The 72,089-nt window shown below is 42.8% G+C and overlaps 3 protein-coding genes across 3 annotated transcripts; 1 reads left to right on the top strand and 2 right to left on the bottom strand.

The window, feature by feature from the left end:
* Positions 1-20,848: 20,848 nt before the first annotated feature.
* zbtb44 (zinc finger and BTB domain containing 44) lies at positions 20,849-32,986 on the bottom strand. The gene is made up of 6 exons (XM_070906386.1): positions 32,882-32,986; positions 29,259-30,362; positions 28,212-28,296; positions 26,909-27,060; positions 25,224-25,524; positions 20,849-21,260 (listed from the first exon to the last, which is right to left on the bottom strand). The coding sequence occupies exons 2-6, from the start codon at positions 30,322-30,324 to the stop codon at positions 20,849-20,851; spliced, it is 2,016 nt and encodes a 671-aa protein (XP_070762487.1). The 5' UTR covers positions 30,325-30,362; positions 32,882-32,986.
* Positions 32,987-36,311: 3,325 nt separating this feature from the next.
* On the bottom strand, positions 36,312-49,998 carry LOC139284982 (A disintegrin and metalloproteinase with thrombospondin motifs 8-like). The gene is made up of 9 exons (XM_070905391.1): positions 49,264-49,998; positions 47,345-47,584; positions 42,805-42,937; positions 42,480-42,647; positions 41,333-41,625; positions 39,363-39,549; positions 38,881-39,053; positions 38,347-38,522; positions 36,312-37,123 (listed from the first exon to the last, which is right to left on the bottom strand). Exons 1-9 carry the CDS (start codon positions 49,996-49,998, stop codon positions 36,379-36,381), a joined length of 2,850 nt encoding a protein of 949 aa, XP_070761492.1. The 3' UTR covers positions 36,312-36,378.
* Positions 49,999-52,055: 2,057 nt separating this feature from the next.
* LOC139284963 (A disintegrin and metalloproteinase with thrombospondin motifs 15-like) lies at positions 52,056-63,798 on the top strand. The gene is made up of 8 exons (XM_070905365.1): positions 52,056-53,018; positions 55,325-55,457; positions 57,944-58,111; positions 59,941-60,224; positions 60,319-60,496; positions 61,002-61,177; positions 62,234-62,409; positions 63,021-63,798. Exons 1-8 carry the CDS (start codon positions 52,056-52,058, stop codon positions 63,796-63,798), a joined length of 2,856 nt encoding a protein of 951 aa, XP_070761466.1.
* The last annotated feature ends 8,291 nt before the right edge of the window (positions 63,799-72,089 follow it).

The following is a 72,089-nucleotide window of genomic DNA, read 5'->3' as shown; positions in this document are numbered from 1 at the left end:
GTACGTGTCAAAGTGTTGTTGAGCAAGACACCAGAAATTGCTGAATTGTACGGGGAACAACTGCAAATTGCTTTGGACAGAAGTGCTTGCAATATAAAGAAGGTGGATACATAAACCCATAAATGTTGTTCAAAATCTCTCATTTGCGCAGGATACCCCTGCCTGTGCTTGATGGCTACCTCGGTGAACTGCTGCGGCTCGGCTACATTGAGTTTGCCTTTGATTGTGGCCATCAATAAAAGCCTTGTTAACAAATGAAGGGATTTTGTCCACAGAAACACTACAGGGCTTTTCATTTGATACAGGAAGTGTTTAGTAAAAAAAAAGAAAAGAAAAAGAGCCGCACTGCTGACACGGGCTGTTAGGCTGCTCTAACCTGTGAACATTGCGTGTGTGTTTACATTTAAGTTGTTACTCTCACATAAATCATACATTATAACAGAAGCGTGTGATTACTAATAAAAAAGTACCACCTACAGTCTTTGTCTGTGTGCCGAAGGGCGCACTTATCTCCGCCCAACACCGGTATGTGTGTGATATGTCCGGCTTTTCCTGGTGGCCCCCGATTGGTTGACACACCACCAGAAAATAACTGGATCTGGGGAGGAATATTTTCCGCCCAAGAAATGTTGCGAAATTGGGCGATTTTCCTCCCATTTAGGTGGCTGTAGGATGGTTTCATGTCGGTAAATATTAGCTTGGGTGAAAACTTTAGCCTGATTTGTCATGGTGCAGATGTTTTTCTTATTTTTTTCTTATTATTTTCTGGCTAATAATTAGTTTTGAACCTACCTGGCAACACTGCCCAAGTAGCAAGAAGAAGTACTGAAACGGAGCGGAGGAGGCCGACAGACAGAACATGTCATTTAGGTTGGTTTCTCTACGGCGGCCTGCTCGCGCGAGCTTAAACAAAGCTTTAGCTAGCCTGCTTGTTTTTCGTGCTTGTAAATTGTCTGTGTGTGCATGTGTCAAACTCCAACATACAAAAAATAATAGAATAGAACACTTGGATATTTTTATTTCAACAATGCACAAAAGTCCCCGATTTCCTTCCACACTTTGTCCTTTTAGATGATATCCTCATCAAACAGGTGCTGTGGATCATATAAGGCCAATGAAAATAGACCTGGAAAATATCTGACTCTTTGCCGCTTACAGAGCATCACTACAGGGCAATCTGTGATGTATATTCAGGTGTGTTTAGGTGCATTGTTTGTTTGGCAGGGAGGCTGCTGAAACAGGCTTTCTATTCACACAGAGTGGCCTAATCACTGAGATGAGGCAGGAATTGAATGGTGTTTCCACATGAGCAGATGGCTTGAAAGGGCATGAAGTGAAACAGTGAAACTTTATACTGCTCTATAGCCTAGAGCCCTTCCTCTTTAGCTTATGCAACTTTATGTTATTTGCTACCTACTCACACCCTTGGAAACTTGCTTGTCCTCTCCGGTTATAACAGGATCCAGGACAACCCTAACCCTAACCCTAACCCATTTTTTTGCTGGTGACGCAGCTCCTGGAAAACCAACAAAAATGATCAGCGCTGTACTCTAGTTATCAAATTAGGTATTCAAATGCTGAACATCTCCAAAACTTTGATGTTTTTAGGAGGAAGTTTCCAAAAATAAATGTCATTGCCTTTTTCTTTTGCACAGCAAGGATGTGAGCAAATGCATGAGATTTATAGTCACATGGGTAGACACATGCCAGCTATCTCTCTTGTAGCAAAAACATATGATTCATACTCTCCAAAATACACTGTTACATTAACTGGTTTAACTTACCGTGAATGTTTTTTAGTTGTCAAAGTCAAATAAAAGTAGTGTGTGTGTATGCCTGCTGTTTTTTCATTTGCTTGCCCTTTATATGAAGTTATTGTAACTAAGGTTCAGGAACAAGGCCACACCTTTCACGCTCACCGATCCAATCACCTGTACCAAGTAAATTCAACCCCCTGTACCTCTCTAATCCAATCAACGGTGCATACACACATAAGTGTGTCTAACCCCTTTCTCTCCCGTTTGTCTCAGTTCTCACGACCCTTTGTTAGCGCTGAGACAAGTCACTCCAGACCAGATTTGCTTACCTCGCCATGGACAATGAGCTGATGCTTTACTTCTCAGACACCGATCTGCTCGGCGATCGATCCGTAGCCTTCGAATCTCCTCTGTCCATAGTCGCTCCATCGTGATGATGTCACGACGAAGCGGTACAGCCAACAGCTTCAGCCCTCTCTGAAGGCTAGGTCGTATCTACCCTTGTGCCTGCTCCCTCTGTGTCTGAGTTGTCTCATGTCATCCCTGTGTCAGCAGGCTGCACATCCCACCCATGCACATGCAGCAACCACCACTAACGCTGTTGTTCAGACCACCACAGGCACAGCAACACCATCTGTTCAGTCTTCCCCGACCGCAAGGCCGAGCTGCTCCACTTGCACATACTCCTTCCGTCTTTCCAAGGCCTAGTCTCGCCGCACCGCCACCTCCAATCATGCCTAAACTTCCTACCCCCCTTCCTGCTAACATGCTTTCCTCAGCCGGCCCTCCACTTCCTCGGGGCGTAGGCAAGAGGGGAAGGCCTGTCCTTTGCCAAGGGGGCAGACTGGTCTACAATAATTTCAACAATTTGAGTTGTTCTTTCCGTGGTGGTGCTCATGCCAGGTCCACTTGCCCCCATAACCCCAACCAGCCTGGTTCATGACTACGCAGATACCTTAAAACACCCATAAACATTCACGCCTTGAAATCAGCTCTGAAGAACCATCCCGACCGCCAGTCGTTCACTTCCTCATTCATGGTTTCACTTTTAGTTTCCACCCAGGCATAGAGGTCATTCCTCATCATCATCATTCACTTGTCATAATCTCCAGTCCGCCCTTGCCGAGCCGGATACAGTGGACAGGCTCCTGGCTAAAGAAGTTGACAACAGCTTCATGATATGTCCTTTCTGCAGCCCCCCTTTCCGAAACAGTCGGAAATCAGTCCCATTGGGAACAACTCTGGCAAGAAGAGACTCATTTTAGATCTCTCTTCCCCCCACAGAGTCACCACACCAAGCATCAACAGCCTCATCCCCAGTCTGGGTTTTTCCAATTCCTCGTACATTTCCAACTACCTTCTTGCCCACTGATGTACCAAGTGCCAGCTTCTCTCCCTGCATCATGCCCCAAGGTCCTTCCTCTTCCACTTACTGCCTCTCTGCCGCCATTCCGTCCCTCCACGATTACGTTGTCTTGAATGACGCCTGTAAGATGGAGATGAGACTATGGCATGACTTCCCCGCTCATGGAATGGAATTTCTTTTTTTATGACGACCACATTACTCAGACAGAAGACCTATAAACAGACGCAGCACCTTCCATTGGATTTGGCGGCTACTATGGCGGTAGATGGTTCGCCTCCAATTGGCCGCAGGAGATGTCGGTGCTCTCTCCTTCCTCCGCCCTATACGAGTTGTAACCAGTAATCATTGCCACCCCTCTTTTTCGGGGCACGAGTGGTCCAAAAAAGTAATTCTTATCCATTCAGACAACTACACTGCCATTGATATTATTAATAAAGGTTGCTCACAATCGCTCGACATGAAGTTCATCTGCAGACTAACTTTAATCCCAGCCCAACACCGATTCATCATCCATACCGCCCACGTTCCAGGATACTCCATTGCTGACTCTCTCTCCGGTTTCTCATTTCAGAAATTCAAATCCTTGCCGCAAGATTCAGAACCTCAGCCGGCTCTAGTCCGTCTGTTTCGGCCACCATCCTCACCTGAACCCCCAGCTTCACCACCTGGTCATCACATCACATCAGGCGGCCATTAATAGTCTAGCTCCTAAAACCCTTTCATCATACTATTAAGGATGGTGCAGTTTCAAATCTTCATCCCTCATCCTATACTTCCAGAATCTGTCAAAATGAATTACCTTTTATACCTCACTAATGGAGTGCTCTTTGTTAGTGAACCAGTAACTCTATTTATACAACATGTATTCTAAAAACAGTGTTTAGTCAATGCAGTGCTTTTGCATAAATGTATTTAGTGGAGATGTTTTTAATATACTAATATGTTAAGATATCACATTACATGTGGCTTTCTTTCCTTCATAACAGCTTGATAATAATTATTCATTGTTTGATTTATTGTTGATTTATGACTGGCACATACAAACTCATGAGGACGACAAAGAGACAAACGGAGTGCAAGGAAAGTTCTATTTACTGGTCAGAATCAGGCAGGGACAAAACCAGGAGATCAGTCAATAAGACAAACAAATCTGAAGAAGGGCAGGCACACAAGACAATCTGGCCGGGAACAAGTGGAAGTGGACTGGGGAGGAGATGGGCGGGGGAAACCATGTGAGGGGAATGAGTAGATGCATGGCAGGATCTGAAACGACAGTAGAGTTAATGATATGGCATGAAAACAAAACCAGATGAAAACAAACTAAGAGTTGGTGGAATTCATGACAAAATCATGTACACACATAAGGAAAAACATGTGAGAAGGGGTCACAAGTAGACATTTTGAGGGGTCACAAGCCAAAAAAGTTTGTCACAAAAGAAACATTTGTCACATCAAGATTTGTTACTTGTGTTACTTATATCGGCATATTGAACTCAATCAATCAATATAATCAATATGTTTATTAACAATGGTTCAAATGACTGTGTGTAATGTGAAAGGTGTTGCTCATAGTGACAAACCAACACAGAATTATCACCCTACTCTGCTGTGACTCCCCTCACCTCTTTTAGTGTTTTAGCATCTTTCAGCTCATTGTTTTGGTTTTACGGCCAACAACCTTTCTGTGTTGGTTCAGTCTCACCGCTCTCATCAACCTCATTTCCAAACCGCAGCTCTGATAAACCCACTGTACACTCCCTGGCCATCACCAAACAGCAGACAGACAAAGTTAGCGACTAGCTGGTGAACACAGTGGTAGCATTTAGCGGCTAAAGAGCCACATATCTGCCCCAGGAGTCAATGGAGACAAAAACCAAGCTTAAAGAAGAGTGAACATTTAGATTTACGTTCATCAGGTTTCAAAAAAACACTACTTTACATGATTGCTCATGCTGCGCCATGCCTGCTGAATGTGTTAGCATTTGTTTGCTAACATGCAGACCATGTGCCCCCAGGTGGCCAGAAAAAAAAAGAAATCAATGAATGCTACTTTGATGTATAAGGAATGGCCTCTTTAAGGCGGCCACACACACATCAATTCAGCCTCTGTCCTGTTTTAATAGACTGGGTGCTCTGTTTAAACAGTAAAGCTTTTGGCAAAAGTCTATGCTGTTGAAGAACTGTACATTTTATTTAGGGAGCCAGGATAAATGGAGGATCATGATCAAGGTCAGTTACCTCCATACAGAATACTCAATACCTCTACCAACCATATGTACAACTTTACACACTTTAAAGTCAACTAGTCAACTATCATCTGTGTGGGTCACTAAAGGCCATCTGCATCCAACAAGTGCTATTCTACTCTATTCTGTTGCCCAGGGCACCTCAGACCACAGGCTTGCTCCCCTCAGTCCCACTTCCAGGCGTCCACCTTATAGCATACCGTTCTGTTCAGGAACATTAGCACTAATGGAATACACTGCTGGGATACAGAGTGCTGGGCTATAAAATGACTCTTTATAAATGTCAACTCTGTTCTTTAATGTAAGCGATACTCCAGAGCAGGCTGGGGTGGTTTTACTGGAAAAGGCTCCCATTACACATTAGATAACAGGTACCATACTGGGAAAATGTGGTCTGCCCTTACGCATCAGTGCGAATGATTGTGTTCATGGCAGGAGCTCATTGTTCAATAAAGGCCCTCCCACAGTCTGACTTAACTATCAGTCACACAAATATATTACGCATTAGGCACATCAACGTCAGGGAACCGTTGGTGTTGTTACTGTTCTAGCACTTTTTTTAAAAATACACTAATTGGCCTCAGAGGCACACAATGCTCCTACACATACAGGAACACTGATAATGACTGAATTGCATTCACGTGTGCCACTATTAGTTATGTGTATGAATGCTCATCGACATGAAACAGTGTCATTGGCAATGTTATTAGTTACACCTGTGCTTTTCCAGCTACAGCTTATCGATGTTAAAGTGTCTGAGAAGAGGTGCCAAGATGGCAATTCGTCTTCTGGGTACATGACATCACCCGGGGAAGTCGCCTGACCTTATCTGGGGGGCTCAATCAGTTATCAACGACTGACAATGCCATCCTGACATCCCTTCCCACACCAAGTGACACCTTAATTCATGAGTCTCTAGCCTCTCTTACAAAGTGCCACGTGACCGTAACAACCTCAATGACATCAAGATGTGAACACAGCAAATAACAGCCTGACTGATAAACTGGCTGGTCAAGATTGACAACAGATATTAACTTATCACAGATTTGACCCAGAACATGCTGGAGGGATTACATATCTCATCTGGCCTGGGAACGCATTGTCCAGGAAATATCTCAACAACTATTAGATTGATTTGCTATGAAATGAAATCAGTATCTGCCTTAAAAATCTAACATTAGTCAGTGTCTACATTAAACGCCTGGATGCCCACCACCGCCACCACCACCAGTAGCTGAACTGATGAAGCTTTTTGGGTGAGTGATGAAATGTCTCAAATTCTACAGCTACACCTCAGTGGATCGTTTCTTTCCAGCTTGACATTATGCATCTGGATGAATGACATTAATCTACTTACTGTACTTACTGCCAACAAATAACGCTGACATTCTCCAGTGTTTCTACTGTGAACTTCTATACTTAGACTTTAATTAGATGAGACAGACATGTCTCAAACTGTAGGCTCTCTTACTTATACAAACATCTAGTGATCTGTGTTGCTGAGACAGTGTAGAGTAGGCACACATACACATAAACCCTAGTAAAGCTCTTGCCAAAGTCTACTCAAGCCTGCAGAATCATTTTGCCCATCCTTATGAGGAGATGATCTGGCATATACCTGGTGACACTTTTGCAAATGAACACCCGGAGTCGTCAGAATAGAGCGTCGTTTCCAGTTCAGCGTCACCGAGCTGACTAAGTGCAGGCTTCTGGAACGATAACTGACAGATAGTGACGTTATGCTGCAGTATGCGGCCAGTCCAGGTTTTTGCAGTGCTCTAATGTTGATGCTTTTCACTGTGCGAACCTGTGTGAAGTGAATAAGCAGACGGGCAGACAATGAGCCCGTAACCTGGTGATGAGAGACCATATAAGGCAGCAGTCCGAAGGAATGCACAGCAGTGAAATCCTGCCAGTTAGCAAGGAGAGGCCCCACACACACACATGTGACATGCCATACACACTTTTCCTATAAAGTTGATAGTCAGATGAATAGCTTTTGTTTTAAAGACCTAGTCCTAGTCCTGCTAACCATGCTGCACAGTGTGATAGCAGAACTTTAAATCAACCGAAAGACTCCTTGAGAGCTGAATGCCTCCTTAATAAATCAAGCTTACGTAAGTACCTAGGAGTGCTATTAGACAGCCTCATAAAGCATGTCTTGCTCTACGATGCAAGAATATCACTGCACTGTTCCAAAGATCTGACATTTAAGACGCCTAAATTGCCATACAGCTGCAGAACAAAGACAAGATGCAGCAGCAGTGACGTCGAGTGTATCATCTGAAGCTGAAATCCCCTCCAACACCGCAGCCATGCTGTCACTGTACTTTAAGAGTCACCAGACTTGGCATTTATTACACCATTAATGTCTGTTTTCAAGTTTCTTGGCAAAGTTTGGTATTACACTAGACAATATTTCTATCAGCCTAAATGACAGAATGGAGCTGAAATGGAAAAGAACACCCTATCCAAACTAATTGAGACGTCCTAGATTTCCCTCATTTGACCAAATGAAATGTGGCAGGTAGAGAGAATGGTCGGGCATCATCTCAACAGCAGCAAATCTGTGCTTTGTGCAAAGAAAAGTGGACTCTGGGTGACTGGATATTTAACAACCTGGCTCCGAAATAGGCACGCTATGGTTATTCTGCTGGTTTCACAACACAGGCTTTCTCAATATTGGAATTCGAGCAGTTTTTACACAGTTGAAGGATAATTCAGGTTAATTACAGTTGTGCAATGTTGTAACCGATGAAATGAAGTGTAGTCGACAGCTACGAAAATAAGACGCAAGCTGTCTCACAACCATTTACACGATGTTTAAAGCTTCTCTAATCCATCTTTTTATATTAACATGGATCAAATAACCATGTGTAATGTGAAAGGGATCACAGACCAAATTATCACCCGACTCTGCAGTTTTTTTCTCAGCTCTTCGTAGTGTTCCTGTGTCTTACAGCTCATTGTTTTGGTTTTCTGGCCAGCAACTTTACTGTTTTAGCAACTAGCTGGTGAACATAGTGGAGCATTTAGAAGCCGAGGAGCCAGATATACAGATAGAAAAAACCCAAATGAACGTCAATGTTGTGTCCGCCGGAGGTCATAAGGTGGTAACATGTCAAGGTTAAGGTTACTTGTTTCGCTTCAACCAAAACTAATTTTTGCAGTTTTAATTTTCCCTCATGCAGCTTTGAAGAGCTACCGGTAATACTGCAGATGGAGATGAAACATATTAATATCAGTCACCACGCACAATGTAAAACTGAAATCTTGTGTTGTTATCTCATCATACAGAAAGTAAACTGAAACAGAGTACAATGGCAAATATTTACAAAGTTCACTGATGAGCAGAATTGAAATGAAGTTCAAGATTAAAGAAGAAAAAAGGGACACAGGGAGTGGAAAAACAAGGGTCCGTATTAAGCTGCTGGGCGCCTCGTACAGGCTGTTGTTTAATCACAGGAGACCATAGCAATCATCCAGTGACACAAATCTTCTGCTGGGACTTAACGCTGCAGGGTTAATGTTGAAGACTAACTGCTCCTGTCTTCGGAGACTTATGGGAAAACATTGACACACATGGAACTATTTTCCCGAAAAAACAAACAGTCAAACCCTGAGAGCCACACAAAGACTTACAGCCTGGTCGTACGGGTCAATTACAACAAAGGGTCCACGCAGAGCAGCTTCAAAATGATTCTTTTAAAACAATAAATCTGTGTCACAGAAGTTAAAGCAGAAATATGCGGCGTGCCCGCAGGCAGCAGCTACTGAATCACACAGCAGGACCACTGCTTTGACGGCACTCGCTTCTGTATGTGAGACAGTTCTCCTTTCACAGAAATCATATGAGTTGGGCAGGAAGCCACCTTCCCAGGACTTAAATAGGAAGTCAAGTTTGCAACCATGCTGTTCAGTGACCAAGACATGCATTAAAGGTTGATTTTATTATGTAACTGACTGGAGGGCTTGCTGATATTGTTGGAAAATGTGCTCCTGGCTCAGGGATAGACAGGTGGACGGATAAAGTTTGGAAACAGTAACTGAAAGAGGTTTTCAAGTCAAAATCTGGAACATTTTCATTTTGCAAATGCAAGCCACCGTGTCTTTCCTTGCACAAAGAAAGTGTTTTGGAATACTGCATGCTTCTGTTTGGAATAAACAGACTAGAAACTGGATAGTTTGCGTGAGCAGTAGTGACAGCTCACAGGGAGAGGCTGCTGCCTACAGAAACACCAATTACAAGCAAAAACTCGTCCAAAAAGCAACCCTTTCACCAGACGAGAACGACAAAAACCCAAATTAAATTCAAGACGATATTTTTTAAATAACTTATTTCCACTATGTGCAGTATGCACATAACAAAGTGAAGGTTAGCGAAAGAAAGATCGTGGCTATAGAAAATAAACTGTGATGGGAAGATTGTGGTTACAGTTAAACAAAAAGACAAGAGTCTACCATGCAAGTGGCCCTGGTGAGAGGCTGTACTTAGGCACGGTGCCTAGAACTAAATGCTAACATGCTAACATGCTGAACATTCGCTAATTAGCGCTCAACACAAAGTACATCTAAGGCTAATGGGAATGCAGACAAAAGCCAAAGATGTCAACCTGCTGGTGAGAGTTCACCAAAATCAGTTGAATTTATCCTCTGTGAACCATGAACATCTATACAAAATCTCATGGCAATCCATTCAATATTATTATTGTTATTTCAGTCTGGACCAAACTGGGAGACTGACTGACCAACTGACAAACAAACCAACATTCAGTGTTATCTGCATTACTTGCAGTGCATTTTACAACTTAAATGAATTAATTGAATTAGATTCGATAGAAAAGTCCCCAACAAAACATTTGAATGGCATGAGAGCCATGGTGCTTGTACTATAGTGCGACACTTTCTCGCGCTTTGAAAGTTCCAATCCAGTAATCGCGTTTTAGAAATAAAGTCGCCAAGCGGGTTTCTGAAAAGTCACTAAATCTAGTGAGGAAGTCACCGAGCCTGGCTAAAAAAAAAAAAAAGAATCACACAAACATTAATTAAAGTCTGTGAAAGGACGTGAGCTCAAGACCCCATGAAAGTCAGATGCATTTCACGCTTACTTTCTGCCTCGCGACACAAACAGCACACTGCTTCCTGTATTGGCAATGACTGTAAATCATGACAATGATTAAATATGAACGTAATTTCTCGGCATACTCGGCTACAAAATGGCATCGCGGAACTGACACGCTGCTTGATTGATGGGAAGTGCAGTGCAAAAACATCACAGTAATGACCTAATTGCAGACACATTGGACAAAAAAACGGTGAAATTATTTAATATGGCAAAGGGAAGTGTCTGGAACATCGTGATCCGACACATCGCACAGACGAAGAGCAACATGAGGTGTTCTGCAGGGAAAGCATGACCTTAGTTTTAATTAAGCACATGATCCTCAGATTTTATTGTTTGGCGTTTCTGTCAATGTCATTCTGATGTTTGGGGTCCTAGAAATCCTAAAGACAAAGCAATTTACTTTGATGCAAGGTCCTGTCTAATGAACATGATATAATGCAAGCTTTGGTTTGGCCGGTGTAATGTTAATGTGGGCTAGGGGACAATTTGGACAATCAGATAGCTTTCCTAACAGTGATCACATGGGCCTCCAGTGGCAGCGGAATCACTGGATGTTAAAAACAGCCAAGTCTGTGGTTATCAGTCCTTAAAAGCCTTGAATACAGGGTGGAACAGCAGGGCAAGGTACATTATAAGCCTTTGGTTAATTGCTACAGGCCCTCTGGACAGCCCTCCTCTTTCTTCCTCTGTCCATGGCACTGCGGGACATCACGTGATCCGAAGGAATACACTGGAATGAAGGCTGGATGTTCCATGTCTGGCTAAAGAGAGTTTTTTCCAACACTAGAGAGCAGATTAAATTCTGAGCTGTAGTGGAAAGAATCAAACAGCAAATAAAGGTCTGAGAAGCTCATTAGAAATGAATGGAAACTGACATAATACTGGATGTAGATGGATGAATTGATTTTCTTACTGCATCTATTAGCAGGTATTTGGTACAGTAGAGCAACTTGTGGACAAAAAAATAAGCTGAGCTGTGGAAAAGGAGATCAGCCTGGTCAATACTTTTCAGGCACCTGTTATCACCGTCCCTAAATCTGGGAAAATAACCAAACAAATGTGTTCAGTTTTTGCACAACTGCAAGACGTCAGCCACAAGAATGGCCAGTGACATTACCCAGGTCCCGGGGTCACTCCTTGAAATGCAGAGTTTGAATGTCTAGCTACTATTTTTTCTGTGGATACAAAAGCCTAATGAATCTGGCAAGGATGTGATTTGTGGAATATTCCATTGAATCCAACCCCTCCATTGATTGGGAATGTATGACATGTGTATTAGTCATGCAGTGTGTTTTATTTTTCCTGGCAGGAAGGCTCACCCCAGCATTATCACTCTCCTCACAAACTGCTGTATCCAGTTTGTCTAAAATTCCCCTCCGGCCGTGCACGTCCAACAGATAAGTCCAAAATGTAAACAAGTCATAAATGCATCTGCAAACACATTTTTGGCTCTGCAGTAAAAGTTTACAAGGAACAAAGTAAGAGCCCAGCGTTGCGCAATGGGGTTGTAATGGAGGCAATGCATGCAGGGTGAAGGGGGGGGTTGAATGATGGGTTCCATCACCCGGTAATTCATATTCATCCACCTGCCTTTTCCCAACAGACACGCTGTACCTTTGTGTTGTTCTATCAACAACATGCCTCTGCATCTGAAAAGACAACAAAGGCTTTAGGAATATTCCATATCATATTTATTCCATATATATTTCTTTGACAAAGACAATTTTTGCTCTCTAAATTTGAAGCAATTGGCTTCATCTTTGAAAACACAAGTCGGGGTGGAGGGATGGATTTTCTCTGATGGGTCTATGATCTCCCACAGGCCAAAATCAACAAAATCCTGGCTCTGGAAAATGGAATAGATTATAGCTTCATCTGACCCATCATCAACCCCAAAACAGTGTCATCCACCAATCTCTGTCTTCTTCATCAAAGATTTCCAGGAATATGAAAAAAAAAACCAGTTGATTACGAAACACAGATTTATACCAGAGCCTGACATGTTAACTGTACTCTTCCAACTAACCCTCCCCTCATAGCTCTTTGTGAGACGAAGATTTGCTTTACGAAAGCTAAATATTTTGTAATATTTGGTGGAATTTATTTCAGCTCTGTAAGTTATTGCAGGAGACTATTGAAGCAACATCAATAATTCTCCTGTTTTTTTCCCAGGGTTCCACTGGAGTAGGAATGTCGAAACTTAATCTGTTGATCCAAAGAATTTAAGACCAATTAATACTCTTTGAGAATTTCGTTCAAACCATCCAAAAGCAATGATAAGCTTCCTTCCAATGTTCAGACGGGACGATCCAGAACGCCCAATCTTTGCACAGTTTCCAAAATAAATATCCAACAGCCAAACCCCCCCCCCCCCCCCCCGGTAAAGATTGGCCACATTTACACAGGCGTAAAAATGAAGGAAGCCTTCGTTCACCCTCATTGTGCACATTGTTGAGTTTGCCATTGTCCTGACCACTAGTGACCCACACCAATACAGTACATCCATGTTGCAAGCAAAGGAGGCAGTGTGCTAACAGAGACGGGAAGAGGTCTGGAAGAACTTCTAAACAAAGGCTGGGACAGATATGCACTACTGGAAGGATTCTCATCATACCTCCACTTTGTGTTTTTAAGGACGACTACTTCTTCTATATGGGCCCCGCCCTTACTGTGACCACCCAACCATATTGCCAGACAGCAAACTCTAATTCTGCAAAACCAGGTCACTTTCAATGACTGCTTTTTCTTAATACCCGATGCAAATGTGTCAGAAATTCTCGCTTGCTGCAATATCTGCACATGCCGCAACTACGGCATGGTTAAGGTCGGGGAAATATCATGGATATGGCAAAGAAAATGTGAGGATTGCATGGTTAAGGTGAGGCTTGGTCGAGGTCAGGGAAAGATCACGGTACGGGTAATAAAACACATTATTAATAACGTTAATGGCAGGTCTGCGCCATTCCATTATTACTTTATGCCTCGCCGTACGCAGAGCACACTGCCTCCTGCGCTGGCATCGGACGCTCAGCGTGAATCATTCAATGTGGACGCAATAGAGAGTCGAAGTGAAACCAGAACTTCCAGGTTCTGTTCCAGAAGAAAGAAAAACATTAGACATTGACATTTTAACAATGACTAAAAATACAGCTTTGGAACAGAGCCTTTCTCAGCGGCACGTCGTGTGGCTTGCCGCATGTGTCTAAATAAGCACGGCAGTTTTCCCACAAGCCCTGAACCTTTGCAGGCTAAACGTCACGGCTTGACAAAAGAGCCAAGTCCGTGGGTGAGTGGAGGGGTCGAGGCTAGTTCAGACATGTCAGTAATAACAGCAGGACACAGAGGACAGAACGCTGTAGAAGCTTTTGTGAATTTAATTTATGGACGATGACTTAAGGACCCACAGTAAATTCGTAACGTTTGTAAATTTGTAAATTGGGGCGCTGTAGTTTTTTGTACGCTCACAAAATAATCGTTGTTTAACTTAATTCCTAACAGCAAGTGCTGTAGTGGATTTGCCTGAGAGTGAGCAATTGCATTTAGTTTACAGAAGCTAGTGGACCAGATTCTGGCCCGGACATGATGTCATGACTTCGGCTCTCTTACTTAATACTGAGCTGGACTACCAGATTGTCGGCCCACTTTCAAGGGCGGTCACTCTAAAAAAAAAGTGTACCTCTCGGCTTTTCCGATGTGGTGGACAATGCATTGTCCGAACTTGTTCCGAGTATATCACAGCCTTAAAGCTGTCCCATTAATCCTGTAAACCCAATTAAATGTAGTATGTTACCTTCGGGTGTAATGGAAGTAACAATCTGCTTAAATGCTTTTTATATGTAATAAGGTAACATCCATTTTGCTACTCTTTACCGCCGATCTATAAATAATGATCCCATCTATACGGCCTTTTCTTCTTCTTTTCTGTTCTAAACATATTCTCAAAGGTATGCTCAAATCCTCAGCCACACAGGGTGCGACGCCTTCTAATGTTTGCGGGGATAATAACTGTGGGTTCTTTTTGTCATGAGTGAAATACATAACAGAGTAGTTAGCTCTGGCGACAGTCATCATCAAATCAGACAAAGAAAGAACTCAAATTTCATCAACAAAAATGCAGAGGAAGAAGAAACAGATGAATGGCTCAGAGGCTGCTCACTGTGACAGCACATGATTAGCAGTAAAAATATTTGGTGGTGTCTGAGGCTTTGTTTTTCTAGAGCGGTGCCATCTAACATGGCATCCTTGGGTGCTGCGGACTGCTGAGATTTGCATGCCTTATTATATTGCCAAAGTTCTAAAGTTTAAACCAACTTTGATTTTTTTACGTGTAATGCCACGTTGTAACCATGATGGGAGCCATGGCTCTGCACACTGCATGAATGTGGAAAATTACAAACTCCTGGCTCCTGAAAATGACCAGCTCTGGACGTAGCGTGAAACCGAAGACTGGCCTGGCAGCAAAACTGCCAGCAGGGCCAACGGAGACAACAATGTTAACCATTTGAGTATGGAAGTTCATTCTTGACCTTTTGCAACGGTACATGTAACAAAAATAATCCAAGCTCAAAGGTCCACTGGCTTTCAGCCTGAGCTGCAATGCTAACGATGCCGTCTGCACAACACAACGCAGGGTTCTTCGATGATAAACTGAGAGGACAGCGCCAACAGACACAACAGGAGAGCAGTAGAGCTGGTATTTAGCGGGTTGGCGGGGTTGATAAATTGTTTCATTGGACTCCTCCCTTGGACAAAATGTGGCTATTGTTGGATTGTTGCGTTAACAGGAAACAAAAATAAATACTGAATGCATTTGAAAATCTTTTTCTTCAATAAAACAAGTACAATTCTGTGTAAAAACAGCTGAACTTTTAACTGACTTTTTCCCACTGAATCATCAAATCTTAGAAATAGCTCAAACATGGTCGTCAGGCTGAAGGTGACTTCCAACACGGAGGTTCCAGTTACTGTGAGAAAAGTCAGTCTTGGCCGATTCTCTGCTGTTATGCCACATGGAGTAGTTAAACAGGTACTAGATTTCATATAAAGACCCTAAAGTCTGTCTCAAAGGGTCGCTTTGCGAGACACAAGAGCTGATGAAGATTCGGGAAAACGGACAAAAGAGGTGAATGAGAAGAGGCAAATCAGAAGCCAGTTTCGCCCTCACAACATGGATGAGAAACTCGGCGTCTGTTACTTTCCAGCTAATATTCAAAGTCTCATCACACTTAAACAGCTGCGTGAGGCGACATTGCAGCCAATCAGACTGCAGTGTTGTGTCCTAACATGTTGATAGCCGCAGATTTAAACAAAAATACGGCTCCCAACATACTGAAGCTGCTGCACATATGGTATTCAAGGGCACTACTAATTGTGTATTCAGTACAGTGAATACATATAACTGGTGTATTACATTATGATGAATCGGCGTTGAGCAGAGCGCACAGCTGAGCAGTGCAGTTCAGACGGCTCATTGTGTGTTGGGGGCTTAAAAAGGACGAGAACCATCTCTGAGCCAAAGCTAGAGTGAACATGAGTGTTGGCCTTCCAAGATGAGAAATAATGATGATGATGTGACTCCTTTCCACACTGTGTACTTTGACTGACTTTATTATGTTGGGCCGGTGCCTGCATGGAGCGCAGAGCTTTAAAACACCGAATGTTCATGAGCATAACAATGATGTTTTGACCACTTCAGCTCCTCACAGGAGCCGGTGCACATCCTCAGAACTTGGCCTTGGCCCAGACCTTTCCATTCGCCCACTCCACCGAGTGGAGGGAGGGATTCTGGTCTGCCATCGTGACATGGAACAACGCTTTCTCCGTTGAAAAGTGATCAATCCACTGAACGTCGCCGATCAGCACCATGGGCTGGACTAACGCCGTTGTCAAGATTTAGGCGGATAGGTTGGTCTCTAGCGATTGGTTAGGGAAAATCGAATCCCCCTCCCCCACGGAAATCGGTTAAGCCTGGCTGGTCTAAGATGCTGACCATTTCCAAGTCCCTAGTTTGCATTCGACTGGGGACCTTTGCTGCAAGACATCACCTCTCTTGTCTCACGTCTCTCACCATCTTCTATCCAATAAAGGCAAAAGGGCCACCCAACAAATTTTAATTATGATACAGAAGATCAGCAGGACCACCAGGACTGGCCTTGAAATCCTTTATCAGTCTTAAAGGAGAGGTCTGGTTCTTTGGTCCTTTTGACACTATACCAGAAGTATACCAGCGTAGAAAAACTGTGAACAGAGAGTCCTATTAGTAGGGTTTTTTTTTTGCCCTGAGGCCCCTTAGCAGTTTATTTCAGGCCATGCTTACAGCACCGTCATGTTAGGAAGGGATGGCTTGGGTGATTACAGCAGCCAATAACTCCTTTGATGTACATACGGCATGGGAGTATTGTATTAAGATAGACTTGAATAAAACTGAATTTGTTCTTTAACCTAGATTGAAGCCTTCGTGAGCACACGCTCTTTAATCTCTTTTAATTTAGTACTAAGCACTTACAAAGCACTCCTTGCTTTCACAGTGGAGGCTGGTGAATTCAATAAATCGCAGAAGCTCGAAGCAATTTCTTTTTCTTCCATGTTAGCTTCTTGGCGACAGTTAAAAACACAGCTTTTGCTTTGTGATGACGTAGAGTATATTAGTCATAAACTACCAAAAAAGAATGAGTGCTAACTTCAAGTGAACTCAGATGTATGAGTGACAAAAAAAAAAACAACTTCAGACAAGTTTTAGACTTATTCTGACTTAGGTTTTTTTTTTTTATTTACATGGTATACTTTTACAAAAAAACAACTCTTTTTAATAACAACAGGACTGCAAAGCCGGAACACTAGCAAAGATTCAGAACAACCATAAACTCTAAAATACAGAGTGGTCTTGTCAGTTTTTAACAGCCAACTGTGGAATATGATCCAGTTAAAACACTCAACACCACAAACGTCAGTTCTCCCTATACAATGTGCAGGTTGCATTACTATCTGGGATGTTTTTGTACACTTTCTCCAAACTACAGTTTAAATACAGTATCAAAGACACAAAATACAACATCTGTCTCAAAGCAGGTTGTAATCAAGTAGCCTACAGTATAAAGAATATGCAACATAGTATGAGTGTATATACTGTATATTTTTATATATATATATATATATACACACACTGCAGACAGTCACAAAGTGAAGACTACCAAGGCCCCCCATACTCCCAAACTAAGCTGTTCTATTCACATTTAACAAGAATATCCAAAGATGCCATGAAACAGCAACCATAATACAAAAGTCACCAAAAATATATATGCCATTATGAAGAGCTACCATGTTTTTTTCTGATATTTTCCTACTTTTAAATAAAGGACTGGAAAACATATACAACATCAAGTGTACATTGAAAAGGCATGTCCTGTATATAATCAAGATATTTTAAAACATTGCACATAAAAAAGGGAGAACATACAGAAAAGAAGAGGGCATGCTCAACAACAGATCCAAAAGTCACGCTGGATGAAGAGTCATCGACAAATAAGGCCTTGACAGAACGCATTGCCAACTGAAGACATGCTCTCCACTTCACAGAACGATATGAACATGCGACTTTAGAAACAAACAGAAAGGAGCTGAATAGAACCGGTCGTTTGATATCAAAGCTTTGTTCCTTGTTTCACAGATCAAATGGGGTCCTTGCCTATTTGATTTCACCTTCAGTCACATTTGAACGAAACAAAATGATACATTCTTTTTTTCTTTTATATAGAATTCACCGTTCCAAAGACAAAATGAAATCATTTAAAACAACACCTGTCCATTTATTGCACACCATTGGTTCACAAAAATATTTTGGGCACTTTTGCGTTTCAACAAACAGCAGCATTTCATTATAAAAAAGTTGTTTGAATTACAGACACCAAACACCGTAGATGAAAAGCATGACATACAAATGGAGAATAGAAAACGTTCTTTTAAAATTTTGATATTGTGCAACTAGAGTTAATAGGTCCGTTTACTAAGGCTAGCCTCTTAAATGCACAACATCATACAGTGTTTTAAGGGGCGAAACAGCAGGACCCCTTTGCTAAATAGCATGGACCACTTAGAATGATTATCTCTTTCTTTTATTATGTGCAATTACTGATTGCCATGGCAAATCCCCAATGAGATAGAGAAAATTTGGTCCTGGAGAAAAAGCATGTTTTGTGCCCAGATAAAAAGGGCAAATGGCACAACTTTGAAAAAGTGACTGATAGGATGGCGCAGGCTGACAAACTCTTATTAAGACAGCTCTCAGTGAATTTAAATGATCAGGACAGGGTAATATTGATGCCCTCATTACAGCAATATTTATCTTTGCATTTACAATCAACCCTGTATGTGTGAGGTCTTACATCCTGCTGTGATAATCCGAAACATCAGCTGTTTGTACGACTTTCAGGGGGCAACGGAAAAGAAAACATTTCACTGAACAAGATACCCAGTCACAGTCAGTAGCATTCAACTCATGGATTATTACCACGGGCATCATTATCTTCTCAAAATACAGGCACAACAATGTCCAAGTACACAATTACAACCATGTTGGCACACAGACAGATAACAGGAGTTGGAAGTTTGACCCAAAATTGAAAAATAAAATTAGTAACGTCAACTGCCAAACTGTGTTATCAGTTTAAGATGAAGGATAAGCTCTTGCCTAACACAATATAGTTATCATTTATAATGATTCAACTCACAGTATTTGCATTCACACATTAGCATGTTCCTATTGCTTCTAAAGCAATATTATCACACAACACCCAGCAGGGTTCCTTGTAACCTGTTCGGTGTGAAAACTGGCCATCACAGATAGCCATCATCATCCGTTTGCATCACTTACTGCTTCCCTGGATGCAGATGTACGTGCAGATGTAGTCACGTTTGAAAACATTTTAGTCAGGGAAATTTTTCACAATGTAGTTTTTATGTTTGTGACATAAAGAAAAAAAAAAGAAAAGACCAGAATGCTGGTGGTTAATCCACACTTTTGGGATAAGATAACATTGCATTGGTTTATCACACTATGATGAAACTTAAAAGACAATCATGTTGTACCTAAGTGAAATATCACTTCAACAGTCATGCAATATCCTAGAACATCAGCAGGGTACCTGTTGGTAAATCAGGATGTCAGATGTCAATAAGTATTACACAAACTGAGTTTAAAACTGCCATTTGACAAGCAGGCCTAACTTCAACTGGGATGAAATGCTACATTGCCATATCTTAGAGCCCATTTGGGAATATAACACTGCAGTTGGGAGAAAACCTTGTACCTCCAAATTTGAAATTTTCTGTTTTACATAAATTTCAGTCTTGTTTTGTCATTTATTTGGTTGGATTTTTGAAAAAAAAAAAAAAAAAAATGCATCAGTGCTGGTCCAAGTCCTCCTAAACTCCTAGAGTTCAGTTTTTTGGAGATGCAAGGTTTGATTTAACAACAGTGTTAATAATAAAATATTATACTGCACAAACGTCTTAAGGGAATACTCTGTCAATATAATTTCAAGTTTTAAACATTTAAAAATGAAATGTACTGTGTTCATATAGATAAAAAGAAATGCACATACACACACCTGACATATCATATTTCACAACATCCAACATACACAGCATTCAAATAGTAAACTACAGTACAAGCTATTGCAGTATAGATAATATTGACATTGACCAGTTTGCCTATAGCGACGGCACTGAAGGAATAACACAGTCTCTGCCCATTCAAACTAGCATTATCCCTACGAATGAAATATAATGTTTTTATCTTTAGCTCAGTTTGCAAAGACTTGATTTGTCACTGTCGGCAAAGTCAAGACCTCTTCTTCCTCTACATGTTGCTTTGTTGAAACGGGAACTCTCAGGCACTTTCCAAAAGTAGGGCAAGGCTTGTACTTAACAGACCTCAAATTGGCTAAGACAGAAATGACTTTAGCTAGTGCTGCATTCACGTCATATGGGAAAAAAAACCAAACAACCTTCCTCAGAAATGACTCTTAAAAAATACTGTTCACTTGATAAATATTCAATTTGAAAAGTTTGGTGATGGACTAAGAAAACAAAGAAAAGGATCATTTACTTTGCTGGATTTGGTTTGATGTAAAAAATGAACTCAAATAAGTGCATCCGTGTTGCATGTGGAAAAACATCATCAAGGCAACTGAAGTCTTCAGAACTTCAATTGCGGCGTCTTGATGGTTTCACGTGACGAGGTTTCAACATGTGCCAATGTCCACATTGTCCCTTTTAGCCGCCAAGGTGCTTCAACAGATATTCCCATATGACATGACTGCAAAATAAGACATGGTGGGCAAGTAGAGGGCTTGAATCACTCTATGGTAATGGAAGCCAGCTCCTTGGCCTGGGCATGCTGCTGCTGCTGCTGCTCTTCTTCAAACACCTCTGGGGAACTGCCTCCTACACTGTTGTCCATCTTGGTCTCCTCTGTCATGGTTGCCGCCTCATCGGCGTCCATCTTGAGGGAGGCTGGGGCTTCCAGGGGATCCAGGGGCTCGGGTGAAAGAAAGCCGGAGGAACTCTCGCAATTCTGGGTAGAGGAGGAGACCTGGGAGATGACGGGCATCTGGACTGAGGAGGAGGACGAGGCCGCAGTGGTGGTGGAGGTGGAGGTGCTGCCCGGGTAGACGGGGTGATGTTGGGACTCCTCTAGCTCATACTGGACTCCCAGCGCCTCCTCCTCCTCCTGTACCTGGCTCAGGTAGTCGGGCACGAGGAAATCACTGCAAAGACGAAGAGAATGAGAGGAGTTCAATGTCCTTTCATTTGCTATCTTTTGCTGTCACACTTTAAATTTAAACTGTATCAGAATCAGAAATACTTTATTGATCCCCGGGGGGAAATCATACAAAACACCTGATCAGCCATCTAACACCCTGAGCCACTGGCCCAGAGACAGTACATGTTGACAATTTAAATAATACGTTATATTAGCCTATTTTCACAAATTATAAACAAAAGTGATGTCTTGAGCGAAATCAGAGATTTATACGTTGTATCCAAAATGAGTTTGAGAAATAAGCTTTCATACACATGGAGCACTGATGACTAATCAGCAGACTGTGCAAAGAATACTGTCAAATTGTTGCATGTCTTCCAGGAATAACTGCCTCCACCAAGGAGGTTAGTTTGCCTGTCTGTTAGCAGGATACCTCAAACATATCTGAGTATTTGGTAGACAGAAAGGCCTTAGACCAAGGAGCAAGTTGAGATAGAACTGTGTCTGGACATTTATCATTTTTAGTCAGACCATGCTGAAGCTAAACTGACAGAAGGAGAATTCATTCCAAACAATAATGTGGTTTATCTGGAGCATGAACGTCAATACAAATGTTAACAGTGATGATTGATTGCGACATCAAGTCTGGCTGATCAACAGAAAATGAGTCAACAAATTAAGGCAACTATTTTGATGACCGATTGTATGTTTAGGCCATTTTAAGGCAAAATTCCAACATCATCTGGTTCCTGCTTCTCAAATGTGATGTGATTTGCTGTGTCTTAAATGATACAGTACTGAATAGCTTTGGGTTTGGGACTACTGGTCAGTCAAAACAAGAAATTGAATTGGGCTTTAAGAATTAGGCATTTTCCAAACATTTTATAGAAGAAAAGATTGGAAAGAAAATAACCGGCAGATTTAACTGACAATGTAAATAATCATTAGTTACTGCTCTCGCTGCACTTCTAGTAATTTGGTAGTTTAGTGAAGAGGTACTGTTTTCACCTTTCCTCCATGGAGTCTCATCTACTCCTCCATGAGTAACTGATTTACTACATTTCCCAGAATGCCAAATCAACAGCCAAAAGAAATAGGTTGTAATTTGTCGTGCTCACTCAAAGGTAGGTATGCAACAGTTAGAAGCTTTGGTTCTTCAGATGTGAGTTATACATGCCAGCGATCTAAACTGGAAAACACAAAGTGTGTTGTGGCTGCATTGTATTCTGGTTTATGGAGGCTACTGTTCTAAACAATACTGATATCTATACATTGTCTTCGATGGACTGTTCCCTGTATCAATGGTCAATTTTAGTGCAAAAATATCTGGTCTAGAAAGATTTCGCTCGTCTAAAAGCTGTTGCTCCACTGCTGCCAGGATTTTAGATAGCGGATTTATTTTGGCTATTAGGCTCATCACATCTGTAGAAGGCCAGAGAGGACGTGGCTTATGATGTGTTTTTTTTCTTCCCGTGATCTCAAGGACATTACGTTGTGTGTTTTCTTGAGACCACATGCAACAATTATTTTGTGAATACAGGAGAACAAAACTTATTTTAAGTTCATAAACAAATTCATCTTGAATCATAAAAAAGAAACATAATTGCATACAGTGCTTAACAAATGTATTAGCCCACCACCCAGTGTGAGGTGTTTGCCCCCGCTGCCCTAAATGAACAGTATTGCTGATGACCAAAATATTTTATGTTTCTGTAATGGTTAATCCACCAGTATGTGCAAGCCAAGCTCTTTAATCCAAATGATCTCTTTATTGCTAAAATAGAATTATTGTTGTTATCCATGAATTCTCAAATTTACTGTTTTACAAAAAAGCAGAACAAAATAGTAAAGCACATTATTATTTTTTGATTGAGATGCCAAATCACAATTATTTACTTGCATTCCTGAACAGAAACATTTGTTTTAGTGGTTGCAAGAATGCAAGCTGTTATCAGGGCCAAAGGAGGTCGTACAGAATATTAAGATTTTTGGTTAATATATGTGAATAAGGACTATTTAGTTGTTCCAGTTTGTTAGTTGCCTAATAAATAACAATACAAGTTTTAGTTTGAAACAAGTTTTTGACAGATTTCTAAAATATTTGTGTTTCCTCCTTTTTATGACAGGTGGTCTAATAAATTTGTTAAGCACTGTACATGTTCTTTCCAACCTTCCGTACGTATTAACATTTGACATTGGCATTTGTGATGGCTAATTAGTGTGTAAGTGGTGGATATATCCTTCATATGTTCATATGTATATTTAGTGAACCAGCAGATGGTGGACCAAGATGAGTGTTGCCTCAACTCTTTGATCTATGCACTAACATATTCCCAGTCTAGTTGGTCCCACTTGGTCTTCATGCGATAATACCCTACACAAATTACATCTGAATTCCTACAACAGAGGCCCTTTAAAATGTGAGTGCACTGTGTGACCATGGTTGTAAACTAGATTTATCAGAGTTCCCAGTCCTGCAGCTTAACATGTGCAGACTGTCAAACAGTGGGAATTAGAGCTCAGTATCCAGAATAAATAGTTAAGGTCAAGTGTAACTGTCCTCTGTGACACACGTGACAGCTGAATCTGACAAACTGCTCTGCAAATCAGCAACGTAGAAAAGAAATACAGTGTAGTTAACATATCTTTTTATGTGAAGACTGAGGATGGGAGTTAAGAGTCTGACTGGATTGCCAGAGAATTTTCCACACTGTTATGATCTCAGGCGTAGACCTTCTACTATAAAACCTTTGAGGAGTCAATGGCCCGTTTGAGTCCTGCCGACCTGTGAGGGCTTGAGTTGATTAAGAAGTGGAAAAGTCTGGGAAATAAAAACACTCCTCGACTTTATGAAGACACTGTGTTCTGACTTTCACGAGGCTTTGTGGGCTAAACTGCTGATAACAAACAACCCACTCTATTTGGTTAAAGAAAATCCATTCATATAGAAACAAATAGGGACGACAATGGTTAAAGTTGTGTTTGGCAGCTATTGTATGACCAAACGTTAGAGCAAAGTTTTCAAGGTGCAATTGTTTCTCTCAGGAGCAAAGAGTGGGACTATAAAATGAGTGATTTAAACAACACTGAACTTATCGAATATGCACACTGTACAGTTGGGTCAGTGTATTTAAGAGAACTCACTTCATTTGGTATACTTGATAACACACTTCTTCCTCACATCTCATGGAATTTTGTCAGTAAACAGAGCTGAGATGGACTCGAGGTATTTGCCATCTCCTCTCAATGATGAACAGTTCAACCTTTTGGGAAATATGCTTATATCGCTTTCTTTCCCAAGAGTTAGATGAGAAGATATACCACTCTCATGCTTGCACGGTAAATATGAAGCTGCAGCCAGCAGCCGGTTATCTTAGCTTAGAATAAAGACAGAAAACGGAGGAAACAAGCTAGCCTAGCCTAACAAGCTATCCAAAGGTAACAAAATCCACCCATGAGCACCTCTAAAGCTCACTAATTAAGACGATATACGTCGTTTGTTTAATCCGTACAGAAACGGCAGTGTAAAAGCAGCAATTCACTGGCGTATTTTGTTACGTTTGGACAGAGCTAGGCTAGCTGTTTCCCCTTGTTTCCAGTATTTATGCTAAGCTAACTGGCTGCTTGCTCCAGCTACACATTTATAGAACAGACATGTGTAGTATCAATCTTCTCAACTAACTCTTGGGGAAAGAAAATGAATAAGCATATTTCCAAAATGTCAAACTATTCCTTTAAATAAGTGAAATTAAAACTCCCCAATAAATACAGTCAAATACTTCAGGTACACTTGATCTGAGCACTCAAATCAATTGCAATCATCTCAAAAACAATTCTACACAACCAAAGTCATAAAAGGAAAAAACGATCAAATGAACCTCAGGTATTAGAATCTAAACTGAAGTTATTTTCTGATCCAGGTGAGATCTGAGTAAATGATGGGGGTCAGAGCCCCCGGACTCCTCACCTGCTCTGGAAGTAGTTTGCTAGTTCGGATGCCTCATGGTTCAGACTCCTCAGGTGTACAATTAAATTGCCAGAGTTGGTGAACATGGCGCCGCACGTTTTGCACTCGTAAATCCGCGGCTTGCGGATTATGTGTCGGGAGACCCTCATGTGGTGCTTATATTCACCGAAGGACGTGAATGTGGCGCTACAAATCTGGCACCGGAAACAGCGTTTACCTTCGTGCTTCAGCCGATGCATCTTTAGGGAGTAGGCCCGTGTGAACTTTTTCCCACAGCGGTCACACTGGAAAGGCTTAATGCCTGGAAGGAGAGGAAAAGACCAAAGTTCAGCTAATCTGTATAGTAGCATCACACAAGTGTTAGTGTCTGTGTGTGGGTGAGGTGAGGTAAGGAGGGGGTTTAATGACTACATCTTACCACAAAGTCAGCCTTGACTGTGTTCCAAATCACTGTTTCCCAGAATGCCCGGAGCAAAAAGCCTCATCCATTCATCATTGAGCTTTATACAGGTTCTAGGAAAGTACAGCAACCCGCTATCCTTTAACCCTTTATTTAAATTTCCATTAGCAACTGTACTACTGACAACGACAACTCTCTATGAAGACCTTTGGTGGATTCCAGTTCACTTTTAAATCCATTTCCAAAATGTAAACATACAGATCAAAGTCTAATGAATCTCTCGTCAAATCTTTTATCTTGAATAAAAATTTCCACTGACTAAAAAAAAGGAACAAAACATACACTGTAGGTGGTCATTTAGCTAAATAACGAATACGTAATCTATCTGGTACCTACCTACAAAAAATACATTCAGTGAAAGATTCAAAAGGATTCACCTGAGCCTTTTCACACTACATTTTGAAAGACAAAATACATCTTTTGAAGACTTTCCAGAGTATTGCACCAGCTAATCCCAGTCATGTCGAGTGAATCACACTTTGGTTACACATTTAAATCTGCTAAGTTCAAAGAACCTACTCTGACCTCTGCCATCATTTTTACACAGCAGAGTACAGCTGTTTAAAATGTTATATTCACAAACTGCTCAGTAACTTTGACTTCTTTTATTATGAATGAGCTGTACTACTCCTACAGTACTTTTACTGCCATTTAAAGAAAACATCCACATTACAACACTACAGTTTATAAGTACTGACTCTAGAAAGAAGCCTTTGTCCTTAATTCGACCATTCGACCATCTGAACATCAGATTTTGTTGTCACTTCTGTTTCAAACTCAATTGTAACTGCATTGTAAAAATACTCTTTTCCACAGTAATAATAATAATACACCAACAATGAACAAAAGGGCCCCTAAATGCAAGGTACAAAGTTAACGTATACATTAACGTCTCTGACCTGAGCAGGTTTGGTTTTGTACCCTTTCTATCGCTGGACATTTGCCAGGCTACAAAACCTACTTGTGACATTGTTTTACAATCTCCTTTACTTCTCATGTAACTGAACATTTCAAATGGAAGATGAAATCCAACAGTGTTGTAATATGAATACAATAATAACAGAATAATAGAATAACATATAGCTATGCGAAAGGAAATCTTTACAAGAGAGGGAGCTGCGTGAAGTCTGATAAATCACACAAGAGTCAGTGTCAGTGGGGCTAAAGACTGCAAGTTTGAAAATGAAAGAAGACTACATTAGCTGCTACATAGCGTTTCACGTACCGGAGTGTATGAGCATATGCTGCTTCAGGTTTTGAATGCGCGTGAATCTGACTCCGCAGGTGGGACATTGGAAAGGTCTGTCGGGGCCATTGGTGCCGGGCCTGGCTGAGGGGCTGATATAGAGGTGGTATGGATACTGAATACCTTCTAACCTGAAAACACAGAGAAAGGAAACATCAAAGTGATTTTCAAGCTTGTATGTGCCCTTTGAAAAATGGAGCGGTCCCCATATGAATACTTAAAAACATGTGCTTTGACTTTCAATAAAGGCCCTGTTCATACCTGGTACTAAGATCCGATCACAAGTGGACAGCTCCAAGTACGTCTGTGCACACCTGGCATTAACATGCGTCTCCACGTGTCTCGAGTGACCACTTGTGATCGGATCTCACTTCCCCGCTCTATCTGCAAATAAACACGTGCATCATTTCTGTTTGCAAAGACCAAATACGTTGTTGATTTTAACCTTTTTAACCTTTAACCTTTAACCTTTATCAGACCACAAATGAGACAAGACTTAGGCTGGAATAGCAAGAGACGCCGCCGGGGTGTTTCTGTGGGCCGTGCCTCACTGATTACTGTGAAAAAACACAACTTTATTCACTGATTTTGGTGAAAGTGGATCATATTTTAGGGAGTAAATATTTTGTGCTTTCCCTCTGGTGTCCTCCGGCTGCTCTGCCTCAACTCTGTGATTTACGGAGTTTCCTGATGGTTACTTGTTGCTAAAGTAATGCTAACTGCAGCGGCCGTTAGCTAATTAGCTCAGTTAGTCGTGCAGCTAGCGGTCTATTAACTTTAAAGCTTGAATAAAGCTTTATTAAACCTCGTCCTCCCGGTGGTCGAAAGCTCCTGGAGGACATCAGACAACGTGTTTCGCGTGTACTTCATCCTCAAGAATCCATTTTGCCTGTTGTTGTGGCTTATTGTTCTTGTTTCGCACTTTAATGAGCACTTTAAGTGAGTACGTACTTCCGCTCACACAGAGGACGTCAGTTGAGTAGGTCCTTCAGAATCAGAATCAGAATCAGAAATACTGATTCTTGATACTGATTCCTTCAGTGTGGCCCAGGACGCATTCGCACACACACTGCTAAAAGAATGTGCTTTCACATGAAATTTATCACGCGTTTGTGGCTTGAAGCTTTTACAATATGCGACTAGCATTCTTTATATTATAGCGCATCAAGTCTTTTCAACATGACGTCAAAACAGGTGTGGCTCAGACACCCACTTATGATGTCTATATATTCTTTACTGCCTATGACTTGCCTCGCTTGCAAGTTGTAACAAATCGCGATACCTTTCATCGTCTTCTGCATGTCCTCCAGTGTTAGAGGTGCTCTGCATTGACGGCAAGCCCTCAGACACTCCCTCATCCATCGACCCTGAAGAGAGGGAGAAAAAAAAAAAAACTCATATGGCAGCTGTCTATTGAATTTCTGACTACAGGATAAAGTCCAGACATCTCAGATGGTGTTAGACTAATGTACTGTAGGCCTTTGAGGGCGAATCCCATATTTAAGGATCAATGCTGCCGGATTCCAATTCACTGTGATATTCAGCAGTTTAGGAAAAAATGATGAGTGTTTCCATTTTCTTTTTATTCATGGCAGGGCAGAAAAGCCTTTCAAAACAGCATTTGGGCCACCGGACAATGAAACTTTCCACTGAGACCAATACAAATAAAAATCTTAGGTAGGTGGGTAGGCAGCTCTGATAGCTGGCTGACACAGGTTCAGTTGCATGTTTTACAAAATAACACTGTGCTAACTGGGTCAGGACACAGCCTCTATCGTTACAGTGATAGATACAGAAAGACTAACACACAAGTGATGCAACTGTATGTTTAAGCTAATATATCCATGTAACTGTTGACTAACGGTGAATTATTTAAAATTCAAAACAACAAAGCACACATGCTGCCCCCCTCTATCACTGTTGCTACGCTTTACGGCCTCGCACGACACCACGACACATGCACTTTACAATAGTGGTGCCAGATATTCTTACCAAAGCGAGGCTATCCAACACAAGCATGTCAGTCAAGTTCTTTTCCTACATAACCTGTAACCTAAACGTCATGCTAACATTCACAGCTTACAAACAGTGTTTAATTCATTCCTTACACTATTGCTCATGCATTTGTGGTTTTGGAATGGGAGTATTGCTCTGACTAACGTCGCGTGCACACTGCTTCAACATGTGGAGAAATCCAAAGACGGACAGACCTGCAGTGCCTTGTCACTGTTGCTCAGCTTTAATTGGACAATCAATGTTTGGGGGAGAGGTTTAGAGAGCTCTCAAATCTAAATGCTGTGGATCAGTTAGGTAAAGAGAATAGCCCCACCTATAGAGGAGGACTGTGGACTGATGAGGAGCTCCTCCTGGACCTGTTCACTCCCTGGCACCGTCTGCTGGTCACTCAGCGAGCTCTGGGAGGCACTGACTGGCTGCGAGGATGCCTCTTGGACCTCCTCATCACTGAGACGCTCCACCTTCACCCTCACGTCTTCCTCCTCTGGCGGGACTGGCGACGACACCACCTTGGAGCTCTCGCACGTTAGGAAGTCACTGAGCCGCCGGCCAACTACCACCTCTGAGGTCCCCGGGGCGCCTTGCTCTAAACAACGCGGGCTCTCCGGGAGCTTTGATTTGTCTGAGTGGAACCTTCGGTCGATACCGAACGGGAAAGTCCATGGGAAGGCCAGGGAGGACTCCACGGGCTGGGCTGTGCTGTCTGAGAATGAAGGGGATGGGTTGGGGATCTGAGGGGAGGTGGTGACCATCTGTGTAGTGCATTTAAGCGGACTCTCAGGCGACGCCATAGTTACAAAGCTTTTGCGTTTTCGACGCGATTCGCGGCATATAGGAACGTTTCTCTCCATCACGCTGCAGTCTGACGAAACAGGTGACACGCTGCCGTCCAATGGCGTCAGGGCACAGTTTGATGAGGCGCTTTCTGGTGCTGATTCATGAGGCTTATCTGCCGCCATGTTGTTGTTGTTGTTGTTGTTACCTGGGCTCCACAAAATACTGGACTTCATGAACTCTGAACATGTGCTAGCCACAGCAAACATCTGCATGTAACTTGCAGCGGCCAGAACATCGATGATGTTCTCCGTGCTAATGGAGAGGGTAGACGTGTAGGCATATTCCAACAGAGGAGCGAAGCCACTAACGGTCACGTGATGAAGGTCCAGCACAAACTTGTCCTCCTCGTCTGGCCGGCCCACCAGTTTGGAGCGGAAGAATTCACTGCAGCAGGCCAGGACCACTTTGTGGGCCAGGAAGAGCTTGTCTTGGACCCGAATGGTAACATCACATAGGTGACCCTCGTTGCGTAAAGCGTTGAGCTTCTCCAGCATCTCCTGGCTGTGGGAGTTCGAGCTGTGGGTGAAGGTCTTGACCCCCATGTTGGAGTCAGTTTCTGACTGTGTACAGGAAATGCGTCCTGCCCAGAGATGGAAAAAAAAAAAACACTTAACTTCAGTTTGCAAAAGCTAAACCAACTGCATGTCAGGAGTCAAAGATCCATTTCTGGAAGGAAAAGAAAGAAAAAGGAATAATGTTAATAAAAATGTTTTTCCTAAACTTTGTTATTCTTTTTCATCAAGTGCTTTACATCATTGTTGTTTGTACATAGCAATGTCTAATGTGTCTAATGATTACCTACCTAAACAAAAGCCCTAGCAATTAAAGAATCAGGTGTTGAATAATAGAGGTCACAGTGGACTCTCACAGAACCAGTCCATTAGAAATCAATAAGTACAAAGACAAAATGAGATGTCAAATATCACTCTGGAACAAAGACAGGATGAAAAAAGGCAAGCGCATAGTGGAAGGCATTGGGTGTAAGTAGAGAAATGCTGAAGGTGCTCTCTGAGGGGAAGGCAAGGTATAAGGTAAGGGAGGGGTGAAAGGAGGGTAGAGAGCACGGAGGACAAAACGGCAAGTTATGTAACAACAATCAAAGCAGATGCGCAGCGATGCGAGCCAGACCCATGTGGAGGCCAGTGCACTACAGGATGCTCAGCAGCTGTCTGCGAGACATGTGGATTCTCTGAGGCATGAGATTTTCCATCAAACAAAAGCTCAAGTGAAGGGGCTCTCGCAGGGAGAGCGCGCTCCCCTTTACACACACACACACACACACACACACAGACCAAAGGAAAATACTCTTGGGCTATGTTGGCCCAGTAAAGGCAAAGTGAATTATAGACCTGGGCTGTGGAGCTGCAACAGGAGAGTGTCTTGCCTGCACCAGCAAACAGGGCTATGAGAAAAGCTTTAATTCCAAACTTTAGTCTTCCCAAGGCTAAAATGTCTCCTGTAGGAGAGTAATTTCGCTACATGATCTCTATTAAGTTCTTCCTGACAAAAAAAAAGGAATGTTCATCAAGAGTACATGAACTTGAGAGAACAATGATGCATACAAATCAAATATGGTCTGATTAAAAAAAAAAAAAGAACACTAAATAATACTAGAGAGAATATATAAAATTGTTGTGAAAAAGTACAAACACTTTGCTTCCTATTTTCCTCCAAATCAGCGTCTAAAAACTTCATTAGTCCTTTGTCTAATGCTTCAGTTAAGAGAATCTTAAATCTTCAAGGCCATGTGGTGTGCAAACTATGCACAACTTGCACATATAAGAGACATTTAAATCCCTCGCCTACTTGCCTCACTGTAAAGCTACAACAGTGGGTTTGATGGCCAGAAAAATCATACGACTATTTTGCTTTTTGTTTTGTTTTGATCATTGGGTGACACCATCAAAATCAGAACTACTTTATCAATCCCCGGGGGGAAATTAGAAACGTTACAGGTGCTCTCATTCATGAATAGAAAAAGTAGCATAGAGTTAGAAATGAGAAGTATGTAAAAATATATGTATTGCATTGGTATAAATAGAGAATAAATAATGTTATAGTAATAAGCTATTTGAAGAAATAACTGGGCCATTTATTAGTTATAAACATCGTATACACGTATAGATCAACTGATTAATCAGTGATTATGTAACTAAGAGTTAGCAACAACAGTTACAAACTACTCAAATTCATCCCCCCAAAAAATGTATGATGGCGACAGGGCAGAGGAGGCGTAGCTTTCAACCTGGTACTTCTACTCTGTTTACATCACGTACTAGCAAGTGACCACAAGCGCCGGGCTGAGAGTGCACACACAACGCAGAAAGGCTGTACGTCTGTAAGGCATGGGGAGGGGGGGGGGGGGGGGGTAAGGATCCAGTGAACAACATGCTGAACAAACACGTTCACAAACAACAATCACAGTTTAGCAAACACTAGCTAACGGTGTCAAGCTCATACGTCATGTCAGCCAGGAGATGAAAAGTACATCCGATTTCAACTGTCAAAATAAAAGTGACCATAGTGCAAAGGCGTATTAGCGTGGTCTTTCATTTCAAACGAACAAGGTCGTGCTCTAACATTGTATTGCATGAAAACGCGTTATTAGAATGGTCGCTTTCATTGACTATACATGTTAAAATGGTGTTATTATAACATAAATAAGAATATTTTACCCAGCATTTGTCGTCGCCACCTTCCCGTACTGTTATGTTCAAAAATAGTTCTGTTCATGTACTGTTTTATATTCAATACATGTCAATTGCAATTTATTTATAAAAAAAAATAATTAAACCATTACAACACACATAAGATATACATTTTAATAAGCGAGTAGCAAAAATAAGTCGTTCAATTTGCTCAATTATTTTGAAGCCGAATTGGCCAAACTTCCGGTTTGACCGTGGATAACCCTGGATACGTCGACGCAGCTGCTGCACATTAGCTAACTACCGTTCGCTACCAAGCTAGCGCTAGCCGACACAACTAGTATTAGTTGGTACCTTTGCCCTTCTCAAGGTTTAGACAACACAGTAGTCGCGTTAAAGTGTACACTGCGGGGTTACCGCTATCAGACAAGACTGTACGAGGGGAATTTACCTTCTGGGATGAGGCCCGCGATAACGGCTGGGCCTCGGGATGCAAACAGCTCAGCTGACAAAAAGCAGTGATAGTCGGAGACAGCGGTGCGCCCTGCCGCTTCACTCCGATCACTCACATTCCCTGCGCTCCTCAGGCAGTTGTCAGCCTGCCAGCCGCCAGAACTCACAGTTTAATTAACACTCACATGTATTCACATCACAACAGGCTGGAGTTAACGGTTTTCGAGGTGCTGTTTTCATTCCTTTGTGCTCCCCGCTGTCCTTTCTGCGCTGTATTTGTATCCCCACAATGCAACGCGCATCTCTCACGGTACTGTACTGTAACAGGAAGTCTCATATTTAGCAACATGTACAACGCAACCCAACACTGCTCAGGAATTCCCACTGTTTATATTTATTCTCATGCAGCTTTTATGGCCTTCTGTGGACTTGTTCATTTAATCATAACATGCACAAATCTGTGACGTGCTGTTAAAACATTTCTTTCTTTTATGTATTCAGAATTTTGGAAAATATTAGTTACACCTACCTCAATTCTTTGGCACACTAGAACATACAGTGTGTTCATATTGCCTCAAACTTTTTTGGTTTGTTGTCTAACTTCCTGTGTATTCTGTTGTCATGAACTGTTGTCGTGTATTATTTACTGTAAAAAAAATAGTCGATTTTTATATTTCTTTTCTTTTTTTCTCATTTCTTCTTATTACTCATTTACATATTAAATTCATTGTTTCTTACCTTTAAGGCAAAACTATGCAATGGCTGCTAGATACTATTCACTAATGTGGACATCTTGATGGTTTTTATCTTTTAATTTTTTGATGTTCATACCTTCAACTATGTCATACAACCAATGTCTTCGATGTGGTGATTTTTATTTATGTCAGAGTGTTATCTTTTTATTTTGTTTTTACCTTGCCTGCTTCCTGAAAGAAAAGAAATCAATTGTTTGCTCATATGATTTTTGTTTCCCATATTTTTACTTCCTATTTTACAATAGTTCTTAATGTCACCATCGAACACCTTTCTCCATCTTGGTAAAGCTTGATTGACTGTGAAAACACCAGGGACAGCAACAGAAATAGATTTCTATCCCTGACAAAGTCTCATATGTTGTATTTTATAAATATATTATTATGTTGTCAATACCCCAAACCAAACCAAATTCTGTATATGATATTATCGGCCTATTGCTATATGTAACCCATCATGATGTTCACATCTACCAAGCTCAGTCAGCTGTGAATAGAATAAGACTGACATTAAAAATAGGATATTGTTATGTCACTGTTGTCTGTTAAATGGAGGTTCCTCCCTAACCACAGCTACTGAGTATGTTTTTATATGGCTGTCTTTATTTCAGACGTCTGAGCAGAGAAGTTATTCCAATGTGGGAGGATTTTACTGAACATCTTAAGGGCTTTGAGTTTGTAAAACTAGCAATGAAATCTGCCTCACCCTGCTTTTAAAAGCTGCCGACCCACCTAAAAGAATTGCATTAGTTTCGCCTTCATTGGTGGGTTTCAGTGGCCCACAGTGGTCTAAAAGAGTGCTCTGGTGTTTTGGAATGGAAGTTTTGGTGTTTGTTTGGAATTTATGGGTCATTTTGAACTATGGCTCCTCCTGATGTTGGCACATGATTGTTGATATGTACCCACCAGTATGGACGCAAGAATCCTCAAGTAATGAAGCTTTTGTGCGCAATAGAGAAAAGGAAAGGATTCTTACCTTCTTCTGGATGGAGACATGTGGAGAAATGTTGCACAAAGTTTCTATTTGGTTGTCAAGTCGCAGTAAAAGAGAATCATGTATTGACATAAATGTGTTTATTTGACCATTTTCATAGACAAAAATCTCAAAGACAGCAGCATCTGCCATGTTAATTACATGTCCAAGGTAAAAACATTACAAAAATAAATAGCTTAAAAAGGAAGCTGTAGTAATAAAATAATATGGTCCTTCACTGAAGGGATATAGGCCTAATGCTCCATCTCTTTTGTTTTATAACATACTGTAAATTAACAACAGGAATGAAGAAATCAAATATACATACAAGAGTCTGAAAACAATTGTGAGGGTTTGCATATGATGCATTAACAAATAAAAGTCTGGAAATTAATACAATTTATGTTGTTTTTCATATACACGATAGATAGTATACGCATCATTTAACTTAGTAATAATACCGCTAAAAAAAACATTTTGCTGCATTGCAGATTGTTTGTACCTCTGTTCCTCCTCTGCATTATAATGCACCCGGGAAAAGGCTAAAATTAAACTAGAGGGCATAGGGAAATTATCTGTCATGGGGGTTCATGGTCTTGAATGACCAGTCATTATCTAGGCTAATTCATTTCACACATTGTGTAAACTCCAATTTCTATGAATTCCACAGGTCTAGTTCGGCATTGAAACAACCTGTTCTGACGTAGGCTCTAACTAGCACTCCAGAGCAGTCCAAAATACTGTCAGTTGTAGTGTCACTGAATGATATTTTCCACAGTTCAACAATGCTAATTTACAGGATATAAACATGACATCTTCATCAAAATCATTTACACACAAATCACATTTTGGTATGCGTGTAGAAAAGAGAAGCAATCGAACAGGAGCACATTTCCCAGAGGCTTAAAATCCCAATGCATCAATCGTACATACCTACCTCAATAATAGGTTAATGGCTCGATCAAAGCTTTATAGGGTTTGAGTTCTGTGGAGGACAATTGGAGGTATACTTACACTGTACTGGTGTTTGACAGCAGTTTTCATGCCATTGTTCTAGCCCAACTTTAGCAGATCATACCAGACTTCGTCCAAAAAGTTAGCTTCTATTTAAAGTGGGACTAAAAAACGTCTCTTTCTGGAGAAAACACACACACAGCACCTTCATCTAGCATCTATACATAGCATCACATGTACATACTGAGGTAGATTTCCATTGTTTCAAATCTCAATAGTGGTTGTCAAATGTCAACAAAAGATGACAAAACAATACTCCGACAAATGCCCTTGATGTGACTTGACGCAACCAGTTGGGAACATGGACAGATTATGAGGCAATGGGCCCCTGGGCACAGACATGTAAAAAGCCCCCCATCCATCCTACAAAGACGCAAGACCCCAAGACCGAAAGAGACGCAAAACGACTACAAACGATGTGACAAACATTTACATTTTGCAGCTGAACCAGAACTCTCAGAATCTCTTTGTGGTTGTTTTGTGTCTCTTTGTTGTTGCTTTGTGTCTCTTTGTGGTTTTTTTTTTTGTGTCTCTTTGTTGTAGCTTTGCGTCTCTTTGTGGTTGGTGTGTGTCTCGTTGCTGTCGCTATATGTCTCTTTGTCGTCATTTTGTGTCTTTTTTTGTGGTCGTTTTGTGTCTCTGCCTCCTGCCCCCTTGGGCCCCTGGGCCTGAGCCTGGTGTGCCCATTCAGTAATCCATCCATGGTTGGTAAGTGCAGTCAGACCAAAATGGCAAAGTTCTCTGTACTCATGTTCCTCATAAGCACTCTTGGTCGAGACATTCTGCGGAGACTGGCTCTGGGATTTTTTTTGGATCGCACTTCTCTGGCTCAACAGTCTTCCCAGTGTAGTCTATGCAGAAGACGCTGCGGCGGCGCTCCCCTTGGCCACAAGTTCGTGAGCAGGCGGACCAAGGTCCCATCTGCCATATGGGGCACGGCAGATCCCCACAAGGCCTGATGTCTACAGGCTTCAGGTCTTTGTCGCACTGGGTGGAGAGGAAGCCTGCGCTGTCTCGACATTCAACATTCCTCCTGGACCATCCAGAGCCGCAGCTCTTGGAGCACTCAGACCACTCCCCCAGCACCCAGTCAGGCACGCCGAATGGATGGATCATATGCAAAGACGGCAATGAGCCCTTCCTCTCCTTGGACTTGTTGAAGGTCACATCTCTAGGGATGAAAAAGGTATACTTGACCTTGGGAGGGTTGGCGTCCCCCGCGGTGGCCAGGAGTTGGATGGTGATGGCCTCCTTCAGCTGCCTGAAGCTCTGGATCCTCTCCAGTGTGGTGGAGGAGCCACTGTACTTTAGCACAGCACCCAGCACAGGAATGTCCTGCTCCACCGTGGATACAGAGAAGTTACCGTTGAGGATGTAACCGGCATTCTCTCTCTTTATGGCCAGGTAGTTCCCATCATGTTTGATTCCTCTGTGGCTCCGCTGTTTGATGTCAATGTTAGTAGCGCCAACAGGAATTGTGACAATATCACTGTATCCATAGCTGGTAGAGAAAACAAAGAACTGGATTCAGATAATGTACACACCACTTACTTTACAGAAATGGTTCAACAATATGGGTTATAATATGCTTATTTGCTTTCTTCCCGAAAGTTAGATGAGAAGTTAAGTAAGTGCTAAATACAGAGCTAGAGCTGAGAGGTGATTACCTTAGCTTAGCATAAAAGCTAGGGAAAGCAGCAAGCCTGGCTCTCTCAAAAGTTGAAAACTCCACCTACCAACGCCTATAAAGGTCGCTACATTTTGGGTAATGTGCTTGCAAACAGAGCCAGGCTATCTTCCCCACATGTCTTGTGCAATGAAAGCTAACCGGCACAAGCAGCTCTGTAGCCGTAAAGGGTGGACATATAAACTGTTGTTCATCAAGACGTTGTTACAACATATAATCCCCCCTAAAACCACAGGTTGGTGTTGATCTTCTCATCTAACCTCGCACATAAAGCAAATACATATATTTTGAAATGTTGAACTATTTCTCTGAGGTTTATGTGATCATTCATTTGTCTTTTTTCTCTCTGGCTCTTTTTTATATCTGTGTTGTTTTTTTAAAATCCTATCTTACTTCTCTATCAATAGAGAAATATTTGTCTTATAAGCCACTGGTTGTTGGCAGAAACCCTCTAGATAAAACCATTAACAACAACTTCACATGTACTTCATACCCTACACATGAAGTGCACATGAAATAGTTAGTTTTATCGTCCCTCCTGCGCTTATCGTCACTAATAATAAACAGTGAAAGTAAATTAAATTAACACATTCAGGTTCCCTCAAAGTTTGAGCAGAGAAGTCACAGAAGAACTGCACAATACATTGAAATACACTGATTGAATGGAACCTCTTTGGTCATGCATTTTTAAATAATATATGAAAAACATTACAGTATTTTGCCAGATTTTCTAAACTAACTGCTCTCATTGCTGCAAACTTTGCCTTCAAGATAAGCAAGCAAGGGGACGCGAGGGTTTTTCCATGCGGCAATCTCTCATCAGATTAGAGAATGTTCAAATTATAAAACAAACATGCCCCTGGACAAGTCTTACAACTGAATCAATGTGTGCTTGCAGATGGTGACGGTTGCTAGCAGCTTGTGCAGTGCTCTCAGCTTGAGTATAAATACATTTCAGTGAATCTGAACTTCAGTGTAACTACATGCACATACAATTGTGACTACTTTATCCTTTTCACGTGTCGGGGAGCACTTACGTTGCTTTGTTGTAGGAGCCTGTGATCTTTCTACAGGTGAGCCCACTTCCTCCACACACTCCACACTTATCCACTCTCTTGTTGGATCCAATCACCTGGTCGCAGCCTGCCTTCACGCACTGGCCTTGGACACACACCGATGTGGTGTCAGGGCCACAGGTCGTCCCGTCGGTCACCTGCCGGGACACAACCAGTAGGTGTTGATTATTTGATCACAAGTGTGCAAGCAACAGTCAGATTCCCCTGCATCTTTCGCAGTGATTATTCCTTTCTCATCCGTCTATGTAGCTCATATTCTATACTAAGATGCATAGGCAATGACTTTTGACCAAGAATCTTTTAAACGTTTTTCACTCACTTGAGCTAGTCCCTGTTATTCTCCATGCTGACATTAACTCATGCCACATCTCCGACGTGTTGTTGACATGATTACTTGCCATTGCAAAACTCTGATACTCAAAAATGGTGTTATATGTGTGTGACAGTTGGCAAAGTGGCATGTATGAGCTGCGGTGCTGAGTGCATATGCTGTACCTTGGATTCAAACACCTTAAATTCACTACTGCCCCTGGCCCTGCAGAACAGCTTGCATCTGTCTCTGGGAGAAACGCCAGCATACTTTGGTATCCACTGTTTCATATTCCCGTTGTAGTCCAGGTAGTTGGGGCTGTTGTACTTCTCACACTGCTCCTCTCTGAAACTCTTTCCTGAAGGTGAAAGGTGGAGTAAAACTTACTGTACAACACACTGAGGTCATTTATGTAAAAATAGTCCTGCAGTCAAATATGTTGAATGCGTCCATATTCACATCTTTTTAAAGTACAAATTAGGATTACACAGTTTGATGGGTTATCTGCAAATCAAACTGATGTTGGCCTTAAAAATTACTTATGGCCAAGTCTGGAGCTGAAGCGATTAGATGATTAATTGAATAAATTAGTAATTTATTATTTTATATGAAAAAAATGGCAGCTTCAAGTATTGGTTTTTGAAACCTGCTTGGTGCTGGTTCTCACCTTCGCTGTTGTCACAGGGCTCCGTGTTGCAGGACTGGTACTGAACCCTCTGCCCCTCGCAGTACTTCCCCCCGTTCTGAGGCACAGGGTCGGTGCACTCCCTGTAGGAGAACTCCACCCCACCTCCACATGTTCTGGAGCACTGCTGCCACGGTCCCCATAAGCTCCAGCCACCGTCCACAACCACCTGTGGTAAGACACAGCAAGAAAAGAGGGGGGAAAAAAAAAGAGCAGTCAGAGTAGTTGGTTAGAGCTCAGTGCCAAAGGCAATCTCAGCTGTGTAGCCTAAACCACAGTCTGGGCTTCTGGGTTTGAGGCCGCACAGTGTGTTGGCGTGCCGCGACTCCAGGCTAAATCTGTGTTGAAGTTCGGCACGCGCCTGCTGTCTGCCTCTACCCACATTCCTGCCACATGTGTCACTCACCACTAGTGGAACCTGCCATGCTGCAGCTTTGTAAGGCAAAAATTGAAAGTGTGTGTGTGTTTGTGTGTGTGTGTGTGTGTGTTTGCTAGCGTGGGTGTCCTTTCCAGAAGTTTTATGAGTTTGGACCAGCTAACATCCCAACTGCCAGCACGTCTGGGTTCATAAACAGATGTGTTCTCATAACACAAGGAGAAGATATCAAGGCAACCAAGCTAAAATGAAACACTGAGATGTATAAATGTTCTTTAAGGAAATATAAAAGGGCATCATGAAGCAGCTGGATTTAAACTCACCAAATTCCAACAATGTTGTAATCCGTACTTTTAGCCTGTACTTTTCATTCATGTCTTCCTACTTAAAGCCGCACACAGCTGTGTGTCGTATAGAGCTTTCTCTTCTCTTCGCAGGCTAACCTGGAAGGTTTTTTTCCAATGTAAATGTTGTACTGGGTTCTGGAGCTTTTGATCGAACCGCGTCTCCGTCCATCTTCAACTACTGTTTCAAGAATGAGCTTTGACGCTCAAGATCTTATGTTACTTTTGGTCAAAGAGGAAAATGTTTCCAATCAGGCAAATCAGCACATGTGCAATGGAAAGGTGGAAAAGTTAATTGAATTTTTGTTGCAGAACAAACTGTGAAATTCTCAGGCATGCATTCACTGCAGACATATTTTCTCCATATATCAAAGACCCAGTGTGAAATCAAAAAAAACAATCTGCTGAGGGAGATAGTCTCACAGTTGCTGACTTATGAATTTCATTATTATCATTCTATTACTCACTCTATTCTATTTCTCAGTAAATGAGCCGTGCATTTCAAAGGAAGAGACTCATCGAAAACCCTACGGGCAGTTCTCAGCAGCATGCAGGTGCCAGCACATAAACATCCTCAATGAGAAGTAAATTAGGAAAGAGTGCACAGGTAACTGATATCACACTACGTCGTTTCAAGGTTGATGAGGTCAAAACTTTACAAAAATGGCGGCTGACAGCTGACAGCCACTCAAGGACGAAAGTGGGAATTGTCCAAGTTTTTGTTTTTGGTAACTTGGGGGCAGAACCACAATCAGCTCAACATCACGTTATGGCCTTGTATGGTTGGTAAGGCTAATGCATTAGCAAAGAGGTGCTTATGTACACGCCCAGCAGATGAGAGGCAACACTAGCATTATTTATTTGTATTTATTATTTTGGAATCGTGTTTCTGGCCACCTAATGAATGTAAGTCCAAAACTCACACTCCTTGAGGTTGATGAGAGCGGTGAGAATGGATCAAAACACAAAGCTATGGGCCATAAAACCAAAACAATGCCACAACAAAACTTAGTAGTGCTGACGAACTGAAAAATCAGATGATAATTGGTCACTACAAGCGACAACTTTCGCGCCAGACTGAGGCTGTAGCAGCAAAACCCCTGAGTGTATTGAAATGAGCAAGAGTGTGTTTTATTGCTAATGAATTCCACTTTTCATTTGTAAGAAGAAAATGGTATTTTCTTTCTTCCTTTATGTAGTTGCTGTTGTTTCCAATAAGGCAGCGGCCTTACCAGTGGTTGCATCACCTCCCGGGTCGACATGCACGCTCCGTGGAGACAGGTCCCGTTGAGGCTACAGGGGGTGCCGTCAGCCCAGGGCAAGCTGCCGTTCTTGGTGGAGCACTGCGGCGTCCCGTCCTCCTGACACCACAGCTGGCTGCAAACATCACTCTCTGAGGTGTTGGGGCAGTGGACAAACTCCTCTCCAAAAATCTGCTGGCACTGCTGGTCCAGGCTGTACTTGGTGCCCGGCAGCTCTCTTGGTAACGGCATGGTGCTCTCTGGGACATCCAGCAGGCAGTCCCCTGTGGTTACAATACGAAGCAACACTGTATGAGACTGATTATATTGTGGTTTATGGAGAGTATGGACTTTGCAGCACTGTGACAATTGCAAATGTGTTGCTCTTTGTGTGTGGCATGACAACAGTGGAAAAATATTCAGGGCAAGTTGTGTCCTGACTATAAAAATGAATAATTTAAATTGAACTAATGCAGTGCACTTTTATGGGCAGCCTAGTGCTCTGAATCTGGACATTTGACAGCTATTCTAAATCAGAATTTATTCATTGTTCCTCTAATGATTCTTTATTGCATTCAATAAGCTTTTTGTGCGGAGTTGTCAATGACGTCCACAGCTCGGAATGAACATTCTCACCCGCATGAGTTTTCGTTGGAGGCATTTTCCAACTGATAAAGAACATATTTTGCTGACACCAGCTGTTGCTTTTGGCTGAGGGGGTGAAGAACAGGAAGAAGTCCATTGTATGAGTCAGTGGAAAAGAAGGTTCACTGATAGGTCTAGCAAGGATACAAACAATGCGTGATGCACAACACGAGATGGGGAGAGGGAGCAACGGAGGCGAGGCAAGGGGAAAGAAAGAGAAAGGGAGAGAGGATGTGGAAAGCCAGGGCAAGATAAACTATCCCTACAACCCATAATTTGAGGGGAGCGACATGTTTAAGCAGGAAAGCCATAGTTAGAGCGCGAGAGGAATAACAGTATGTTTTATTCATCTCTGAATCAGCCCTAATAACAGAGCAACAGTGTCGTGGCAGACGTCCACGTTGGCAGACGGTCTCTACAGGGCTGCTCAGTTTTCTGATTTACTCGGTGTGATTTTTAACACGTTGGGGCGACAACCCGAAATATTTCCTACCATGTCCGTTGTCAAAGAACTCTGTGATGTAGAGAGCGCTGCAGGGAGACCAAGGCGCAGTCTTGTTGAGGCTGACGAACAGAGGAGCCATCAGGTAATGTCCCCCCAGATCTCCAAACAGCCTCTCACAGGTCTTGGAGTCGTCGTGCGGCATGCTCAACACATGACCTGCAGCGGGACAGGATGCAACGAGAGCGTTGTGACACCCAGATAGCACAAAAGACTTCACATGACAGAACTTGCCTATTACACTACATTTCAAACGTTTATTCCTAAATCCCACGCCCACACCAGCCCACCCATATGACAATAAAAGTGAGCCAACCGAGCTCATGTGCAGCTGTGAAGGCAGCTTGCAGGCCGTTGTCCTCGATAACGGAGCAGCTCCTCTTGGGGTCGCACATCGTCCCGACATCGGCCACGCCCAACGTGTCGCAGCTCTTCTGTCCACAGATGTCCTGCAGCGCGAGCAAACACAGGAAACAGTGAAACTGGAGCACCGAGGCCATGATGATGATGATGATGACGTGGAATTTGAAAAGCTGATACCAACTCTGAGATTTAGTTTGACTGAAGCGCGCAAAAGCAGATATTCAAAATCTTAATTGTGACAATTTCCATGCCAGAAAATGTTCACCAGAACAGTATTATGTATCATATCTTATTACTGATTAGCAAGCCTCTGATACAGAGCGACCTGGTGATCAGAAAGCGGCAAACTGTACGCCAGTTCTGGCATGTCGCTGCAGTGGGCGACTTTTAAACAGCTTGTCACTCTTCCAGGCAGATACCACCTTTTACAATCATGTACTGGTTGTGCGCCGCTCTTGTTCCGTGCCACTTTCACTAGTGGTACGTCGCTGCCGGTCGACCAGCATATTGCACAAGCAAAAGGTGTGCCACTGCTGTTTCACTAGCAGGTAGCACTCCCCGATTATTATTGGTATGTTGCTGCTGTGTGCCACATGAAAACATCATGCAACTTATGTTCCACCGACAGGTACTGCGTAAAACAGGTCGCTAATGCCATACTGACATTCTGTAGGCAGCTGCTATACTTTTCTGGTAGCTACGCTATTGGGGCTACCTATAGCTATATATATATATATATCAGCCCTGTACTGCTAGCGCAGGGAGTGTAGCCTAAGACAAAATTTGAGCAATAACGCTAATAGCTATACGCCAGAGGGCATTAGATCAACATGTAATTTTTCTTTTTTATCTATTTAATGAAAGAAGTGGCTTATGCATGTACGTATATGCATTAGGCATACCGTTGCCACAGCTAGTCAAAGAGACTTATTTACAACCAAGACTTTATCACTTGACAGTGACACCAGCATACAGTGGCTTGCAGTATGTCAATAAGAATTGGTATGTACCGGCGGAGAGTGGAACACGAGTAACACACGCTTATAAGTGCCACAAGCCAGCAGAACCACAGCAGCATACCAAAAACCAACAGCGTCATACCACTCGGAATCAACCTATACCACAAGAGCTGCTGAGCCACTTTAGATCTTGTCACTGCTGCCAAACACTAAAACTCTCCACTGAAACCAAGAAAATGCATGCACTTGTATTGGATCTATTTCATTCAAATAGTTCAGGTTAAGGTCTTGTCATGGACAATAAGTATAGCATTGAGCAACTCCTCGATTAACCTGTAATCAAACAATTGATTTGATGGACAACAGACTTTATAATGCCCTATATTTATATATGGCAGAAATTGGTTCGATACTTTGCTATAAATCTAGATACAGCCTATTTTTCTTGAAATGTACTGACCATTTGCTTAGAAACAGCTGGCAGAGCGGATTATGAAAGAGTTAAAGACCTTATTCTGTCAAACAGTAAATATAGTAGGGTATGGGCAGCCCTTAGTGGCTGGTATATTAATCACGGTCTATTTATGTCCAGTTGTTTTTCTGCCATTTTTAAAGAAACAAATCAAAAACATGTTGCTCAGTGTTTCCGTCATAAAACAAAGCAAATAAATATCCTCAGCATGCAGCTGTCCAGCGCTGTGATGTGGGAAAATGAAGAGAGTGGTGTATCTTAGAAATCTTTCCCTGCTCGAGAGGACGCCCGGCTGTGTAGGATGTAGAGACGGACGCGTCCATGGCCTCGCCTCAGCCCCAAAGAAAAACCCCACGAGGCAGAGCCCTCTGTGATTCAAAACACATCTGGACTACGGGCTGCCGTTTGAACACAGCTCAGCATGCGTTTGTACACCTTGTTCCGCAAAGGCATCCGTCAATCATGTGTGCAGGCCCACAGACACAGAGCAAGATGTATGGGTCAGAGGACGAGCCACAGGATTGCATTTGCAGGCAGACGTGCAAGCACACATAGTGTATAAAAAGAGAAATGCATGAGAAAAATGTTTCCGCTACATGCAGTGTAGAGTTTTGAGTTTCACAACAGCCAGTAGTAGCAGCAGCAGCCTTCTCCTATGACGCATGGGACACATGGCATACATTCATGGCATACATTTTCAACCCCCGACCTGGCCGCACACTCAAGCCCTGACCATTTAAAGTGTCTTAATAGTGTCAGGGCTGATTTGTGGCCGCACTAAAGTTAGCCCATCCGCGAGGAGCCCTCCGTCCTCTACGTTTCAAAGCATATCTCTGCAGAAGTGGAAAAACCAACACAAACCGGGTCCGCGTGAATGATGGTTTCCCCCGATTGAAAGCCGCTTCAACAAATCCAACACAGCGCTGCAAAAGCCCATGTGTTCTATCCATCATTCCCCCTGATCCAGGGTCAGATTTACGCGCCAAGCCTGTCATCGAATCAAGCTGCAACCAGGGCACTTAGCTATAAAAATGTAATAATAGAGAGGTTACTTGCCTAATGTATTGTCTGCTAACACCTTGTCAACAGTCACATACCAGATGGGAGAAGGCAGCCAAATACAGCAGAACAAGCCAATCACAACTCAAACCCTGGGGACTTGTGAACCTATTTCCTGTCGGAGTATTCATAAAGCACGGTTTGTTTGCTCTCTGTTGACGTTGCCCCTGCTTGGAAAAGATTACAACTATTCCATCTCAAAGATCTCTTTTCAGTGTTGCTAATTTACACGAAGGTGTAGAAAGGCTTTCCTTAACACACCTCACACCTGTGCTCCTGGGTTGCTTAAAGTGCAAGGTAATAGGACAATAACTGTCCTGAAGCAAGGGCTTTTTTTTTCCAGCTGGGACCCCCCCACTGTAGCCAGCTGGCCCTAAAATGCACCTGTGTTACTGTAAGACACTTTGGTTTCTAGTAATTGTTGTGTGGTTGAGTCTGCTGCCTCTGAAACCACATTATGCACCGCAGCTGGCCCGGGACTGAATTCCAGCAGGGCTTAATTTGTGACTCATCCTTGCTGGGTTACTGCCTTCTGAATGGAGAACGAAATATACCAGACTATCATGGCTGAGTGGACTGTCCATTCTAATAATACACTATCAAGCACTCACAACATTGTTTGAGTTGTTTCATGCACTAAACAGTCCAAACCATAATCTGAAGAAAGATCTGTGTGTGTGTGTGTGTGTGTGTGTGTGTGTGTTTTGAAACCACTGTGAGTCACGAAGCCTGTTAAGATATTTTGTGCCAATACGAAATAGTTTTAAAGCAGCGATAATCTTGGATTTTGTTTTTGGCCACTTGGGGGCGGAACTGCACAACCAGCTGCAAATCACACATGGTTGATATATTGTGTACCGTATAAAGTTGTTGGGGCCTATGTGTCAGCCAAATTAAATTGACCGTTTATACATTCAACAGACACGGAGAAACAATTATTTTCAGTCGTGTTTCTGGCCTCCTGAAGAATGTCCATTGGTTTTGTTTTAGTATCCACCAACTCCAGAGGAAAATATCTGGATTTTAAGTTGCTAAATGCTCCACTGCGTTCACCAGCTAGTAGTTACCTTTGTCTGCCTGCCGTTTGGTTCTAGCCAGGTAGTGTACAGTGAGATTTTACTCTGAAAACTGCAAACTAAGTTAGACTGAACCAAAACAAGAGCGCTGCAGGTCAGAAAACAAAAACAATGAGCCGAAGGTGGTAAAACACCTTGTAGTGCCGAGAGGAACTGCAGAGGGGAACTTTATATAACCATTGGTTATATAAAAATATTCATGAGTGCAGCTTTAAATTATAGTTTCATGACCAAATATTGTAAACCTGTCAGCATTCCCTGTAAGTAAACCCATGATAAAACTGCTCCTTTTAATACGAAACTTGGTGTTCCCCAAGGATCAATTCTTAGGCCACTGCTGATATAAATGAACATAAACATTCCAGCAAATCTGATGAAAAAAAGCTTTTTCCTGGAGATTTCAACTGCATCTCACAGTCTTCCTCAGTGGATGGAGTTTGCTCAGTTGTCATGTAGATGGCTCAATTTTCATCCCGTAACCTGCATGTAAGTATGCAACTTTGATCACATGACACCATGTGTTTGTACATGGGGAGGGTAACCCCTCTCTGTTGCAAACGCAAATGGTGCAAATGGCCTTTTTGATCAGTCGATGCTGTGGCTTGTTTCGGTCTGGTGTTCACTCAAACTCTTGTCTGGGGTCCTTGTCGTTTCATCGATGTCGTCTCTGTGGCAACTGAGCAAACTCCATCTGCTGAAGAAGACTGTGAGTCGCAGGTGAAAGCTCAGGGGGAAAAAAAGCTGGTAAGCGGACCTTGAGTTAAGATTTTTTTTTTTTTGTCAAGAATTAACTTTCATGCTCAAATTCTGGCAAATGTCTCTCATCAGATGTTTCAAACATTATATGCAGATGATGGCGTGTTGTGTTGCAGACAGCCATTCTGCAGCTGTGTAAAGAAGCTAACCAGGTATGTACTCGGCCCTCACCTCTCTGGTGAAGAGCATGGCAGTGTCATAGTGCTCTGGGTGCCTCTGGCTTGGTGGGTTGAAGAGCTGCTGCCAGGAGCAGAAGTTCCTCAGAGCCACGCCTCCGTTGCTGGAGACCTCCGGGCCGACCTCCTCGTCCTCCACCACCAACATCTTAACCAACACCATGTTTACTGAGTTCTTTATGCTGGGGTGCTTGTAAAACTGGGCGGCCATCGACATCAGGGTCAGAATGTAGTGCTGTGGACAGGACAGCGCAGTTAAACAACTTAAACCTCCATAAACATGGACTTCCTTGTTTGAGACATTTAAAAAGCAAACAGACACAGTGAAGGTGGATAAAAGAGAGCAGGGTTAAAGCCAAAGGGGTGAAGGTCACATGACATTTTGCTAGTGTTTCTGCCTGCACAGACTAGAGCCGAACCAATATTGGATTTTTGTGGATGATAGCGATATTTGAGAGCTACAAAACCTGATGACACTTTATTGGGTGATACATATAAAACATATACAAATATTTTTGTTTTTCTTGTTAATTAATGGCCAAAATCAGCTGATACGTCAGATCAGCCGGGCTCTAGCACACATCACCTCTTATCGCAAATGCAAGCACAAAGAGACCTCTTCAGAATCATGTGCTGTTTTATAATATTTGGGGTGCTGCAAAGTCATGTATGTGTTGCTATTGACAATATTTGCGCATTGCTTCAGAAGAGCAGCTCGCTCTTCCAAGAAGTTGGCCTGGAGTCTCCTCGCGGCCCAATAAACTGGAGCAGATGCGATTGGTCATCACATGGGAGACACCACCTGCGTTTCTCCCGCTAATAATGTACTGTATTGGTACACATCACCAGGATTGCATATAAAATAAATCTGTTGGACACACTCGCATGTATTTGCACCTTAATCTTACAATCATAGCATAAAAGATTTCCTGTAAAGAGCTGCTTCCAAATAGTTTTTGGTCGCTGTCCATGATTGGGTCATGGTAGGTAGGGGTTTTCCACAGCACTGTCATGGTGTTGTGTTTTAATGGAGAGCTGGTAAATCACTATGAATAATGGGGGATTGTGCCAGGATGTGTATTGTAAAGTCTTCCATCGGCCTTGCTGAAATCACTTTTTCTAGGGTGGGATGAGGTTTTTCCACATGTGCTGTCCACACACCCACAGAGCCACATGTTAATGTTTTTGCCTGGGACCTCCAAATCGCTAAAGCCGCCCCTGCTCACAGAAAACCAGGGCGACACAGATGCAATTTTGATCTGATTTGTAACGAATCGAGTCCCAGTTTATCGGTCTGACCTTCATTCACTTGACGCTGGTGCCTGGTTGCCTTCACTTACTTAACTGACCAACTGTGGGGTGAGGCAGAGGGTTTGGCAGCTGAGGAGCCTGTTAAGTACAGACTGACTAGAATCTGATTGGTCCAGCTTTCCAGAGTGTTTTCATATCACACCATTCACCGTACAGCAGGAAAGGCTTAATTTAATGGGTGTATAAGCCTGAGTAAAGACGGAATAGACTAGATATTGTCAGCCTTGTGAATCTTCCCATGATGATGCCGAGGCTCTGCTGCCAAATCGTGACCAAGTCCTGAGGAATGTGGTTCAGCATTGCTTGCATTTCTGTTGCCTGACCTTATTCTCAGCCTGTGGAAAACAGGGAGCCCACCGATTTCCTCCCAAGCTCCCTCACTGCCAAAACATGTTTTATGAAGCAGCACAGAAAAACAAACCCCTACCACTATGTTCCTAGGGCATGAATCCTCGCAGACAGGACGTGGGGAATAAAAGGGGGAAAAGATGACGTCTTCCACAGTTTGTTTATAGGACAGTCTAATCGGCAAAATTAAACTAAGGTTTGTTTATGTTCCTATCAACAGTGTGTGCAGGAAAGAATGAGTTCATCGAGTCTGACCTTTATTTCATCTCCATAGAAGTGGGCCATGCTTGAGTCTGCTACCACCAGGGTCTCTATGAACCGAGGCGCGGAAACAAAGCGTCTCCGGCGAGGTTCCCTCTGTGCGTCACCGTCGCCGTGCGTAAAACTTTCCCCGTTGCGCTTCTCCGCTCGGCTCTCCGCCGCCGCGTGATCAAACAGGAGGGGAACACCGTGGCTTTTGGTGAATGTCCTCCTCTTAATGACATGCGGCTGCTCTGCAGAGTCCGGCCCCAGGCCGCCGTGAAGTTTGGGCTCAATTAGATACTCTTTCCCCTCTGTCATGAAGGAGCCAAAGATACCGGAGCACAAACTGACGGACACCATCGAGTTTTGGTCGTTGTCTACCTTCCCCGAGTAAAAGCAGCTCCTGAGCTGGCCCTCGCTTTCCTCTGTCTGGTTCATAAATCTCCGGAGGTCCGCGACAGGTTGGGCACCTGAGGCGCTGCGTAAAGCGCCAACACCTCTGGCTTTAATGCGCTGTATGGTGAAGGAAGGCGCGAGAAAGCTGGTATCTGGAATCAGATTTAGAGTCAGGTCCTTGCCGAACGCGCTGAGGATGAACCTCGGCTGCTCCTCGCTTCTTTTCCAGAAGCGACCGCTGACTCTTCCGTTTATCCGGACAGGTACAATATCCTCTGACTCAAAGGGAGCGGGAAGCGCCGCGTTCATCGCGCACAGAAGTATGAAGATCGAACACACGGTGGAACACATCTTCTGCAGTGAGCGGTGAAGAGTGTATTGCAGTGTGTGTGTGTGTGTGTGTGTGTGTGTGTGTCCTTTATCTCTGGCAAGTGGCGCGTCTTCTCCAGTCGAAGGAGTGTCTCCTCAAACCTGGGATCTTTTCAAATTAAAAGTGATTTTCCAGGGCTGTAAAAGCCAGTCAAAGTGTGTGCCTGGTGTTTTATTTCAGTCGGTCTGAGTTTCTAAGCCCCCTACCCAAGCTAAGCCTTGTTGTGCCACTCACCAGCACCGCTGCAGTCTGGACATGTCGCGGGGTATTTATACTTTCTGCTCTTCCCTGGACATGAGGGGGGTTATTTTTGATATCCTCCGTTGCTGGAAATTCTCCTCCCACTCGCACTTCACGAGATACTCGCGGATAAAATGGATCCAATGAGAATAGGCCGACACCCCCCCCTTCTGAAATAGCTCGACAACCGCGCTCCTATTATTAACCCAGCGTGCTATATATCATGGCAGCGGTAGGACATCTATACTACGCATAGCTGGAAGTCCGCTACTCGAGTTATTTCGGAGCCGTGTGTGAGTGGCAGGCCCCCACAGAGCCCGGAGCCCCCCCACCCCCCACCCTCCAAGGCCGATCTGCTTTATCCCCGCACAAAAGGCCACCGCTGGACAGAGAGAGGCACCGTGTGCGCTCGGAGCTGACCGCCACCTCGAACACCGAGAAATGTATAATCACATTAGCAGAGCTGCAGAGAGAATATTAGCGTTGAATGTGAATGTGTTTTTGCACAATGTATGTTCTGCAGAGAGTCTTCATCAGTTCTTCACCCGAAGAACCATTTTAATCACCATCAAGCGTATTTAACGAATTTTTTTTTTTTTTTTTTGTTCAAATGTTAAATCAAAGAACTCAGTATGTCCAGTTTTAAAAGGACATTTAGTCCTTCAGATTTAAAACATTTTCAGCCCATGAATATTCCATAAAGGCTGCTTATAGAAGCGTTTTATTCAGGATGCCACAGAGAGCTTTTCTAAAAGGCTTCCGCTGTATTACAAGACTAAACACATGTTCTGCCAGACACCATGTAAATCACTTTATTAAGACTGCGTGCCAGGGGAATGCCAGCACCTTGAAAAGGAGAAGAAAAAAAAAAAGAAAAAAGAAAAAAATTCCTCCGGGAGTTGCAGTTTAACGCTTTCACCGCCAGATGGCGTCAGAGCACAATAAACTTGTTCAGGCCCTTCTGCTGCTCTGAAGCTGCAGTGGACTTCAGGTGCAGACAGGTGTCGCTGTTTAGCTGCGTTTCACTTTGCGTTTTTTTGTCTGTTTAAACTTTGTCTTATGCATGAGAATACGCAGAGATGAACAAATGTGTTTATTCGCACGCCAGTGGTTACTCCTCTGCTCATTTTCTTCATTCATTCAACTTATATAATGTGTTTCTTTTAATAACATTTTATGGAGAAAGTAAATAAATACGCAGGAAAGGGAGATTTTTCTTTAGAGAAATATGTTAAATCGTCTACAGTTTGACGGTTATGCTGCAGGTGCATTAGTTTGAAATAAATGTCAAAATGTCAAAAAAAAAACCTCCAACTGAAACCTGTCTGTGTGTGTGTGTGTGTGTGTGTGTGTGTGTTGCCTTTTGTTAGTTCCCTGTGATTGTGCTGGCTGTTTGTCCGCTTCGCAGTGAGTCTGGGCGGTGGGAGGGATGATGATGCTCCAGCTCCTGTCAAACACGCTGTACAGCAACAATAATATTTGGAGAGCTACAAGTGGCTGCGGTCTGCAGCACAAACCGAGACGCATAACCAATGAGCTGGCTCTTGCGCACATCCCCAGATTTCCGTTGACAGTGATCATCGGTGTTTATGCGCGGCTTTAAAGCTCCACAGCTCAGAGAAGTTGATGGACAGAGTGGAAACGGCGCAAGATGGGAGTGAAGCTGCAGAGCAGTGCGGGTGCTTAGTTTTCTGAGGACGCACAAGCGGCGCTCCGTGCCATTGCGCACAACTTCTTTACTGCACGCAAACGCGCCGCAGCCGAATTCCAGAGTGGACCTTCCTGAGCAGGAGCAGAGATGGCTATACTCATAAGTTCATTGGTTATTTTCACCAAATTCGTGCTTTATTTGAAACTAACATATTGCATGGAGGTAGATTTCTGCACACCTGTTCGCGTGGATCACCAAAAGCATCTGCACCGGCGCGCCGAGCAGATGAATGAAAGACAGATTGATTTTAGACTTAGTGCATTCAAACAGGACTTTTATCTCCACCTCACGCCGGATTCTAGTTTCATTGCAACGGACAGTTTGCCGCCTGAGAGCGGCTCCTCGGCATCCAACGGCTCTGCAGCCGCTGACCTCAAGGAATGCTTCTACTCCGGTGATGTCAACGCAGACCCGGACTCCTTCGCCGCGCTCAGCCTGTGCAAAGGTCTCCACGGGGGGTTCTCCTATAACGGCATGGAGTATTTCATCAGCCAAAGCAGGACCGAAGACGCAGCAGCCGCGTCCGGACACGGGAACTCTTTCGACAGGACTCATGTCATCAGCCGCCGGAGACGCGCTGCGAACTCTGGCGGCAACTTCACCAGCAGGTGTGGAGTTACACCTGACTCCAACTTCAACATTTCCCTGGAGAAGTACAAGCACATGAGCGAGCAGGAGATTGATGGCTTAACTGACACTGTGTTGAAAACCTTGGGGAGGTCCAAGAGGTTTGCCTCCATCCCCAGGTTTGTGGAGGTGCTGGTGGTGGCAGATGAATCTATGGCTAAATTTCACGGGGATGACCTGAAGCATTACCTCCTGACCCTGATGTCAGTGGCAGCCAGACTTTACAAGCACCCCAGCATTCTCAACTCCATAAACATAATGGTGGTGGGCTTCATGGTGATAAATGAAGCCGACAAGGGACCCAAGGTTTCCAGTAACGCGGCCCTGACTCTGCGCAACTTCTGCTCCTGGCAGAAGAAGTTGAATAAACACAGCGACAAGCACCCAGATTACTGGGACACTGCCATACTGTTCACCAAACAGGTAAGCAGGTAGAGGAGTGAGCTGTGTCTTCATTGGCGGAGCAAAGAATAGAAGCACTGCACTCGCACACAACTTGTGCACGGGTGGATTAGGAGTCAGTGGGCCCCCGGGCACAGACATGTAAAAGGCCCCTCACCCCTTCTACACAGGAGAAAGACACCCAGACTGAAAGAGACACAAAGCAACTACTCTTTCAGAAATGTTTGCAGGCGACCCAAAACTCTCAAAGACACACAAGCGGCTCAGTGATGCCGTTTGTAGTTGTTGTTTTTTTCCGTCTCACTGTGGTCATTTTGTGTATCTTTATGGTTGTTTTGCGTGTCTCTTTAGTAGTTTGATTTTATTAACTGTCACTTCACGCAGAGGCCTGCGCCGTGCTCTGCAAGTCCCCTTCATTTAGTTCAGTGAGTCACTGGAAAAGAGCAAACTGAGCCAGTTCTTTCCATGAAAGACCTCACCTCTGTCTGCTTCTACCGGAATAAGAACTGGGTCACTATCTGCCTATATAAGGCACCTTTATAATGATCCGATTTTTTTTTTTTTTTACCAAAATCCAAAGTACTTCTTCATTCATTCAAATCGATGGAAACCGACACTATCTAAAAGCATTCATCCTGGTCACAGCTGTCAGATGATCCCATGTGGCCACCGGAGCCGCGACCACTGACTAGTAGCGTTCTCCACAGTCACTAACTTGTCTCTGTCTGTCCCTCTCTGATGGTGCCTGCTTTCCATTAGGTCCATCTGATACACGGCCTCTCTCCTTCACTGCATAGCAACACACAAAAACACTTCAAGGTCAAGACGAGCGAAGAATCATCCCACCGCCGGGAAATATCCCTTATTTACACAGAGGCCAATTATATGTAGGAAAGTCCAGGTCCAGTGTTGTTGTCCTTGTAGGGCACAATGAGTGCAGCTGCTGCGATGGAAAAAATCTTGTAATAGGTTATGGAGAGCAAGCAGTGTGGAATACACATGGCTGGCAGAGGGTGCTCTTGGCATCTCTGGGCCTCACTGCAACACTGGGTTAACAAGTTCATCATCCACTATGTGTTCTTACTTACTCTGAACACTACAAAACAGCACAGGAAAGTCTTTCTGACGTAACATAATAACATAATCCCTGACCAGAAATATTGAAACAGAGACAAAATAAGTTTTACACAGAAAAAAACCTCTCCAGTAAGCCTTGGTACAGAACAAGGGAACAATTTTCCAGATAACCAATGACTCATGGCCATTTCCAATAATAATGAATTGTTCCAGCGGGAAAAGGCTCGTAACATTTCCTGTAATTTTAAATAACTAAGAGTTAAGAGTCTGCAGCCAAGCTAGCAGCTTGTGGTTGTTGTACATGTACCTTAGGCCCAGTGGTGCATTGAACTAAATGCTAATGCCAGCATGCTAACATGCTCAAAATGACAATGTAAATACGTTTGTGGATGTTAAACAGGCGTAATGTTTAACATGTTATTCTAGCGTGTTAGCATGCTAATATTTGCTAATTAGCAATAAACACAAAGTACAGTTCCGCAGGTATACAAACCAAAATATTGGACACAGTGAAATTTTGACTTGACGATGGCGCCAGATTCAAAGTTAAGGGATCACCAAAGTTATTGCAAATGCGTCCTTGGGGAAGACGAGCATCAATCCATCCAACAGTTGTTGAGGCATTTCACTAAAAAACAAATGTCAATAAGATTTCAGGGCAATCTATCTAATAGTTGTTGAGATATTTCAGTCTGGACCAAAGCGGTGGATTGACCAACCTACATAGCCATTTGCTGCTAGCATGGCTAAAAAGGCCAAGGGCCATGGCGCAAACACTTCCAGAGATGTTTATTGGGGGGAGAGTTGGTATGACCCAGTCAGATATAGCCAACTAGCAGAAATGGAGGTACAACACAGAGAAAAGAGGTGATAGCAATAGAGTCAGTGGTGAACATGTAAATAAAAGACTGTAATAGAGATGACATGGTTTTACTAGGGCTGAAGGTGGGACTCATCTAGTCCTCTCTTCTTACCTCTTTAACTAAACACCAAGAGGAAATCTGTGGTGGGCCATCTCCCCTGACTCTCTGCTTCAATATATTTTAAGAACAGAGTAGCAATAAGCAAACCAGAGTCCCATGTGCTTCGTATTAGCGCTCGTCATGGTCCGTTCATTCCGTAGCTCACGGCACAGCCGCACAAAAAAAACGTTTGGAACATGGCCCGAGTCCTATCTGATTCTTCAAGCTTCCTATTAGAATAAAGACAAAGGCTTTTCACAATGAACGCTTACATCTCTGTGTCACCAGGATCTTTGCGGGGCCACAACCTGTGATACACTGGGGATGGCTGATGTTGGAACCATGTGTGACCCGAAGAGGAGCTGCTCCGTCATTGAAGATGACGGCTTGCCCTCAGCTTTCACAACTGCCCATGAACTTGGTAAGAAAATTGGCCCCGTTATTTGTTAAATTTGAGGAACACGTTGTTCATTTGCAGGGACTGAACACTCACATTATGGATTTTAGATTTATGTTAATGCACATTTGGCCTTAGAGTGAGATATACTCAGGGCAAGAGCAGCATATAACCTTACCTTAAAACATCAAAGGAATTCTGCAGTCAGGTTTGACGGACATATAATCAGTGTGGAAACCTGCCAGAGGGCTTTGCAACTTTCATGATGATCTATATGGCTGTGGTTCTCAGCCCTGATCCCAAAGCACTGCTGGGTTTCAATCGTACCAGCTATTTAATTGCATTCACCTGATGCTCTGTTTGTAAATCAGCCCCTCATTAGATGGGCACCATTAAAACCAGCAGGCCCCTGGGTCAAGGTTGAGATCGATGCATGTTCGACATTACTGCTGCACTTTGCACACTGGCAGCTGCAAATGGCAATTGAGAGATAACAGTTTGAAGATACAGAACTTCAGTCTCCATGAATTATTTCATGCTAACATTATACAAACAAATGTACACTTGTCTATAATAATCCAGCTAGTCTGTGGTGCTTTTCTGAAAGGGAAAATGTAAGCAAAGAAAACACGGGCATATTCGGTTTTCTTTGGACAGAGCCCTCGCTCACTGCTCTTCAGGAAAGCCTTTGAACTTCAGCCTAAAATATCCAATCCACTAGAGGTGTATGTATAAGTATATCTGAGCATACACTACACTCATGTATAAGATCTGCCATATTGACGACGGACTCTGGCACTTGGCGTGGAAATGACATTGGAATAGTTGAACATTTTGGGAAAACATACTTGATGTACATACTTGATACCAATGTATTAAGTATGGAGCAGAAGCCAGGTCACGGCTAGCCCAGCTTAGCATAAAGATCGGAAGAAGGGGAAAACAGCTAGCCTGCTTTATCCGAAGTTTAAAAAGTAGCCTGCCGAACACCTCTAAAGCTGTCTTATTTGCACGTTTGATCTTTTTTGCTCAACCCGTGCAGACAGAGAAATGTGAAAACAACTATTTGTGTCACAGTGAGGGTTTCCAGGTTTGATTCCTCTTTGTCAGAGACTAAAACCAAGTTGATGCTCACTGACTGTATGGCGCAACCTTTGCTGCAGCCGGAGATGCCACACTGAAGTTCTGGTTGGTTAGATGGATAAACTATTGTTTTGTCAAGTAATAACTCCGACACATAGCTACCTCTCAATCATCGCCAGGCTAGCTGTTTACAGCTGTTTTCAGTCTTTGTGCTAAGCTAGGCTAACCATGTCCTGGCTCGAGCTTCTTAACCCACATGAGATTGATAACAATTCTCTCATCTTACTCTTGGAGAGAAAGCCAACAAGCATATTTCCTAAAATGCTATTCTTTTAAATTCCAAATTGCAGTTCCTAACTAAAATTACCAAATATTGATTGACATACCATTAGCTGTTTCATGGTAAGTGAATGTTATATGCTGTTGTTTCCCAGCTAGACCACAGAGAGGGTATTTTATGAACCAGAATGTCTGAATTCAGGATTTATATTGAATGTAGAAGTTTAGATTTGATCACCTCATGTGGTTGGAGAAGTGTCCAGTGTAGTTTGGACAAATAGGGTAAAACTACAGCGAAGCTCTTCCTCTAGTATCTGTTTATATTTTATTTAAGCTGATATTATGAATGTAGTTTTACCCCCCCCACAAAAAAAAAATATCCTTATTGCAGCTAAAATACCTGCTTTAGTCTGTCAAAGGTGAAAATGGAAAAGGAGCTGAAGTTGAACACTGTTAATCCTTCCTTGTCTGCTTTTTTGATTCAATTTAATGGGTGGTATCAAACTGCATATGCTGTTTGACACACTCCTAAATCTGTCGAGTTAAGGCTAATCCTATCAATAACACAAGTGACAGTCTCTCTTTTCACATTAGGTTTTGAGAAGGCTTTAAAAGAAGCAAGACTCAGAGACCAGATGCATGTAACCCCTGAGGCCCCAAGAGAGGCATTGGTTTACACTGTCCTCATGCACGTAAAGTAATTACACAATTCCCCTCAAAATGGCCCTGTCTCATGATTGATTACGCGGAAAACACAGTTTATGCTTTTTTTTTTTCCCCTTTTGAACAGTACTACATGTTCGTATTTAGGGAATGAAATGATTTCTTTGGGAACCATATTCCCCTGTCGGGCCTGGTTTAGAACATGGACGTACGCCACGCTGAATATTCCCATGCATAACTGCATTCCTGTCTGCTATGACATCAGCTTCAAATAAGTTGAGTTTGCTTTGCCTCGTACATACATGTGTGTTGGGATGTCTGGTGAAAGGTTTCTCTCTGTATTTACATTTTCATATTTCACTGTCATCACCACAGACTAAATGCTTATCGAGTTTTAAATCACGGGACGACTGAAAATAGGACTACTTGACTCTAACAAAGACGTGACCTTCTGTCTCTCTTCCCACCCCACCCTCTTCCCTCAGGCCACGTCTTCAACATGCCCCACGACAATGTGAAGGCATGTGAGGAGGTATTTGGGAAGCTAAAGGACAACCACATGATGTCTCCCACACTGATTCAGATCGACAGGAGCAGACCCTGGTCTGTGTGCAGCGCAGCCATCATTACTGAGTTCCTGGACAGAGGTCATGGTTAGTAAACACTTCCTGTATATGTCTCTGGACTCAGATGGACCGCTAATTCTGTGCAGGCTTCAAGCTTTTCAGCTGGTTGTAATCTAATCGCACCCAAAGACCTTGGATCTATTTTGTCATGGTTACATTTGTCATTTCGATTTCAGTTTCAACGAGAAACAAGATATCATCAATGTTAGTTATTATTGATATAAGCCCAAAGAAAGAAGACATTTTCTGTTTCCTAGTTTTGTTTTTCTTAACATACCTATTTGGATGAAGTAGATGTTTTTTTTTGTTTTAAATAATGGCCACGGTGTTTATTCTTAAGTATCCTTTTTCACAATCTGTGCCTAATCCTCACAAAATGGGGTCTAAGAATATAAAAAGTCAAAGTAGTTATGTCTTAAAATCAACACACTTCAACACTTTTAAACACACTTCACAAGAAATAACACAGTGAGATTCAATAGCGAGAGGATACAACCCTACACCAGCAAAATATCAACAAAACTAACATCAGGGAATCAATCACCAATAAAGACTTCTTTAAAAAAGGCTCACTTAAAGCTTCTCTTATCATTATTTTTATATAAACAATGGGTCAAATCACATCATGTATAATGTGAAATAGATCACTTGTACTTTAGCAGTGAACCCACAGAGAATTATCACCCGACTCTGCAGTTTCCCCTCAGCTCTACTGAGTGTTTTGGCGTCTTTCTGCTCATTGTTTTGGTTTTCTGGCCCACAACTTCAGTGTTTTGGTTCAGTCTCACTGAAAAAGCTCTAATACACCCACTGTACACTACCTGCCCAGGCCAGACAGACAAAGTTAGTGATTAGCTGGCGAACATAGCGGAGCATTTAGGATCTAAAGGGCAAGATTTTCCCCATAGGAGTTGATGAGGGACCGAAACAGACAGCGAATGAGACATTCAACAGGTGTAATGTCGCTCTGTGTCAAGGCCACAATATGTCAACCATGTGATTTTTAGCTCGTAGTGAAGTTCTTCCTCCGAGTGGCCAAAAAAAAAAAAGAAGATTAATACAGCTTACATAATACAGAAAAATTTGAACTAAACAGTAAATATCATATTTTTGAGTCAGAAAGGGAGAAAGTCCATTGTAAAACTGTCAGATATCAGATTCTCACTGGCCTAATAGGCCGTAATGTACAAACAAGAAACGCAGAAATGTGCTGGTGATGATATACAGCGGCATCCACATTCAATATAACATTCACAAGTGTAGTAATATATCATTCGCCCTTTTCTCCTCAGTAGCTCCTTTATGCCAAGTATTTTTCTGCCTGTGCGTGAACTCCCCTAACTGACTGTAAGTAGATTCTGTGTAACAGACAGAGTTAAACACACCAATTTATTACCTCCTCTCGACCAGCCCTCTCTCTGTAACAAGCAAATGAGCACAAGTTTAACACTCCAAAGCTAACACTGCTGTCTTTTCTACATGAGCCATTTGCTTAATCTAAACATTGTCCAGAGCCTGCACTGTCTCATAGAGAGCTACGTTTGCTTTCGTATAGACGCAAGACAAAGTTATTGGACAAACAGCACCAGCAGCTGTAAGCTCATTCATGCTTTATTTATATGTCCAAATAATATCTTTTGATCGTACTGTGCAATCATTTGTTTTAACGATTTTTTTTTTCCTGTTTTTTTTCCAAGTTTTGAGTTTTTAAAAAGGCTGATCAGCAGCAGCCAAATGCCAGGAAACTCCAATAATATTTGAACACATAAAGTCACCTCTATTCTAATATCCATATGAGTGAATGCAGCTGCTGTCTGGATTGTTTGCAATGTTGTTGTTGTTATTTTTTTCTGAAGGAGACTGTCTGCTGGACCAGCCTCAAAGGCAGCTGTCTCTCTCAGACACGCTGCCCGGTTCGAGCTACAGCCTGCACCGCCAGTGTGAGCTTGCCTTCGGCCCCGGCTCCAAGCCCTGCCCATACATGCAGCCCTGCTCCAAACTGTGGTGCACCGGGAAGGCCCGTGGCCAGCTGGTCTGCCAAACCCGACACTTCCCCTGGGCGGACGGCACCAGCTGTGGCAACGGCAAGGTCTGCTACCGAGGAGCCTGCTCTGATAAGAACAGCACCATGCACATCAAGGTGAAAGGGAGTGGGGAAAGAAAGCAGTGTCCAGTCCTGCTCGGGCATTTGTGTTACAGATTGATGTACTATTGTGCCTGTTCCGTTGTCCTAGGTGGATGGCCGGTGGGGGAAGTGGGGTGCGTTTGGAGACTGTTCCCGAAGTTGTGGTGGAGGAGTTCAGCTGGCCAAGAGAGAGTGCGACAACCCCGTCCCTGAGAATGGAGGCAAATACTGCTACGGCCTTCGCATCAAATATCGCTCCTGTAACGTCAACACATGTCCTGAATCAGGTACACTAATCTCTGTTTGAGTCCATTCACACAGGAAGACAATTCAATAAACCTTTCCCCCAGTGACTGTCCAATTATAGTTTAGCATCCGTAACAAGGCATAGGTCATAGGGTTATAGCTATACTGGCAATAGTAGCAATATTCGATATTTATATAATTTGGAGGGTGGTGTCTTTTTTGTTGTTGGAGCCTTTTCAAAACCAAAAACAACAAAGCAAAATCATAAGGAATGGATCAAATAGTGTGTTTATCTGCCATGTCAGCTGCAATAGATTCCTACCTACGGGATAAACTACCTACTTCCAAGGCCAAGAGTTAAATGTAGGGGTTACAGGTTATGTTAAGAAAGGTCACTTCATGACCAGCAACATTCGCTGTGGTCCTGGATGCTACCTCTTAGCAGCTCTGCCCTGCTCTTTAATGGTTTTGGGCAAGTTTACACTCCAGTCAGCAGCGTTGGAGTACGTTTGTCACTCTAACCTGAGCTTGTTCTTACATCTCCAGGTAAGAGCTTCCGTGAGGAGCAGTGTGAGGCGTTCAATGGCTTAAACCTGAACACCAACAGACTGGGCTCCTCTGTGGTTTGGGTTCCCAAATATTCGGGCATCTCTCCCAAGGACAAGTGCAAGCTGATCTGCCGTGCCAACGGGACTGGGTACTTCTATGTCCTCGCTCCAAAAGTATGTAGCTGATTTGCTATGTTAAGCCTAACCCTAACACACCATCTGATTGTGTCTGTTTTAACCAACTGCTCACTTTTTTCTAAGCACTGAGAAAATGCAATTAGTTCAAGAACATAAATTACATTCATTAGACGACCCTGTGGGTATGCTGTTTTAATAAAGTAGAAGAAACTCCAATGAGTTCTGAAAAGTTCTAGGCAAATGACATATTGACTGCTTTCACATTACCAGCAAAACATAATTACCCACCCATCTGGAGGCTGATTTGAGCCTGATAATTGCTAGCTGTAGTGCAAATGTGGTTGCAGCCTGTAGACGGTACACAGAGCAACGCTGTCAGCCTTCATTATGCTGCTATGAATAAAAACCTGCCACACTTAGACGAGTCTAAAAAGCTAAGACATGACATTGGGGAATTCTGTTAATATTCTGACCTAAATGGGTATCAACTATTATACTTGCTAATGCAGTCTGAACGTCTTGTCATTGAACACCTCGTCATGAGTCAAAACCTCGTGGGAGCAGTAGTTGGAACATTTAGGTAGAAATGTTGAACCGCTCTCTGCTAACAAAGGTTTGCAGGTGTGGCGTGTGACTGTCCAGTATGATTTGGCCCTTATCCACGATGCAAGAAGTAACGGCTAGTACCATCAACGGCAAAGCAATGAGACGCGATGTGTTAGTGGCGGTAGAGAGAGCGGCTGCGGCTGCAGGATGGATGGAGTGGTGAGAAAGGGAAACATGCAGGGACAGTGTTACTTCACAGCTGTGGCTTGTCAGCAACTATTTATGCAACCAGCAAGGAAACACGCTTGTAGCAGCAATACAAGCCAACATCTTGTTTATACTAAAGGGCACTGTACACTCCCTCTGGTGCTACTTTTGACTTTCTATTTACGTAGCTCTTTGGTTCATTATGTTTATGTTTAGTCGAAGAATTAAGTATTTAAAGATGGTAGACCAACAATTTCAGTCTTGCTCTTACTTTCTCTCTGTTGTTCCTGCTTACATATTATCTACCTAAAGATTGATGTAATGTCTCACATCCTACAGGTTGTGGATGGGACGCCCTGCTCTCCTGACACCTCAGCTGTATGTGTTCAAGGGAAATGCATCAAGGCAGGCTGCGATGGCAAGTTGGACTCCAACAGGAAGTTTGACAAGTGCGGTGTGTGTGGCGGGGACAACCAGGGCTGCAAGAAGGTCTCAGGAATGTTCACCAAACCTATGTAAGTAAGCATGTCAGCACATACTGAAGTACATCTAAAGCACATTGCAGTGGAGATGTCTTTGCTGGACGCGTGTTACTGAAAAGCAGGAACGCTTTTTCAACCTGCTTCATGTTGTCTGCACTCTCAACAATCTCTACTGGCATTATAAACTTGTAGGAGAAAACACAAGCAGCCCATGCTGACCAATCACAGTTCTCCCAACGTGGTATTTTTGTAGCCTATGGTACCTACAGAGCCTACGCAACTAGCCACCATAGGTACAGCGCAGCCCCTTAACGCAGCCCTATAAACGAAACTTTAGGAATAGCATAGAGGTCGGCATCCATGGATACTTAGGTCATATTTTGGCAGCATGTCCTATAAGTGTGCAGTGATTCACAATATATTCATGGAAATAAATGATCTTGTAGAGTTATTCAAGATTGGTGGTTAACCATGTCCTGGACCAATCTCTCTACCACAAGCACAGACATTAAGCTGATGTCCTCAGTTGATGATGTTTAAAAAGTCTTACAAGTTACAGTTACGTCCATTGTCCTGAAAGCTTTTGCAATAACCATTGGCTATTCAGCATCATAATGCTCTACGTCTCCACACTTTCTTTTCAGTCATGGCTACAACTTTGTGGTGATGCTGCCTGTTGGAGCTTCCAATATTGACATCCGCCAGCGCGGCTACCGAGGAATGGTCAGCGATGAAAACTACTTGGCGTTGAAAAATCGTCACGGCAAGTACCTGCTGAACGGCAACTATGTGGTGTCAGCCGTGGAGCGCGACCTGCTAGTGAAGGGCAGCTTACTGCGTTACAGCGGCACCTCCACATCTGTAGAGATTCTTCAGGCTACCAGACCCCTGCAGGAGCCTCTGACTGTAGAGGTGCTCTCTGTAGGGAAGATGACTCCTCCAAGGGTGCGGTACTCCTTCTACATCGCCAAGGAGAGCAAGGAGGAGAAGACTCTGCGGAAAGAGGAGCGAAGCCATGCAGCACACAATAGCATCTTGGCAGACAGTAACAGGGTAGAAGCTAAGAAGCATATGATGGGTAAGAGGCCGGCCAGTCATTGGGTGACAGGAAGTTGGGATTCGTGCACGGTGACTTGTGGGACCGGTCTGCAGAAGAGGCTGGTGCAGTGCCAGAGCATGGAAGGGCGTCCTGCAGCGGACTGTGACAGTGCTGACAGGCCTGTAGCAGTGAGAGCATGTGGGGATCCATGTCCCATGTGGGATGTAGGTGCCTGGTCTCACTGCTCCAAGTCCTGTGGAAGGGGCTTTAAAAGGCGGCCAGTGCGCTGCATGACTGAGAATGGTCTGAATCTACCCAGAGACCACTGCTCTGGAAGGAGGAAGCCTCAGGAGCTGGACCTCTGCAACCTGAAGCCATGTTAGAGCAGAACAGACACAGCCCAAGGACTTATTTTTGTCAGTCAACATGACGATTTGACATGAACCTAATCAAGGCTGTGTTGAGTGGAAATACAGCCTGACTGTGTCTGAAGGGGCATCTGTTATACTGAAAAAGGGCAATGGAGACGAAGAGGGTCTCCCTCCATTGTTTGAAAAGACAGACAGCTGTTTAGATAAGAGAAAAGAAGGGAAGATGTCTTCTTGTTAACTGTCAAACCATCTGAGGCAGGTTTGACTTGTGGTTAGTCTACCTCTACCAGGAAAGATGACACAATGCCTGAGCATACACAGAGAGTAGCAGAGGAGAAAGATGCAGAGACAGCAATCACTCTCATCTGCACACAAACATAATTTCTTGGTATAGTTAGGTGCATGGGATGAGATTGCAAAAGCAGAGAGAAATGAAAGTTCAGGACAAACCGATAAAGCATTGTGAGGTACAGCCTCAACACTCACACTGTGCGGTTATCAGAGGCAGATATCTCACCTGTGAAATTGTCATTTTTCCTCATTTCACTGAAGAACTCATCAAAATGTGAAATACAGTACTGTATCATTCATGCAACAGGCATTTTTCTTGATTCAGTGCTATTGGCTGTCGTCTGACGTAAAGAATCAAAGCCACAATCACACTGCTAGTCAGAGTCAGATCATCTTAACAAATAGCTTTACAAGCTTTATATCCTTCCAAAATGAAAAACAGTCAACAATATATCCTACGCACTTGATGCAATCTTCATGAATTCAATATCAAAGAATTCCTGAATTTTACCAGTGACCAAAAATATGAAAATATTTTTTATAAGATGAAAATTGGGTTAGTTACAGCTAAGATGGTAGCATACTCTATATAGTGAATGTAGGCTGTTTGTATGGTGCAGTCATGATGCATCTGTGTCCGTTCTGTGTAAACCAAACCGACCAATACTCTGTTTTTCTGTCTGGGGTTAGGGTTAGGCTGTTTGTTCTATGTTGCCAAAGACTTATGACCTTCAAAAAAGCCTTAGTACTGTGAGAGTCACCTCTCTGCTTGAGCTGGACAGAAGCAGGGCATGCTCCAAGTCCCCTCGTTGTACATTTCTGTCATAGTCCAACTGAAATTAAACTGCATTTGAATCAATTAATTCAACGGAATACCATTATGAACCCGTCTACGTACATGGAGACCTTTTTTCGATGCAGCCAATCAAATCTTGCATAAAATAGTAACGTCAGCGTGCTATCATAGACAGAGCAGGCGCTACACTGAGCCTCAAGAGCCACAGACTGCAGCAACAACAACAACAACAACAACCACATTAGCTCTCCTGCTAAAGTCTCCTTCTTATCTAACTCACAGACATGAACACACGTCTTGTCCTGCATAAAAGATTCCCAAATACAGAAACTAGCTATGAAATTTGTTTATGTTGTGTAGTCCCACTTCAGACCATACAAGGCTTCATATGTAATGAATATCACTTCAAAGTTAATCTAAAAGACATAGGCCAAGATTAGGGTGCTCCATGAGAAAGACTTTGCACTTTGGTGGGTAGTGCGGCTGCTGAATTTTGTAAAAGATTTGGCAAATAAACGAGGCATTGCAATAATCTAGGCAATGGTATTGCTAAATGAATACACTGCTTTCAGGTCATGCTGTTACCCTGGGTGCTTTGTTGTTGTTCTGGGTGAAATGCTTGTTGGCTAATGGCATTTCCTTGACACTTCACATGCTTCTGTCCTTCTGCTGCTGCATCACCTCTAGCCCTTAATGAGAAGACACAATGCATATGTTTTGTTTTTTTTGCCAAGCTCACGCATCATGTCAGCTTATCATTATATTGTCCCAACCATCAAAAAGGATATGGTTTGATCATTTGCTCTGGTGTGATTCTCTTTAGTGAACTGTCGAGTAAAGCATGTCATACACAAGCAGAAAAAGGGGAAATTAAAGGGAAAATCCACCCTAAAACACAATCACCAAACACCATTTGGTGTACATCATAGCATTTTGTCGTTTTGAAGGGATTGTTTTCATTTCATTGGATAACTGTTACTGCATTTCCAGCACAGCTGGAAATATGTGTAGTTAAATAGAAAATGGATCAGCAGTATTAAAAAATATTTGATAAAAGTCCAGTTTTGGTGTCACACCCTAAGATTTGAAGTGCAAGGGCGTCTGTCTGCAGAAGAATTTGACCACCTCCGAGATTAAAACTTTCAACACTTAAACATTCATCATAAAATAACACCTGGAATGTGTCAAATCTCACAGAATTATGGATGATTATATGTATTTGAGGGTGGAATTGTCCTGTAAACTGATGACCACAACCCCAACACATCCTACAAAAGAGAATTCCTTTCACTCTTCATTTCCAGTCAGTTTTGGTTCCGAGGGACCAGTTACATCATCTAAAAGATGGTACTGTACAGTTAGTTTTTTTTCTTTCACATCATGTACAGATAATGTTATTTTTTATCAGTTGTTTTTTTTGTATTGTATACTATGTATACATTCATCTAGCTGTATAAAATAAAGTATATATATATATATATAAGAACATAACCATATGCTGAATCATAATTGATGATCTGAAGCTTCAGGTTGTCAGATATTTTACGTTAAAACAATAAGGAAATATTACTTCCCTGCTGTAAACCTATCCTGTAATATTGGATGACAGACTGGATGGATATCTGTTGTCTCTTGAACGTCTCCCTTTGCTCCAGCAGTATCTGTTACAGCAGATTTCTGCTGTGCCATGCAGTCTTCCATCACATGAGATGAGACAGTCTTGATACCTCAGCTCTTCTCCAACTGAAGCATGACCGCAGATGAAAACACATTCATTCATTCCCTTTGGTATTCTGCTGATTCAAGCTCCGTTGTCCCGGCTGTACTGTAATAACACACCCAGCTTGGCCAGCGCCTGCCCAGTAAGCCTGATGCATTGTTGGACAGACGTCTCTCAGACTTGGATACCCTCGTCCCAAGGATTTGACCCATGTGAGGGTTTAAAGGTCCATACTTGTATCAATATTTTTGGATAGAAGATGCGGATGGTTAACATTAAATATGTTTGTATTTGACATTTTAAGGAGGAACTCTAGTTAGCATATTTTGTTAAAAGAGGTGTGTAGAACTAGCTTGTATATGTCCCCTTGGATTTGAAAGGTCATTTAAACCTTGGCACCATGCTAATGGTGAAGAACCATGGGATTTGCTGCTGGATGCTAGAAGAGAGGGTGGGGGCTAGCTTGGAATGGGGGTGGGACTTACTGTAGGAGAAATAATTGACGGATCAACATTAACATTCCTCATTGGACACGCCTGTCAAATGACGTCACTTGACTCGTTTCCTCAGACTTGGCAAAGCTCCTCCAGAGCCGCAGAGAACATTATACAGCTGTTTGCATGGTGAGCCTGAGTACTAACCATGACTGATGAAATAGGTGGAGTGCCCCTTTAACTTTATTATCCCCAGGGGAAAGTGATTGAAGTGGGTGAAATATGGGCCGAGTATTGTGCATTTTGTACATCATCATTTAAACACTGCTTGTAATTTGCTGATTTACGGCCTGGTGGACAGGTCAGGCCTGAAACTCAAGTGGGATGATAACAGTGACAGTTCCATAAACAAAACCCCTGTTCGAGGGTCCATCGGCATCTCTCCCTGGAAGAAAAGTTTCACAGTTTTAATGTGTAAATCAGGAGGGTCCAAACTCTCCACGCCAGGAGCCACATGGGGAAAAAAAGCACATAGACCTGGGCCTTGAGCCTTTTAATTTAAGAGACTGTCTTAGTGAGGGAGCGCTGTACACTAGAATGTGTCGTAACATGATTTTATCCCTATTCATTTTTACTCATCAGTAAATATCACTCCGAAAGGAAACACTGATGCTGGGGTTTGGGCTGAAGAACTGCTGTCAGGTCAGGTCAAGTCTTAGTAGTGGAGATTCAAGGAGATGACTTTTAGTTCAGTGTCAGCAATACAATTCAATATTTATACAGCGCCAAATCACAACAAAACTCATCTCATCAAGTCATCAAGACCGGAAATTTTGACTTTTCCAAACCCCTATAGACAGCGGGCGCTGCTGGTGGAGACTTCGGAGGGCATCATCACGTGTCCTCCTGTCCACCTCAACAGAGAAAGATTCTGTGGAAATGTTGGCGTTTGGGGAAACTGAAGTGTCGGGAGGTGTGCAGCAAAGTCACACACATTTGTGACACAAGCCCATCTTTTCCTTACAAGTTCAGATGGCCAATGAGATCAACTAAAAGTTGTTCAACAAGGAAGTGACCTTTTTCTTTCAAAAAGTTGTAGAGAGTGGTAGATTAAGTCCCTGTATTGTGTATCAATTTTCTGACAGGAAAGCCTGAAACTCCCGGTGATTAAACAACTCACAGACTGTCTTTGTCTTTTGGCCTGAACCAGGACTTGAGCCTCTTACTAGCCACTCTTCCGTCCTTGACCCGCTCTCTGCCGCACTTCAGAATGGCTGGCAGTGAAACTCCATCCTTTCAGTCCTGCGCACACACACACACACACATCGCATAGTGTCGCATCCTTTGACGTACTTCAATAGGATGTCCGACAGATGTCTGGGAGATTTGGTCGATTCTCCTGACCCTTAGCAAACGCTGAGTTGGCAAAATACTGTCTGGCCTTTACAGAAGACTCACGTCCCACGAACAACAGTATGCTCGAGGTTTTGATGCCATTTATCTCCATTCTGGCGGGCAGCTTTAAGGATAAGACTGGTGGTATTTTATATTATATTTATATTATAGTATACTCTGTGTAGCCAAAGCCTGGGTAAGTCAGAAAGTACTGAGAGACAGACTCACGTACGTAGTTTTGGTCTTTTCTGGGGATTTGTTGGCAATAACAAAAATATATCATACATAAGTATCAACAGCCTTATCTTTCAATTAGGATGCTCTCTCTTGCCTTAAGTTCACCAACTGTTTGTAAATGTTTACCAGCACGTGAGTTTATTAAGTGGACATGGACGACACTGAGGCCTGGACTCAAGTGTATTCTTGGTGTAGAGGGTCTTCATGTTCAGCCAGGTGTCCTGCCCTTTTTAATGTTCGCCTAAAGCAAATATTCACATGCTTCGTGAATTCCGCGACATCTCACCTGAGAAGCCCAAACAACGGAGCCAGTACACCAGATGTGCTTTGTGTTTTGCTTTCATAGATGATCTGACGGAGGAAGTTTAGTCTGTCTGCAGCGCAGCCTGTGAGGGCAGCTTACTAAAAACACAAACACAATTCCCCAGTCATCCAAAGGCCTTCTTTTAAAGCCGCACCAGGATGGATAATTCGGTCAAAAACACACTTGTCAGCCTGAATCACAAAGTAACAGAGAAGAGAAACCAATCTGTAGCAATTGAGATGGTGTGGATGTGCATTGCGTCAGTATGTCTGCTTCTCCACCCACAGAGAGTGAAGTTTTTAATTAAAACACACGCTGTCTCTCAAAGAGCAGTGACTCATTAATGTTAGAAGTCACATCTTATAACTCCTGGTTGTCCAGTTAAAGAGCAGAACTCGGGTTACATGTTGGCATGCTGGGCGGACTGCTTGGACCAGCGGGGAGGGGGACGCATGGAGAAACGTGAGCTCGAGCTGGAGAGGACTCGGACGGGCGTGTAGTCTCTCTTAACACGTTTTCATACCTAAGTACATTTTTTTGTCAGTGTCATATGAGTACAATGCAATATGTTTTTTTAAACCTGTAAAATAATATCAAATATTCTTGGCCTGTGTAATCAGCAGAAACATAAAAATATATACAGCCAGGAGCAGAAGAGTTAATGTTTATATTGAACTATTATGTGCAACAGGACACTCATAAAATATTAACTGAAACTGAAATATTAACTATAAAAATTCAAGATAATATTAATAATAATAACTTTATTTATATGGCACCTTTTTGCACATTAAAACTACAATAAGATATAAAACACAAGATTTAAAACTGGATAAAATAATTAAAATAGTAATACCAAGATGGTACTTCGGGCCTGACCCGTCCATCAGACCATAATACCTATAGCTCCTTGTTGCACCATTACAAAAGGTATTTCTTTTAAAAGCAACTCCGCTTATAATTTAGCCGGACATATTCATATTTCTGCAATAGACTTTAAAGAAAGTTCCAAGTGTTTTGGCAAAGCTTGGCAAAGTAACATGTGTTTATAATGACGGGTGGGGCAGGGTGGAAGGGGTTCATGGAGCCATGATTCACACAGTGACCAAGTAGGTCGAAGTCCTCCTAACAATAAAAACAATTAGAGACTGACTGAGTGATCTGGACTACTTAGGCACGTGGAATGACTTCTTGTATGACACTGCATCAATAAAACGCTTTGATTTGAATGTGTCTGGAAATTAGATCAAGTCCGCCATTACTACTCTGTTCCACTGGCCTACACAGCTGCTCCACCCATTTCATCTCCTCACACCATCTTTATAAAAGTGAAAAAAAAGTGTCTTCCCATGTCATCACTGCTTGAGCCTTTAGCCACTTTAATGGACCTGGACTTTGCCTGTAGCATCCTGAATGGATCAGGGCTCTATTGAATGTGAGCTTTGGTTCAATGTATTTAGAAAATCGCCCTCTTGGAGTTCATCTTAAGGATTTTTACCTCACAGTGGGCTGCTGCTGCAGAGAGGTGTGAAGAGAACTCTTGTCCGGAAATCACATTATCTGCTTTTCACAACAACACAGCAGTTGACACCGGCCTCTGCCAAGAGCTGAGTGGATTTTGATTTACCCCTCCCCTCTTCTCCGACCGGGGGCCTGTCCACCTATTCAGACCCCGCTCACGTGGCTAATGAGCATGAAGGGTTAATGTTTCCCAGTCCATGGGAACCGCTGAGGCTTTAAGTTGGCCTTTCTTTACATTGACTGAACCGCAAAGTCAAAATGACCAGCGTTGCAGAATTAAATGCATGTGGAGGGCTGTAAACAACTGGCTGTGAAGTTCATTTGCTAAGCCAGGGCGTCAGGAAATACATCAAGATCACCACTTGTTTAACAGAGGCTCTTTGTGGGGAAATGCACTGATTTCAAGCAGTAGCTGAAATTAACTACCATTCACTAAAGTATGCAGAGGAGGACACAATAGAATCTGGGCTAGTTCAAAGTCCACTGTGATTCCAAAGGCAACTCGCTCAGTATCTGTTTTTTTGCAAAACTCCAGATTACAGTCAGTGGCGTGAACAACAGTATTGGTAACTCAGCTATTAATCAAAGTTAAATTCTGCCTTACATCGCATTAAAACTGGGATCCAGTTCCTTTCATCAAGGAGTGGCTTAGTGCTTCCTTTTCTTTGGCATGACATTTGTTTGGGTAGAGCACGAAGGTAGCCTGGCATCAAAAGACCAATTTGCAATCCTCAGTTCATTTTCAAGTTCCAATTTTTCCCGTTCGCAGACAAAAAAAAGGCCTCTGGACGCTACAACCACTCAGAGCAGCGAAACGTGACATAGCGGTAGGCTGCTAGGCTAGGTAGCTAGTTCCAACATCCAATTCATATGGCTTCTAGTTCAGCATAATGCACAGACGTTTGTCATGACATGATTTGGAAGCCAGAACTTACCATTTGTACGTCATGTGAACTGCCGTCCAGTTTGTTTAAAACTGATGCAACAGCAGATTCAGAACGTCCCACGTCAGCTGCAGCCATCTTGATTGTTTTATGCCTCAACGGCGTTTAACCCGCCCTACATTAGATAAACGGCGGTGACTGGCCCAACCTGAATCAGGCCAGATGGAATCTGTCTGAACTGGGGGGGGGGGGGGGATCTGCCAGAGCAAATAAAACATAAGCTTGCAGATTCATCTGAGGCTAGCATGAGCGTGAGGTAGAGAGTGAAAGTTGGCAACCCTGGATATGATAGAGGAGACGGAGCAATTTGGACTTCAGGAGGGTCCAAGGGCCCAATTTAACTCCTGGACAGAAAGACTACAAACACTTTTATGCACACATATTTTCTTTTGTAATTACTTGTTTGCAGTTTCAACTAACCCTCCAGTAAAATCCATGACACACTGTCTGGTCCTGGAATGAGCTAATGAGGGAAGGAGTTTAGCTAACAATTCATTCAAAATGAACAATCCACCACTTTGTGTAAATGGAAGTGATTCTTGAAAGCTCAGGATAATGACAGATCAGTTGACCTGATGTCATAAGGCGTCGGCTTCTGAATTACTCACAAAATAAGAATGCTCTGGTTTTCGAGGGCGCGATGACCAAGCGCGGCTGCAGC

The sequence above is a fragment of the Enoplosus armatus genome, chromosome 5 (assembly GCF_043641665.1).
Source record: "Enoplosus armatus isolate fEnoArm2 chromosome 5, fEnoArm2.hap1, whole genome shotgun sequence".
Taxonomy (NCBI): domain Eukaryota; kingdom Metazoa; phylum Chordata; class Actinopteri; order Centrarchiformes; family Enoplosidae; genus Enoplosus; species Enoplosus armatus.
Note: the sequence above shows the minus strand (reverse complement) of the source record. Positions and strands in the feature narration are given on the sequence as shown.

Coding starts and splice junctions, on each gene's coding strand:
- LOC139284963 (XM_070905365.1), top strand. CDS start 52,056: ATGGCTATACTCATAAGTTCATTGGTTATTTTCACCAAATTCGTGCTT. Junction 58,112..59,940: donor GTTCCTGGACAGAGGTCATG/GTTAGTAAACAC, acceptor TTTTTTCTGAAG/GAGACTGTCTGCTGGACCAG. Junction 61,178..62,233: donor TCTATGTCCTCGCTCCAAAA/GTATGTAGCTGA, acceptor CACATCCTACAG/GTTGTGGATGGGACGCCCTG.
- LOC139284982 (XM_070905391.1), bottom strand. CDS start 49,998: ATGTGTTCCACCGTGTGTTCGATCTTCATACTTCTGTGCGCGATGAAC. Junction 39,054..39,362: donor GCCCTGTGACAACAGCGAAG/GTGAGAACCAGC, acceptor TTTCACCTTCAG/GAAAGAGTTTCAGAGAGGAG. Junction 38,523..38,880: donor TTAAGGTGTTTGAATCCAAG/GTACAGCATATG, acceptor GTGTCCCGGCAG/GTGACCGACGGGACGACCTG.
- zbtb44 (XM_070906386.1), bottom strand. CDS start 30,324: ATGGGGGTCAAGACCTTCACCCACAGCTCGAACTCCCACAGCCAGGAG. Junction 28,297..29,258: donor TCCACAGTCCTCCTCTATAG/GTGGGGCTATTC, acceptor CCCTCTCTTCAG/GGTCGATGGATGAGGGAGTG. Junction 21,261..25,223: donor GCAAACTACTTCCAGAGCAG/GTGAGGAGTCCG, acceptor TCGTCTTTGCAG/TGATTTCCTCGTGCCCGACT.